Below are 72,089 nucleotides of genomic sequence, written 5' to 3'. Positions count from 1 at the left end.
ACCCTGATGTGGTGGCTGCTTTGGAGCTACCCAAGTTTCTGTTAAAACGGCCCATGATTTTTACCCAACTGGACGGGACTACGGCGGGGGGAAAGCCAGTCACCCATTCCACAGGCATGGTGGCATTGCAAATGGGTAGCCACCGGGAGGGGCTGCCTTTTGTAGTGGCACCAGTGGGGGGTCCTTTGGTCATTTTGGGGATCCCTTGGTTGGTCCAACAAAACCCATATATAAATTGGGTGCACAGGACTTTGACTTTTGGGGATGGTTTCTATCAAGCTCCTGAAGGAGACGACGCCTCAGAGGCCACAGTGGGGAGGGCGGCAGCCGCAACTCCGCGTTTTGCCACCACCCCACTAGAAGGGCTGCCGGAACAATACCAGGGTTTTGCAGATGTGTTTGGCGAGAAGGAGGCAGACCAACTCCCACTGCATCAGAAAACTGACTGTGCCATAGAGTTGGTCCCAGATGCCCAACTGTCCAAGCCTAAAATCTATGCCATGACCCAAAAAGAACTGGCAGCGCTGAGGGAGTTTGTGGACAAAAATTTGGCAAGGGGTTTTATCGAACCAGCTAATTCACCAGTGGGTGCACCTGTTTTATTCCGAGCGAAGAAGGATGGGACATTGAGACTTTGCACAGATTACCGCGGATTAAATGCAGTTTCGATATTAAACAAATATCCTTTGCCAATAATAAAAGACATGTTAGCAAATCTGGCCAAGGGGAAAATTTTCTCTAAGCTGGATCTGAGGGAGGGGTATTTTCGTATACGCATACGGGAAGGGGATGAGTGGAAAACTGCTTTCAATTGTCCTCTGGGCTCTTTCCAGTACAAAGTCTTGCCGTTTGGATTGGCAGGGGCACCTGGGGTGTTTATGCAATTGATCAATGAAGTGTTGCATGAGCATTTGGTCAAAGGGGTACTGGTTTATTTGGATGATGTGTTAATTTACACTGAAACGCTGGAAGAACATGAGCGTTTGGTGAAACAGGTGCTCAGCAAACTGAGAAAGGCTGAGCTTTATGCTAAACTGTCTAAATGTGAATTCCATAAGACTCAACTTGATTATTTGGGGTACAGAATTTCTGACAAGGGTATTGAAATGGACCCTGCAAAGATCCAAGCCATTTTAGAGTGGGAGCGCCCGCGCACTCGCAGGCAGCTCCAAAGTTTCCTTGGATTTTCCAACTATTATTGCCAATTCATCCAGGGGTTCGCGGAAATTGCATTGCCTCTCACTGACTTATTGCGAACAAAGGGTCTGGGGGACACACGCAAGGTAAAGAACCCAGGAGCATTGCTCAAGTGGACACCTGAATGCCAGGTGGCTTTTGACAAGCTAAAAAGCCTATTCATGGCTGAGCCTATCCTGCAACACCCTGATCTCACTAAACCTTTTGTGGTTCAAGTGGATGCCTCTGATTTCTCCATTGGAGCGCTTTTGTTGCAGGCAGATGCTGCTGGCTGCCTCAGACCCTGTGTGTATCTCTCCCGAAAATTTTCTGAGACAGAATGACGAAGGCATGTTTGGGAAAAGGAGGCTTTTGCAGTCAAAGCAGCTTTGGAGGCATGGCGCCACCTTTTAGAGGGGGCCAAATGTCCATTTGAGGTTTGGATGGACCATAAGAACTTAGAAGCGCTCAGCACACCCTGTAAGCTCAGCCCTAAACAAATCTGTTGGGCTCAATTCTTCAGCCGTTTTAATTTTAAGTTGAAGTTCATTCCGGGTAAGAAGAACTTCCTGGCTGATGCGCTTTCCCGCCTGCCCCAGGATTCGACCTCAGTACCTGACGTGGTAGGCACTTTGTGGACAGACCCTCAGTTGGGTATGCAGGCTGTCACTCGCAGCCAGACACACGCGCAGCTGCCCTCAGGTTCAGTTTCACCAGCTGGGGGGAGGCTGTCAATCCCTTCTCGGTTGCAACAACAGTTTCTCTCCGAACTGAAATCTGACACTTGGTTGCAAGCAAATAGACACAATGTTACATTTGACCGAGGCTTCACATGGAAGCAAAGCCATCTCTATGTCCCTGACAGTTTGCGAAGGGAGGTCCTACTCAGGTCTCATGATGACAAACTGGCTGGTCATTTTGGCTTCGTAAAAACCTTACACCTGGTGCGGTGCCAGTTTTGGTGGCCCACATTGAGGCATGATGTAAAAAGTTATGTTGCTTCTTGTCCTGTCTGTGCCATGTCAAAACGGAAGGGGGGTAAACCGCAAGGGCTGCTGCAGCCGGTGGCCAGCCCCTCCCGTCTTTGGGAGGAAATCTCTATGGATTTTATTGTCGACTTGCCTCCAAGCCAGAGAAAGACTGTGATTTGGGTTGTGAAAGACTACTTTTCTAAACAAGCCCATTTCATTCCATGTGCCTCTATCCCGTCAGCTCAGCAGTTAGCCCGCCTCTTCCTAGTCCCCGTGTACAGACTTCACGGATGCCCTGCCCGTTTGGTCACAGACCGCGGGACACAATTTACTTCTCAGTTTTGGCGGGCATTTTTAAAACTGCTGGGCACCAAACAGGCACTGTCCACTGTGTCGCATCCTGAGACTGACGGATCTACGGAGGCTCTTAATGCCACCTTGGAACAATATCTGCGAGCCTTTGTAAACTATCAGCAGGACAATTGGGTTGATCTCCTGCCCTTCGCTGAAGTGGCTTACAACAACATGGTACATCAGAGCACAGGACACACCCCCTTCCGTACTGTGTTTGGGTGGGATTTTGTGCCCATTCCTGACCTGCCTCAACCCACTTCACCGCCTTCTTCCCCTTCCGACTGGGCTGCGCACCTGGGCGATTCCTGGCCAGTAATTCAACAAGCACTGGCAGATGCCCAATCAACCTACAAACTGCATGCTGATAAGAAGTGAGCCCTTCAGCCTGCCTTCAAAGTTGGCGATAAGGTCTACCTTTCCACCAAGTTCATTAAATCTCCTCAGCCCTCTAAGAAATTGGCTCCTAAGTTTGTTGGACCTTTTCCCATTGTTGGAATTATCAACCCTGTTACTTTCAAACTGGACTTGCCACACAACCTTAAACGCTTACATCCTGTTTTTCATTGCAGCTTGCTCAAGCCTGTTCACCACTCCGATCGCTGGCATCTCCAACCTACACCCCTTCCGCCCATTATGATTGACGGACAACAGCATTTTGAGGTGAAGGAGGTCCTTGATTCCCGCAGCCTTCGTAATACCCTACAGTACCTTATATGCTGGAAGCATTTCCCCCACCCTGAATGGGTGGCTGCCCACAATGTTCACTCTCCTCTTCTAGTTAGGCGTTTTCATGCTGCTTATCCTATGAAACCTGCTCCTTAGTATTTTTCAGGGGGCAGTATGTCATGTTCACTGTTCCAATGTTCCTGGTACATCATAACGTTTCGCATGTCATTTGCCTGATACGTGTTTGATCTCGGGAGGGAGGAGGATTCCTCTTTGGGGAGTTGTTATCTGTTGGCTGCTGGGTTGGAATGTGTTTGGGTTATCTCATGTGTTCAAGGTTGCTTTCCCAGGATGTGTGGAAAACAGTTACCAGCACCTGGGAGGGGGGCGGTTGCTATGGATGGGTGAGGGGAGGGATTACGTTTGGAGCCGAGGGTTTTTAGTTTGTATTTGGCGCGCTTTTAGTCATTCTCAGCTTTCTCTGTATTTGCATACTATTCTTTCAATAAATCAGATATCATTCAGTACCTGCTTGTGAGTCTGAGTATATCAGGATAGGCAATCATTACATTCTGGTTTCTTTAACAATGCACTCTACAGGTATATTTACAAAATGGAGTAAAAAGGAATAGTTACAGGAGTTTCCATTCTTTCCAAATTCTTACTCCTAAGCCAAATTTCACAATCATATGCAGACATACTGCAGTTAACCCCTAGAGGTAAAACCTGAGATAAATCATTCGCCATTACATTAAACAAAGTAGGGCTCAAGTCACTAACCTGAGGATTATCATTATGCAGATGCTGTAGGTCAGAAAAAGAATTCCAGAACCATAACTCTGATCTGTTGTCCACCAAGAAAAGTCATTATCTATCCTACTTTAGATGAGCAGCCATCTACACTGATTAAATAAATGAATGAATAACTATCACAAATTCCCCATTGATTTAATTTACACTACCAACTCACATGCCTCACCATCTCATATGTTTTTTTTTCCAAATCAACAAAAGCTGCAACCACAAAATCCTTACTACAAAGGACGTTCCAAATATCAGTTGCCAGTCTGACTACATGATCTAAAATACCACAGGCTCTCTGAAATCCACACTGAAAGTCAGCAAACAAACAATGTTTATCGATAAACACCATCAACCATTCATCCAACATATGTTCCATAACTTCATATAAACAAGAAGTCAGTGCAATCAGTCACTAAGAAACCAGATCTGACCAATTCTTAACTGGTGTACCCATTGGAATAAAAATAACTCCCTTCCAAGAGTTGGACTAAACACCTCTCTTGCAAACCATTTTAGAAAACCTTACCAAAACAGTGGAGTCCATGGTGCTGTTTGAGCTTGGTTGTTTGCTTGCAGACGATTCATTACCTGACTGGGTAACACCATCAGTGCTAGTGAGTGTGGGTGCTCATTCACACTGAAGATGTTACCTAGTTGGGTAATGAAATGTCTGCAAGCAAACAACCAAGCTCAAACAGCACCAAGGCTCCACAGTTCAACCATGCACTACAGATATTCTTTTCTATGGGATCTTACCAAAACCATCAAAGGCAAATGCTTTAAGATCTCGTAACTAAGTTCATCTTCACCTGGAGAGTACTTTTTACCAAATCCCAAAGCTCTCTGGACCTCCCAAGGAGGACTTCTCCTTAACCTGGGATCATCTGTCAAAAAGACCTCTTTGTGCAGTATCAAAAAGTTCTGATACTCCACAAAACAAGCCAACCAATTTACCACACCACTAATCTGTTGGAAGGCGGTTGCCAATATCTTGGTTTTTTTTTTTTTTTTTTCTTATCTGAGGTTGTTACCACACCATAATTTGTTACCAAAGTAGGAATCTCTCTATGCCTTGTACGGATTTGATTCATTGTCTACACCTGAGCAAAAACCAAAGAAATTGGCGTATCCAAAGATAATGTTCTACAATAACTCCTCCAACTCTCTCAGCTTTTCTAGTCACCCTTTTAACTACAACTTGAAGATACTTCTGTGCCATCAAATCCACACAATTTGGGATTCTCATTATGGAGAAAGTTACATGCCCAGGGAGAACTGAGGAGAAGGTGAGCATTTGAATCTGATTATTTCAGATTCAATTAGAATTTGGGATTCAAGTGAATTCAATTCAATTAGAATTTTGAAACTCTAATTTGGTCAGTTCATTTAACTCTTGAGTTGCACCTCTATCCTTTGTATTTCTTCCCTTGTGACTTATATAATTATATAATGGATTTAGCTTTATATGCTGCTCTTCAAAACTAGGGACAATGCTGCTGTTTTAGGTTAATTTTATAGATGAGGGTTTAAAAATATTTCTCAATTTCCTAAACCCTTGTCTAAAAAGGGGTGTTCCTTTTTAGGTTGCTCCTGTTGTTGTTCTGATTTCATACACAAAAAGGATTTAAAAAACAAAAGAGGTTACAGATCTGGTTTCTGAAACAGTTGCCCACCAGTACTAGGATTGCTTTCAGTCCCAGAATGACATCCATTTGGTAATTTCCACAAACTGCTTTTCTGCTTTTTATGGGAGATTTCTTCTTTCCATTTCAGCAGTTCCTGCCTAGCTCTTGCACCTGTTGTTGTTCAAGCATTATACACAAAATGGATGCTCTTGTATGAATGTGCATCATGCAGGCAGACAAATGTTTCAACATCAATATAAGATTCACTGTGGGAGAAAAGAATGGGTTTTCTGCAGCTGTTGCTGGCCATCTTGAGAGCATACACCACATGATCACTTTATTGTGCATACCCATGAAGACAGGAACATGTCGCAAAATGTTTATGATAAGATACCAGAGATATAATTTGGATGCACTCACCAGGAGATTAGGGAGGTAGTAAAAGGCTCTTGGTTTAAATGCCTGAATTCACAATTCTATGGTGTGCATTGAAATCTTTTGCTCTCATTGTACAATGAGATCTGGAAATGAAAGTTAGTCATAAACACCTGGGTAGAAACAGTAATTTAAGGAGAGAAATATGAACAATGGAAAGAATTTTTTCTAGTGCTTATTGATGACTCTTCCAACCCTTCAGAAGTATTATGTCCCCTATTTAAAAGAAGACTCTGGTTTTTACTGCTTAATTTCTATCTTTAAACAAGATACTATAAATGGATTACACTGCTCCTTTGTTGTCGACCCTGAAATTCTGCAGGGTTGTACTGTATTATGCAGAGTAACTTCTTATTCATACAGCTGACTATATGTATCAAGGATGTTTACAAACTTAAAATATATGGCCTACTTATTGTACAACGGCATTTTACAAGCTATCTATGCCTATCCTATGCCAAACATTTCTTCTGCACTTTTGTACTATTATTATTCAATTTAATTGTGGGAGGTAGACAATTTTTTTTAAGTAGGGTACAAGGTTCAGGCTTTTATTTTGCTTAAAAGGTTGCCAGAGGGACAGAGGTGAGAGAGCAAAAGGGAGAAATGACAAAAACAATGGCATAATAGTGCAAGCTGCACCGTTTTTAAAAACCTGTGTTGCAATGTTGTACATACCGTATGTACAAAAGGGGCAGAGATTGCTTCACAATATTGATTTTGTCATTTTGATTAAAGTCTTCAGTCCTTTGTGCAAAGGGAATTGTGAGTATCCTGCTTTGTCTTATGAAATCATCTGCCTGATACACACGTCTGATCACATAGGGACATCTGGAAGGATCCCTAGGACCCCAGCAGGGTGGCACATATTTCTTCTAGTGCAGGGCTTAAGAGAGCCAGATTTGGCAGGTAGGGTGAGGGTTCTTTCTATCAGAGGTGCTGTCAAGAAATCACAATGTCTGAAGATGCCAAAGAAAGGAACTGAAGTGAAGAATGATGATGGAATTGGTAGAAAACTTTGATGGAGCAAATGGCATGAGGTGACAACCAGCAGTTTCCTTGCCCCAACAGCAAAGAATGAAGGAGCATCAACAGAAGAAAGGATTCTTCTAGCATCTGAAAGAAGTAAGGACAGAGGAAGAAGCCAAGATGAAAGATGGAGAAGCCAAGCTGCCCAGAGTAAAGGACTGTTTTGGAAAACAAATAAACAAACAGACAAAATGCTGATTCTGGAGCAGAAGCGGTGGTAAAGAGGTTGGTGAATCAGCATTTAGAGTGAACAGTGATTCCAGGACAATAAGCTTGCCAGTGGATTGTTTTTTTTTTTTCTTTTTCTCTTCCACCTTCCTCTCCATCTTTGAAATAACAAGTTAGTCCTGAGGGAAAAGAACAAGTACTTATTGGAAGAGAAAAGGGAAAGTTAAAGTGTTCTAAGAAAAGATGGTTGGTGTAACAAAGTAGAATAATTAATTAACTGGATTAAGGATAGAACTAGCCTTAAGGGATAAATTAGAGGAGCATACAGTTGGTGTTCGGATGGTTAGGCATTAGTATAGAAGGAAAAAACTTTAAGAACACAAACAGAATTAAGGGAAAGATTTGTAAGACTATAGTAGAAATAACATGCACATTCTCAGGAAACACATCTACACAGCCAAGTAGAATAAAATCACAGCATTTTATTCTGAAGACCCAGAGACGAATGATTTACTTTAATAATCTGATTTGTAACGATAAGCATTATTTTAGCTGATAACTGTTAAAAGAAAACTAGAAAGAAATTAGGACAACAGGTGAGTGAAGCCACTATGGTTTATTGACATACTTTATTTTATTTATTTGCAGGACATGAGAGTTGCCTATCTCATATGATGATTCTAGGCAGCTCACAACAATCCATAAAACACAGATAAAAACAAAAAGACCTCTCCTCCAGATGCCAGACCAAACTGTCTCCCAGCTCAGCCCCAAAGCTTGTGGGAAGAGCCAGGTCTTCAAAACCCTCCAAAAGACTAAATGGGAAGGGATCCCTTGGATCTGGATGGAAGGCTATTTGAAAGGGCAGGGTGGCCACTGAGAGGTGCATCTCTGAGGTCCCATCAGGTGACAACATTTAAGGGAGAGGATCTGGAGCACTCCTACCTATCTAACCTAGGGAGAGCTGGTTCCACAAATAACCTCATTTCTCTTGCCATGTAGGGCTTTGGAAGTGATAACCAGCACCAGCTTCCGGTGAGGAATGGAGAACTAATGCCCTGCATTTTTCTGCTTTGCAGATTATGGGGGCATTACAATCAAAAAGGCAGCTGGCTATGGGATAAGTTGCTATCTCTGGCGATGCTTAATGGTTATCTTGACTGGATAGTTGTTTTTGGAAATGTTTAACTGGGTCTAATGGATTAGTTTGCAATATCAACATTATTATTTTTGATATGCAAATAAGGGGTTACTATCTCTGGTAATGTTTAATAGTCTTTAATTTTTTGTAATGTTTAATTGTTAATTGGGATTAGATTTTGATTACTAGAGAGAGGGATTAGGGGGATTTTGATTAAATGGAAAAGGGGACTATATACTCTGGTTGTTAGGCATTTTTATTAATTTTTACTGGACTTTTGCTGACTAACAAGGAGGGCTGAAGACTTAGAGATGAGTTTATAGAAAATGGACTGAGGTATGGAATGATGATGTATTTGGTTGTATTCTAAGGGACAGTGATAAGTTGTTAATGTTGAATATACTTGCTGGGGTTGAAGGGGGAAATCTCTTCTTATTTGGGGGGTGGGATTTTTTTCCTGCACTTTTCTAACAATTTTTCTTTTTAAAAAAAAATATTTTTGTATTAGGTTCTTGTAATAGTTTTACCTGTTTAATGTAATTCATAATAAATTTATTGGAAAAGAAAGAAAGGAAGGAAGGAAGGAAGGAAGGAAGGAAGGAAGGAAGGAAGGAAGGAAGGAAGGAAGGAAGGAAGGAAGGATAACCAGCACCTTGAATTGCACCCAGAAAACAACTGAGAGCCATTGCTGCTCATACAGCAGTGATGTAACTCGGGTGAACCACAGGGCACCCCAAACTGCACATGCTGCTGCATTCTGGACCAGTTGCAGCTTTCCAATGGTCTTCAAGGGCAGCCCCATGTAGAGCATGTTGCAGTATTCCAAATGGGATGTGAAGGCATGAGTGACTGTGAGCAAGGTGTTGAGGTATCATGCTTAAGAGGACGTGCTAAATATCAACTTATATTTATACTTTGTAGTAAACATCAATTCTTGTTCTAAACTAATCATCCTTGAAGGCTATACAGGATTTCCCTGAACTATGGTTTCATTTGTACAAGTGTAACAAGATTCTTCTTAAGCAATCATGCAAAACTATATTTAACTTTCTTCTTCCAGCCTCCACTATAACAAGGTGGTCTGACAACTTTTTATCTCTGTCCTTGGAGACTGTAGAAATTTATACAACAGATTACATAGTTACACATGGTTACACATTATATGCTTTAGACATAGTGCATTCCATTCAACACTGATGTTAAAACAAAATGGCTTTTCATTATGAAATGGTTCCTCCTGAAGTACGGCATTCCCACATAACTAAAATAACATTTTAGTTATTTTAGTTATTGTTACAGTGTCTTGCCTGGATTATTTGTTCTCCCTGATGAAAGCTTTTCTTCTTCTTCTTCCTCTTCTTTCTCCCCTCTCACTCTCTTAGAGGTCCCCCCAGTACAGTGTTTCTTAACTTTTGTAACTTTAAGATGTGTGGACTTGAATTTCCAGAATTCAAGCTGGCTGCAGAATTCTGGGAGTTGTGGTCCACCATCTTAAAGTTCCCAAGCTTGAGAAACACTGCTCTAGAAGAAAATAAGGCAGGAGGCACCAGAAGAACGGAAGGAAGAGACCAAAGGAAGAACTGGATGAAGTGAGGGAACCCAGGAAATCTCCAGGGAATGTGTCTGTAGATCCCAGAGGGCCCTTTATCCAAGGATCTTGTAAGTCTGGCAGCACCAACGTAATCTACCAACAGAAAATCCAAGGCTAGATGAATGTTTTTGCTATACAGACAGTTGATGATTTTGAAGGGTATGGAGCAAGCATGGCAAAATGGAAGCCAGCTTTGCTTTCTGGTGATATGCTGAAACCTTGCTAATTGTATGGATAGGGCCACTGGTGTGCTGGAGCTGGCTTGCCCAGGCTTGTTAGGGCCAATTGTTAAATATTCTGGAATTGTTGGCAATTCCAAACCGGTTGACAGCGGAGGTGAGCCTCAAGGTCTGGTGTGCTGATCAGCTGTTCTGTGGTTAGCATCATGGTGCAATGGCAGCAATGGAGCCAGCAGAAGCAGTTCTTCAACATATAGCAACATACCACTGGGTGAGGTATACCAGTGTAAGACAGTGCCAGGCAAATTAGGTCTGAGAGAATGACAACACTGAAATTTTTAGCTTGACACAATTAAAGAAGAGATGGGGTTTCCATTAAACATGGGTAGACAAAGAATGGAACTGAGAACTGTATGCCAGGTTGGTTATCATGTTAGAACTGAATTGAGGAGATTTAGGTCCAAGTCCCCATTCAATATAAACCACCCAGGTTGGATGGACTATCTTTCCATCCAACCTACCTCACAAGTTAATTGCAAAGGAAACAGTTGGAGGTGAAAAAGTCATGTATGCTGCCTTGTGCTCTGGGGGAAATGTCACACAAAATAAAATAAGAAAAAAAAAATCAATTTCCAGAAAGTGTCTCACATGGAAACAGGGCATCTGAAGGAACAGGATTCTTCCTCTCACAATCTTCCTGACCCACTGACCATGCCTCTCTGGAGCAAGCAACATGATCTGCTTTAGTTTGAAGGAGTTAAAGGTTGGGTACCTAAACTCAATGGATCAGTACAACCAGAGAGATGTCGGTATACCATCGGAAGATGAGACCCCCAGGTCGGAAGGTGGTCAAAATGCTACTGGGGAGGAACAGAGGATGAGCTCAACTAGCCCCAGACGTGATGACGCAGCTAGCTCAAAGCCGAAAGGACGGCCAGCGGCCGACGGTGCCGGTGGTGAACAGCGAATCCGATGTTCTAAGGATCAACACACCATTGGAACCTGGAGTGTAAGATCTATGAGCCAGGGCAAATTGGATGTGGTTATTGGTGAGATGTCAAGATTAAAGATAGACATTTTGGGCGTCAGTGAACTGAAATGGACTGGAATGGGCCACTTCACATCAAATGACCACCAGATCTACTACTGTGGACAAGAGGACCACAGAAGAAATGGAGTAGCCTTCATAATTAATAGTAAAGTGGCTAAAGCAGTTCTTGGATACAATCCAAAAAATGACAGAATGATCTCAATTCGAATTCAGGGCAAGCCATCTAACATCACAGTGATCCAAATATACGCCCCAACCACAGATGCTGAAGAAGCTGAAGTAGAGCAGTTCTATGAGGATCTGCAGCACCTACTGGACAACACACCTAAAAGAGATGTTATTTTCATCACAGGAGACTGGAACAGTAAGGTGGGCAGTCAAATGACACCTGGAATTACAGGTAAGCATGGCCTGGGAGAACAAAACGAAGCAGGACATAGGCTGATAGAATTTTGCCAAGAAAACTCAATGTGCATAACAAACACTCTCTTCCAACAACCTAAGAGACGGCTTTATACATGGACTTCACCAGGTGGACAACACCGAAATCAGATTGACTACATCCTTTGAAGCCAAAGGTGGCGGACATCTGTACAGTTGGTAAAAACAAGACCTGGAGCTGACTGTAGTTCCGATCACGAACTTCTTCCACAATTTAGGATCAGACTAAAGAGATTAGGGAAGACCCACAGATCAGCTAGATATGAGCTCACTAATATTCCTAGGGAATATGCAGTGGAGGTGAAGAATAAATTTAAGGGACTGGACTTAGTAGATAGGGTCCCGGAAGAACTCTGGACAGAAGTTTGCAGCATTGTTCAGGAGGCGGCAACAAAATACATCCCAAAGAAAGAGAAAACCAAGAAGGCAAAATGGCTGTCTGCTGAGATACTAGAAGTAGCCCAAGAAAGAAGGAAAGCAAAAGGCAACAGTGATAGGGGGAGATATGCCCAATTAAATGCAAAATTCCAGAGGTTAGCCAGAAGAGATAAGGAATTATTTTTAAAGAAGCAATGCATGGAAGTGGAAGAAGACAATAGAATAGGAAGGACAAGTGACCTCTTCTAGAAAATTAGAAACATTGGAGGTAAATTCCAGGCAAAAATGGGTATGATCAAAAACAAAGATGGCAAGGACCTAACAGAAGAAGAAGAGATCAAGAAAATGTGGCAAGAATATACAGAAGACCTGTGTAGGAAGGATAACAATATCGGAGATAGCTTTGACGGTGTGGTCAGTGAGCTAGAGCCAGACATCCTGAAGAGTGAGGTTGAGTCGGCCTTAAGAAGCATTGCTAATAACAAGGCAGCAGGAGACAACGGCATCCCAGCTGAACTGTTCAAAATCTTGCAAGATGATGCTGTCAAGGTAATGCATGCTATATGCCAGCAAATTTGGAAAACACAAGAATGGCCATCAGACTGGAAAAAATCAACGTATATCTCCATACCAAAAAAGGGGAACACTAAAGAATGTTCAAACTATTGAACAGTGGCACTCATTTCACATGCCAGTAAGGTAATGCTCAAGATCCTGCAAGGTAGACTTCAGCAGTTCATGGAGCGAGAATTGCCAGATGTACAAGCTGGGTTTAGAAAAGGCAGAGGAACTAGAGACCAAATTGCCAATATCTGCTGGATAATGGAAAAAGCCAGGGAGTTTCAGAAAAACATCTATTTCTGTTTTATTGACTATTCTAAAGCCTTTGACTGTGTGGACCATAACAAATTGTGGCAAGTTCTTAGTGGTATGGGGATACCAAGTCATCTTGTCTGCCTCCTGAAGAATCTGTATAACGACCAAGTAGCAACAGTAAGAACAGACCATGGTACAACAGACTGGTTTAAGATTGGGAAAGGAGTACAGCAGGGCTGTATACTCTCACCCTACCTATTCAACTTGTATGCAGAACACATCATGTGACAAGCTGGGCTTGAGGAATCCAAGGCTGGAGTTAAAATGGCTGGAAGAAACATTAACAATCTCCTGTATGCAGATGATACCACTTTGATGGCTGAAAGCGAAGAGGAACTGAGGAGCCTTATGATGAAGGTGAAAGAAGAAAGTGAAAAAGCTGGCTTGCAGCTAAACCTCAAAAAAACCAAGTTTATGGCAACCAACTTGATTGATAACTGGCAAATACAGGGAGAAAATGTAGAAGCAGTGCAAGACTTTGTATTTCTAGGTGCGAAGATTACTGCGCATGTTGACTGCAGTCAGGAAATCAGAAGACGCTTAATCCTTGGGAGAAGAGCAATGACCAATCTCGATAAAATAGTTATGAGCAGAGACATCACACTGACAACAAAGGTCCGCATCGTTAAAGCAATGGTGTTCCCTGTAGTAACATATGGCTGTGAGAGTTGGACCATAAGGAAGGCTGAGAGAAGGAAGATCAATGCTTTGGAACTGTGGTGTTGGAGGAAAATTCTGAGAGTGCCTTGGACTGCAAGAAGATCAAACCAGTCCATGGTCCAGGAAATAAAGCCAGACTGCTCACTTGAGGGAATGATATTCAAGGCAAAACTGAAATACTTTGACCACACAATGAGAAGACAGGACACCCTGGAGAAGATGCTGATGCTAGGGAGAGTGGAGGGCAAAAGGAAGAGGGGCCGACCAAGGGCAAGATGGATGGATGATATTCTAGAGGTGACGGACTTGTCCCTGGGGGAGCTGGGGGTGTTGACGACCGACAGGAAGCTCTGGCGTGGGCTGGTCCATGAAGTCACGAAGAGTCGGAAGCGACTAAACGAATAAACAACGAACCTCCAGATGGGCAGCAGTTTTCTTTTGGCTGAGAAGGAGCCTGGCAATTATAAATCTCTCTGCACTATTTCCCTCTTTAGACTACTATAAACTGTATATTCACTGTAGAACTTGACCAAAGGTTGCATCAGTCTCACTTAAATCCCATTCCTCTCTGCCTGGCTGCTGAATGAATGGAGGAGGAGGTTGAGTAACCTTGATGATATAATTGAAGTCTTTGGATCTACTTACTATTCTCTTCATGGATGTCACATTATAGAGCTACATGCAGATAACATAAGTGATATTGTTTTCAAACACGCAAGAGATCTGCAGCAGTTGCATATCAACCATTGCAACCCAGCTAAATAAGAGCATTTATGAATCATTTTCTATGCCCAGCAGAGCCCTTCTGAACAATAAAAACACATTATTCATATTCTCATGCAAATTATGCATCTTACCATGATTCATAAACTCTACTTCACATTTTGTTCCTTTCCAATTAGGTATATGCTTTAGCTGATAGAGATTTGAACTGTTTCTTTATAGAACTGTTCAAAGGAAATTAAATTAACATTTCCATTTATTGCTCTGCTTCTTTATTGATGGAAGGACACTAAAGTCTTTATTAAAAAGAGAAGAAAAGAACCTAGTTAATAGCTGACATTTTACATTTCAGTTTCTTAACAAAATACATTAGAAATGAATGACTAAGGCCTTGAAATAAAGCATAACTGTATCTGGAAAGTCATCTTGTCAGATAATTTAAAAAGAGAGAGACTGTGATCATGGAAATGTCTGAAAGAATTACACTGGAAAATAATAAACTTAAATGTCTGTGCTTTTCTTCACAACTGAGATAACCAAGGTTTTTTTTTAAAGGGATTAACATTTTTTTTTTTTACTGCTCATATTCAGATCTAGACTTGATCAGTGACTTAGGCCACATTTGAAACTGCTTCTATCCACAGATGCATAAGGACTCATATGGAATGATCAGTTCACAATACCGTAAGTAAAAGTCCAGATATGTTTCACATTCTTGGTTGATTAAAGTGGAGAACAGGAAAAACAAATTTTATTATGTACTATATTTATCTGATTACAATAATTTATATGCCACGTACTCACCAGCTAGCCATCAAGCTGGGGCTCAGAACAACTTTGCAACATGGCCCTGCTCTAGATGCAACCATATGGGGTGTCAATATACATACTGTGGGTGTGAATAAGTGTGTTCATGTATATATTTACACAGATAAGTACATGCATGCATACTGATCACTCAATTCCTCCATTAAACAAAACAGAACAGGAGTAAGAAAATTATAGCTAAATCTGGTTTATATCAACACTGTTCTCTATGCTTCTCCACATAATTCAATGCTTAGCAAATCATTGCTGCATCTTCCACATCCATACATCAATTCATAAACTGTCATTTCTCTTTCAAATTTCTCATCTCTCTCATTTGAGGATCCCTCTTTTGTTTTGCTCCTTGAACTTCTCACATCTTTCCCTCTTTAACTTTAGCATTTCCATATATCCATGTCTTTCTCAGTCTTCTTCCTTTTAACTCATTCTTCATTTATGTTGCAATTCAGTTCTGATTCAGTCTCTCACAGTAACCAACTAATGACCCTGGGTGGCTCACAACAATCAAACAAAGAAACTACAATAAAATCAATGAAACATAGAAGATAAAGATAAAAGTTGACAAGAGCAATGAAGCATGGGGTCTCACTCTCCCTCCCTGAAGGCCTGGGTGAAGAACCAGGTCTTCAGGGCTCTTCTAAAAAACAGCAGAGTAGGGGCCACCTGAATCTTGGGGGGAACCTCATTCCAGAGGGCAGGCATTGCAACAGAGAAGGTGCACTTCCAGGGTCCCAAGAGATGACATTGTTTAATTGAAGGAACCCAGGATGTGCCAAACCTGTAGGATTGAATTGGCCAAGCAGATGTTATGGAAGTAACCAGGCCTTATGCCATGTAGGGCTTTATAGGTTATGACCAGCACCTGGAATTGCACCCAGAAGCAACTGGCAACCAGTGCAGCTTGTGAAGCAGAAGTATTACATGGGTTTACCAAGGCATACTGCTTGGGCTGCCGCATTCAGTGTGCTTCTTCCATTCTAGTCACTCACATTTGCCTTCCAAAGCCCATTCCTTTAGTACCCATTTATTCTTGACCCTCTCTCTTCTTGTTTTGATGTAATAGAATGTGAGAATGACCTCAGAAGATTGAAAAGGGGGAAGAGATGCCTCCTAGGGAACAAGCAGATAAAAGGGGGAGGAGCCCACAACTGAGTAATAGGCTGAGAAAGAAACTTAGAAAGGACCCACCCTAATGGATCAGGCAGTGAATAGGAATGGCGGGAGATTTGTTCTTTCAGACTTGTAAAAGTCTGTTAATGTAGCCTAACAATAAAGTAGAATTGCTCATCTGGTCATGTTTCCTGTCTGGTTTACCCAGGAGGACTGACATTTACCACTCACACTCTTAAGTACATACTTCCCACTAAATAGCATCGCCAATTCTCACATCCATATAACAAAGTGAGCAGAAGCACACTCTAATCCAGCCCATTCTCACTGCTTTCAACAAATGTTCCTTTTTCATAAGAGAGTGCATACTACCTACTCTGTCCACTCTGAATATTTTTAGAACGTAAAAACAAGCCTGCCAACCTCTTCAGTGTTTTTTTTTCCTTGAGAGAAGGTGAGCTCTAGGATATGCAAAGGCAATTCAATCAAATCTCCAGACTGAATCAGTAAGTTGATTCAATGCAATGTTTCCATAATTTGATAATTCAGCATATGCAGAAGCACACAAAAATTGAGTTGGATGTCTAAAATGAACCAAGTCAATGTCCCAAACCAATTCAATTGCAAATCCAAACTGAATTTAAAATTCTGTAAGAATTTTGCTGCTTTTGAACTGTGGTGTTGGAGGAAAATTCTGAGAGTGCCTTGGGCTGCAAGAAGATCAGACCAGTCCATCCTCCAGGAAATAAAGCCAGACTGCTCACTTGAGGGAATGATATTCAAGGCAAAACTGAAATACTTTGGCCACACAATGAGAAGACAGGACACCCTGGAGAAGATGCTGATGCTAGGGAGAGTGGAGGGCAAAAGGGAGAGGGGCTGACCAAGGGCAAGGTGGATGGATGATATTCTAGAGGTGACGGACTCATCCCTGGGGGAGCTGGGGGTGTTGACGACCGACAGGAAGCTCTGGCGTGGTCTGGTCCATGAAGTCACAAAGAGTCGGAAGCGACTAAACGAATAAACAAAACAAAAAAAGGATTTTGCCTTATTTGTGCAGCTTTAAGGAACACCAGCAAGACTAGCGGCTAAGGTTTTCACCACGATGTATTCCTCTGCAGAGCCTGCTCTCAGAGGAATTAGAATTGACTTACATTCCCAGCCTTGTGCCATATTTTCTCTGCTAATTGAAAGAACCGTTTCACAGCTGCAGTTGTCTATCAATATTATCCAAGAGTTCTCCAAATCTGGGACAACTTTATTTCACAGCCTTGCGGAGTGCTTAAAAATTTGAAGAAACCTGGGCATCATTCGGCAAGGAGCAGAATGGCAGATATTTCATTTTACCCATTAATGAATTCTTAAGAGGAAATGTATATACATTATTCATGAAGTTGCTGTGAGTGAAATATTTTTTTTAAAAAAAAAACTGAATATACATAAAAGAATAGTTGAACAAAGAGGCTTGGAGGACAGGTTTAATTAAAGGAATGGATTCTCCCCCCTGCCCAATAATATGCTGTGATTCTAAGCAAGCAAGTAATATTGACTTTGATGGTTATGCCTATGCTTCTACCACACTGTTTCCAAACAGTGCATTCTTAGAAATGGGTATAACTTTTTATTTATGGCACCAACGATCATCAAAATTTAGCAGAGAAAAGTTTCCATCCTAATTATCTCCCTTATCTTCATGCCCAGGATAGCTTCCTCTGATTATCAGGCTGCATTTTAAGGCACAAAAGCAGAACCAGTAAATAAAAGGAGGTAAGACCTGACCAGATTCCATGAGGAGGGCCATATTTCTGACATTACAGATGTCCATTTCCATCTTCTAATGGAAATGTTGTCAGAAGGCAGAGCTACAGCAATATGTTGTTCACCACGTTTAAACCATTTTCATTCAATTTGCTTGAAAAATATAGATTAAAAAAAAAACAGTGAAATTCTCAGGAAGGGGATATGGAAACTCCTTCCATGGGTAGGATCTAAAACACAGGTATGGTACAGAGTGTGATAAGGATAACCAGAAACAACAAGAACACCCTCTACCACCACATAACTTTAAAATGTTACCATAAGACATTGGAAATAAATCCTAAAATATCCAAAGAATGGAGAAACGGAAGCTGTTCTTGCAAAAGAAGAATGCTTTAGGGAAATTGGAAGACAGATCTCATTGCAGTATTTGCTGCAATACTGTCCTTATCTATTCAGAGCATGTGCTGTTCTTCCATGGATTAAATTAAAAGATTATGAGTTGCTAGAGGGGGTGGGAGAGGCCTTTGAATCAGCCTCATCTTTTCTCTATGTTTTCATGACAGTGTTAGATATTTTAGAAGTTAGTTACCAAAAAGTACCATGTGAAATATTCTGTGAACTGGAAAACTGTGCCTCACAAATCTGATCAGATATTAAGGCATCCATTTAGTTTACCTGCATAATGATGTGCTTGCATTCACATATGGTGGTGGTGGTGGTGATGATGATCCAAGTCATCCACCTGTCCATTCTACGGCTTCAAACAATAAAGAGCCCTTAGCCAGCGCCAAGCTATAGAGGTATTTTCTGATTTTGATGACCTAAACCTATCCATTTGGGGTCCCTGGACCTTCTACAATTACATGGACAAATTTCAGCCACAAACAGCTAGTTGTTAATTATATTAAGCATGATGCAGCCCGATAGTTATTTGTCAGAGTCCCTCGATTCTCTCTTATTTCAGGGGATAAGGATGAAAAGATTGTGTTTTCTCCTATCATGTATTTTAAAAGAAGTATTTCAAGAGGAATCTGAAAGCAGCTGAGAGATCAGAAGAAGCTGCCCAAACTTAGCTGCATGAGAGAAAGAGTGCTTCACATTTTCTACCTCTGTTGGGGAAAGGAGTGTAAAGATTTCAGGCAAGATTTCACAGTTAAACAGAAGACAAAGTAGGGGAAATGCAGGAGGGACTGAAAGCAGATACTTATTATAGCAGGGATATGGAAAGTTTTAAAAATATGTAATGGGAGCTCTCACAAAATAACTATCACATTGGGCAAAGCCAGTCACAAAATACCTGTTTACCAGAAGTTAAGCTGAGAAGGTTGAACTTTACCACTCACCTGGTCCACCAGAGCAAATTTTTGTTTGTTTGTTTCAGCAGTTGGCCACACTTCCTTTTCTAAGAATCTTTGTGGGGACCAAATGAAGCCAGAGGTATTCTTGGAAGTAACAGTGATGCAAGAGGCTGGTGCTTCATTTCCAGGGGTGTCCACCACAATACAATCAAAGCCCCACCTCCTTTTTACATACATTGTGCTTGCAATGCATGTAAAAAGGGCTGAGATATTAATCACATGGTTACGGATGCCATCTTGATGTTTTGACACACACACACACAGCCAGACCCTGCTGCTTATTTTGCACCAGCTGCTCTTGATTCATTTTAATTAAATGCATCTAAAATAATATTGCCTGGCAGGTTTCAAAGTAGTGTTTATGGACATATTCATGGCTGTATGTCTGTCTTTCAAGGTAGGCCAGGACAGGAAACAGACACCACAAGAAATCCTAGAACTCTACTTTATTCATTTAGGCTATAATCTTGAAGGCCTAACAAAGTTTTCCCTCCCTCCCTGTTATACCAAACAGAATCAAGGTGGGGCAAGCTTTAGTATCTTTGTCATGCTTTCCTGTTTTCTTGGGCTAAGCTCATATTTGTTGCTACTTAACTTCTTCAAGGCAATCTCTGTACTCCTCTACTCCATGCAACAATGTTCTCTCCCACTGCATTGAGGCATATATCCCTTTCTGTTGCTTACCTGTGTGGAGTACCCAATCCTATCCTAATACCCATGTTGAAACTGAATTTTTGTTTGTTTGCTTGCAAGCTCTTTCTTCCAGGAATTCAAAACAGCTTGCATTCTGGTCATTTTATCTCCACAAAAATAGCCTAAATTCCCTATTGGGCTGAGTGAGATCAATTGGCCCCAAATCATCTACAGGTAGTCCTTGCTTACTGACTGCCTTGTACAGCAACCGTTCACAGTTACAACAGTGAAGAAAAAGTAACTTTGCAACCAATCCTCACATTTACGACCTTTTCAGGTCAGTAAAGCAAAGGAAAGCTAAAGTAAGATCATAAGCATTTTGTGGTTTCACTTAGTGACCAATTCACTTAATGATGGAGTTGCCGGGCCCAATTGTGGTTGCTAAATGAGGACTACCTGTAATCAGTGTCTGTGGCTGAAGATCTGAACCTGGCTCTCCCCAATCCTAGTCAAATAATTTAACAATTACAGTATATTGTTACAGAAGTGTAGGCAATGACGTCTCTAGCACATGTTCTCGGCAAAGTGCTCTTTGCTTGTGCAAAACCTTTTGTCCCCACTTTCCTTCACCAGAGTTCATTTTATGTGTTTCTTTACTGTGTTTCTAGTCTTTCCAGTAACCCCATTGCTTTGGGCAGATTATAGAGTTCCTAAAAAGAATAAAAATCTACCCGTGCTGGCTTGTGAGCTTAAAGTTATGATATGAAGCTGGAAAGTTGTAGTCCCACGCTTCAGGCTGTATCATGTGAGTGTAAGGGAGCTGTTTGGGTTTTATATACTGGCAATGGCATGCTGTGATTGGTTGTTGTGTTATACTGTAGTCTCTAATGTTATGGAGGTTTAGATATGAAAGTGGAGGCAATTCCTCACTTTTATTGTTTCCTTTCCCATTGGATCAATGCCCAGGGAAATTTTTTGCATGAGGTCTGGGGCTTACATGAAGTTATGTTACTGATAGGGCCACTGCTGGGAATGTTCTGAATGTATTATAAAACAATATTATGAAGTATCTATCATATGGAGATATTATGGAAAGCAGTGTGTTATGTACTTACAGTTCTCTGGTCCTCCCCAATTTGATGCCTTCAGATATATTGTGACTACAAATCCTTGAATTCTTCAGCCAGAAGTTGGAGTCCCAACTTACCTAGATGGCATGAGGTTGCAGAAAGTTGATTTACAGAAAAACAATACACTGGCAGTTTACAGCCTGGCTATCTGAGAGACTATATTTCTCCACATGAACTTTTCTTACCATTGAAATCCAAGATGCTCCTGCTGTCAGAGGTCAATTTTGCTGGTGGGGGCGGGCAGGGGGGAAGAAAGCCATCTCCTGCATTGCTCCAGGCTATCCAGACCTCAGGAGTTCCCCTTGGCTCCCAACTTCATGGCATTTAGGACATATTTAAAGATGCATCTCATTTACCAGGCTTTCAATTGTTAAATGTTTTTAATGTTCATTTAAAAACATTCATTTAAAAGTACTAATTTCAAATCACGTTTATTCTGTTCTATTGTTTTCTTTTCTTTCAATTTAGTTGGTGGCCTCAAGTGCTTGCTAGAGTAAGAACCCAGAAAAAATGAAACCAAATGATCAGATCAACCTTCAAGGGGTGAGACTGATTTTTAAGAAATGCTAATAGCTTCTGGGATTCCTTAACCTCACCAATCAGCTTTTGTACAAGCTTCATTAGAATCAACAAAGCACAGTTCTTGGTTCCCATTGCATGAAGTCACTGCAAGAAAGCTGGAATCAACACTGGAAACGTGAATATTTCAACTTAAACTAGTGGTTGTTTAATCTTTCAAGGCATACTTTAACCATCACTATTAGGATGGGCATACAGAAAGACTTTCTGCTTTCATCAGAATGTCAGAAGCAGCATTATACCACAAATCTACTCTTTGGGGGCATGTGTGTGACATCACAACACATGTACTACAGGTGGGGAATAGGCTTACATCATGATAACACAATGTTACTTTCATCACATCGCCCCATGTGAAGATAACACTGATTATCTCCAATGTGCCACAGCAGATTCTTTGAAAATCTTCTGAGAAGGTATGTAGTACATTAGTTGTAGCACCATGCTTTAGTTGTCCTTTATGCCGCTTCCAACATGTCTGTGTGGTTGTGGTGGGGAGAATCAAAATCAGCAAGATGGCAAATGGAATGTCATGATGTAAGCCTCGCCCCTTTTGGGTATGGGTCAATTCATATGCAAAAGGGGCAGGTCCTGCATTGTGATGCTCCATCCATTACCTCATTATCTTGCCTATTTTCACACACACACACACACACACAAACAATATTAAGGGAACAGAGCTTCCACAAAACAAATTATTGACCTATATATTATAAAGGTATTTTTTTTATCTCTATTCTTTTCAATTTTTTATGTAAATAGAAAATGAAATGCTATCATTTCAACTCCGCCAATAGCTATGTCATTAGAATTTTCCTCTGCAAATAGGCGTTGTATGTTGTCATTCATCTCTTGCTGTAAAACTTTAATTAAAATCACAGTACAGCATGGAGGCAATCTCATTTCATTATCAGCAACCTCGAACTCAAATTGTGTGCTATAAACAGGAGTCCATCTAAATTTCCAGCCTGTCTCACGCTGATAGATCTAATGACTTCAAATTTGGAAAGGCCAAAGCTGTCAGCTCTCTAAGTGAGCTAAGCGTATTGAGTGCACAATTAACAACATTGTTTTTGTGATGGAGGATGCTCTAGAAAATAAATCCAGCCATGGAATAAAGTCATTTAATCTAACTCAATTTCAGGCAGTGGATGACCAAGCATATACAAGCTGCTCTACTTTATATGTCCAAGGGTAAAGACAGAATGGTTGCTAGACAAAGCAGGATGTGGTATTGTGTAAACGCTAAGGACAGGAGAGAATTTTGCTCTTTGAAATCAGACCAGAATTGCAGTTCTGAAATAGTTCTGCTGCTTTCTGAGATATTTTGAATTCTCCAGATATTAAGGATGTCTTTACTTTCCTCTTTCTTTAACAGTAACTTCTAAAACCCATATTGTGATCTGCATTCCTCTGCTTTCAGTTTACGTAGGGGAACCTATAATATTAATTCTGAAAATGGAACATTTCTTTGCAACTTGGCTCCCTTTTGTTACCACTGCACCCATCTGCAGTGATTAAAGCATTGCAAAGAACTCCAGCAACCTTGATTTGATTTTCATATGAATATATCTAATTTCTAAAGCAAGGATGCTCCACTAAAATGCCCATTTGCTCTCATACTCTGGCACAGTTCCACATGGCCATGCCCACTGTTACATCAAGAATGCTGGCTCTTCAGCCTGTTTGCAACATACAGGTCCACTTCTTAAATGGGAAACATTATCCACACAAAAACGCAATGTAATCACAGGTTGGATCACCGCTATTTCAGCATTGTAGATCAGTGCAGACAAGTTTGTATCTGCATGATCATAAAGTACAGCAGAAAAGATGCTTAATGCAACTCGAGGTATATTCCCGTCACTTTTAAAATTTTCTTTGTAGTATTATCAATCATGTGGGGAAGCAACACAAAATTAAGTAATGAAGGGTACAACAAACTGGATATGTGTAGTACTCAGTATGGGGAATTCCTAATGTGGTGCCTCTTCTTCCCAAACCAGATTGTTTGAAGTTCCAAAATCTGGGTAGACAAACTGCAAAAGGAGAATACCAGAAGCATCACTCATGGGGGAGTTTCAGATGGGAGAAAAATGGACTGGGAGAAAAATGCTATGTATGTGTGTGTGTGTGTGTGTGTGTGTGTGTATTTCAAAGTTCTGTCACCACCCATCTCCCCCAAGGGGGGACTCTGGGCAGTTTACCACACAATAACAAATTAAAACCATAAAACATAAATTACAATACAAATATCAATTATACAGTAAATAGATAAATATACAACCCTTGTGGTGAAAAGCTCTCATTCAACGGGGAGGGCACTAGGGCGCCAACCACCCCCAGGAAGAGCTATTGCCCTTCCCATCCCAGGCAAGACGGCAGAACCAGGTTTTTAAATTCTTCCAGAAGTCTGGGAGTGAAGGCGCCCACCTCACCTCCGGGGGCAAGATATTCCAAGAGGCGGGTGCCAGTGCAGAGAAGGCCCACCTTCTGGACCCCACCAGATGGAATTCTCGTGCAGACGGGGCCCATAGCATGCCCTCTCTGCTTGACCAGGTGGGATGGGTTGATGTTATGGTGATGATGCGGTCCCTCAGGTACCCTGGCCCCATGCCATGTAGGGCTTTAAAGTGATAACCAACACCTTGAATTGGACCCGGAAGCAAACTGGCAAAGCGAACCAGTTACTTTAATTACTCCCTTGTATTTGCTATTTTCTCTTTCTGTAACATTCAGATTAGAATTTGAGGGCAATTTTCATAAGGGATTGAGGGCCCTACCACGAGGCTAGGCTGAAACTAACATTTGTGGCTGTACCTTGAAAACAAGCTGAACGTGTACACAGAGAGGACAAAAAACAGAAAATAAATAAATAAATAAATAAATAAGAAGGCGCCAACTCATTGTCAAGGTGTGGTTGTGGGTGCTTTGACAGCTGGATGTGCTTTTACCATTAAGGAGGACAACGGCTTCTGAAAGACAGAGACAGTGGAAGCATAGAGTATATGTTTTTTTTACTATATACAACTCTTTCTAGCAATTAGAAGCTGTAAAGAGTGTGTCCTAACTTTCCCAGGGTCACTTTCTCCCAGCCTCTTTCTCAGAGAGGAAGCCCTCCTAATAGCCCTCCTGCTCTGTTGCTAAGCTACCAGCTCCCCCCACCTTTCTCCTCCTCCCTCCTTCATCAGTTTCTCACTAAGAGACAGAGATAGGAAGGGAATTGGCTGAGTTACTTCAGAGGGTGTTTAGCGCCTGTCATCTTGCCTTCTTGGATCTCTTCAACCAACCCTCTGAGTAGACATTGCATGATGCACCTCCGTCTTCTTCTTCCTGGTCTGGGGCTTCTCCAAAGACTTCATGTCTATCTATAGCCAGCTGTTTCCCTGCTTCCCCATCTGCCTTGGGCTTGGGGTGTAGTTCATCCTCTTCTCTAGGGTTTTGCTTCTCTTCTGCCAGGGGAAGCCTCCTGTTGATTTCTTCACCCTCTTCCATGGCCAGAAATTTGCAGCCCCACACACAAACTGTCCCCCACACTTACAATAATGTTTTTCTGCAGCTAAAACTCCTAACACAGTCTCTCCAACTGCAAGTTCTGCAATACTTCCCAAAATATGGCATGACAACATATCTCTCCTCCCTCTCTCTCACTCTCCTTCACAGCTCACCCCAGCAACTGAGGTGGTGGGATTCCCCCTAGGGTTTCAGCCCCCAATACTTATGTACTATGGTTGACCAATGGGAATGCTGCCTCCATCTGCCCTACAAGAGTCCTGGCTAGCAGCTCATCTGCCTTGTGACAGCACAGCTGCCTTCGAAGGCCATACCTGAGCTTCTTCTCTCCTTTTCTCTCTCTTCTTCCACTGACCCATGCCAGCAAAAGATGAGCCAAACCAAGCCACTAAAATCCATATGCCAAAGTCATCACGACATGCCAGTAGAAGATAAGTCTATTGCACATTTATCAAACAGTTGAATTTAGGTGCTCTGTTTTAGAAGTAGTGTTCCCCTTTTTCTTCTAGCACATGTCTTGCAATACGAATGATGGGCACCACCTCCACAGTGATGCTGGTGATGATGTGATCAGGGGCTGGGATCTGCCCAGGTCTTATTGGCCACTTTAGGCTGCTTCAGGCATGGCTTCTCCCCTCCATTTGTTCTGCTCTCCAGGGTCATTTTGACTTAGGTGCAGGAGAGATTGGATGGAGAGGCATCTGCTCATATAATACCTGACCAGTGCTTTCCAGAGTCTTTGTTGATTATTACACAAACTCTTTACAAGCATGGATTTACAACTCATTTGAAAGAATAGAAGACCTGTGCTTAAAAAAAAAACACACAGGACTCATCCTTGGATATATGCACATGATGTGTCCCTCTCATTTGGAGTAATGAAGGTGCTGTCAGGAACTTTCTCCCCCGTTCTTTTGATAGATTGCTCCAAGAAGCTTTTTGCTGTGGTATAGCCCCAATGACAGGTCACAGGAGGATGAATGGAGAACTTACTCTCAAACTCTCCTTGTCAGCAACCTGTCAGCTGGGCCAATTCAGACACTAGCTTAACATGCTAGTTTTCAAAAGAGCACTAGACTTGGGTCAGAAACAGCCCGGATGATGGATTAAAGTCACACAGGTTTTCCGTGCCTGCAACCTGTGACTGAGGCAATTTGAAAGAGGGTAGGTAGGACAGCTTATGAAATAATTTTATGGGTTCAGCCAGGCATGGATATTCAATGTTATAGTGACAATTGCTGAACAGGGCACTGTGCCTTCTCACTTTCTCACCGTTTGGGGAGTCAAACATGAAATGCCATTAAACTGCTCCATTAGACAGCTTTGGGTTCTTTCTTTCTTTCTTTCTTTCTTTCTTTCTTTCTTTCTTTCTTTCTTTCTTTCTTTTTAATAGAGTTATTTTTGTTTTGTTGTTATTGGTTGGGGAATAACTGGTTCCCTCTTTTTCATATTCTTTCCTCTTTTCCCTGGGCTTTTATTGAGGAGCTTTTAAATGCCCTGTACAGGGAAGGAACATGGTGGGCTTAGCTGGTGGCAGAAACAGCTTTGAATAAACACAGGGCAGAGATGTGGAACTGAACTGTTTTGGAAGGGCCAAAACTCAGTGTGCATGTAAGGAAGTGAAAAACAGAGAGATGACTAGTTGTTGGAAGAAAAGTACCTGTTATGATGTCTTGGTGAAACTAATCTTTACATCTTTGCATCTTGAAGATAAGCAAACTGACTGAGGCATCATCATCATCATCATCATCATCATTTATTCTACTGTTAGATAGCTTCTGAAGTTAGGCTGTCTGAGATGACTAGGAACTACACTCTTTTTATTTTTTTTTAAGGGTACTCTATTTTGGAGAGTCAGATCCACATCCCACCACTTTCTAATGGCTGAATTCACTGAGGCCTTGGATGAACCTGCCTGCTGGCTATTAGGGTATATGGCTGTCACCACACTTTGCACTGGATGCTGCTAGCAAGTTTGGGGTAAAAAGGGACCATAGGTGGCCCTATCTTGCTGCAGGCATGATAATCCTGGTGGTGGGAGAAAGAGGTAGCCTTCATGCTGTAGTCACCTAGAGCTTTAAGAACTTGCACAGAGATGTCATTTTCCTGTAGAATTCCTTCAAGCTGCCTTCTCTGGTTTGTTACCATTCATTTGCAGATTTAATTATTTTAATTAATTGTTTTAATTAAAAGCATTTTTTTTTTCCTCCTGGTGTAAGATGTCCCTGCCAGCCTGATGGATCAGCTGTCCCAGTACCACATTTTGAGAAGTGGCTAAACCTTTGGGTCTATCTATCTGTCAAAACTCATCTCCTCCCTTAGCCCCATACCATGTCAGCAAGAAGGATTAGTGGTTCTTTTTTCCACCAGTAACTGCTGGGAAGAAACATGAAGCCAAGGAAATCCACCAATTTAAGGAAACTTGTCTGGCATTAAATCTGTAAGAACAGTACCAGTTGCCAGGTTTATCACAGAGGCAGAATACGGCTCAGTAATGGGAACAGAGCAAGTTATGCTGGCATATTAACACAGCTAACTGAAGTACTTTGGCCACATAATGAGAAGACAGGATACCCTGGAGAAGATGCTGATACTAGGGAGAGTGGAAGGCAAAAGGAAGAGGGGCTGACCAAGGGCAAGATGGATGGATGATATTCTAGAGGTGACGGACTCGTCCCTGGGGGAGCTGGGGGTGTTGACGACCGACAGGAAGCTCTGGCGTGGGCTGGTCCATGAAGTCACAAAGAGTCGGAAGCGACTGAACGAATAAACAACAACAAATTAATACAGCTGTGAGGAAGGATAACAGTTATGAAGTAAGACTCCAAACATTTATAGTCACCTACAAGACCTTTGTTCATTGAAGGCCTCCAAACAGGAAGCACTAGTTCTATTCTGTAATTGAACCAGGCAATTTTTTAATCAATACTATTAACAATAGTATCCAGCAACAATTATTAGTCAGCTCAGGCAGAGGTTTCTTGCAGACACAAAGATCACGTTACCAAACACTTACCTTTGTGGTCTGGATGTCAAGATGGGGCTTTAGGACATTCTTCTCCTGAAATCCCACAGGACATTTTTGAATTATTTGATTGTTGTTGTTGCTTTCCTCCCTCTAGTCAGTGCCTCCTCTATAACAGGAGATGTTAGCTTGAAATATTTTTCATTCAGTTATAATTTCAGATGAACCATGCACAGGAGAGAGGGTGTCTAATATATTTCTCAAAAAATACCACTCAAATGGGCAGCAACCTTAACCTTGTGTTGTCCTTGCAATGAAGCATATAATGCCACCCAGCCAAAGGATGCCATCAGCCTTGACAAGCCAAATTGAAATGAAGCAATTGAATTTGGAGAGAATACATTTTTTAAAACATTACTTCCACTATCATCATCCACTATCTGAACAACATAGCTTATAAAGATGTGTGACTGAATGACAGAATAAGCTTCACTGGTTAGTGAAACTTCACTTCTGTGTAGTTGTGTTTTCAATTACACCAACCCCCTTCCTCTGATGTTTATTTTTGCAGAAACCTTACTACAGATGTCATAATGACACACTCTGAAATGGCTGTACACAACTCATCATTTGTTTCTAGTATAAATGCCAAGTCACTGAAAGACAGACTTCTGTGCAAGCTGCCATGAGCTTCTAGAGAGAAGATAGGATGTGACATATTTTATCTTAAGCCCCTGGACTTCTCTGGATCTCCTATACACACACATAGAAATGGATGAGAAAATTGATCCATTAGAATTTTCAGACAAATATACAAACTTTGAACCAGCAAATATATAGAAACCATGCACAATGAAGAGAGCCAGTTTGGTGTCATGGTTAAAGGCACAGGGACAGAAACTGGGAGACCATGAGTTCCGGTCACCAGCTGGGTGACCTTGGCCAGACACTCTCTCTCATCCCGAGGAAGAAGGAAAGGACAAACTACTCCCCAAAAATTTGCTTAAAAAAAAAATGCAGGGCTTTGCCCAGGTTGTCGCTTGGAGTCCAGACTGACTCAAAGGCACAAGCTCACAATTCACATTGAAATCTGAAGCTTTCAGAATGTTGTGATGTGCTTCACAAACTTACAAACCATATCGTTTGCAAAATATATGCAAAATTATTTTGGCAAAATATTTGCCGAAACAATACTTCACAAAATATGTACACAACTGGAAACGTTTGAAATCTGCAGAAATCTGCAGAAAAGAGTTGGCTGCGAGATGGGCAGCATAGAAGCAGGAGAAATAGATAGATAGATAGATAGATAGATAGATAGATAGATAGATAGATAGATAGATAGATAGATAAATAAAAATTATGAACATTTTCTGACTCTTGTTCAGCAAGTCCATAAACAGGTGTCAGGCAGAACTTGGACAAGTCTCCTTAGAAAGCAAGCAAAAACAGAACTGGCAGACTCTCCATCCCTACACAGCATTCACGCACACATAAACAGACATCTCTCTCTCCTACACTGTACCAAGGAGGAATCTAATACGATAAGAATTTGTCCAGAGGTCCATAACCACTTAGAATGGAATTGGAAGTATTACTTAGAGCTCTTCCCTTTTCACTTAGTATCTAACTTCACTGCCTGAAAATCTCTCTGGTTTAAAAATCAGTATTTCCAGATGATCAACACACTCCAGGTTTTGGTGGGCCATTGTATCATACAAATTAAAGCTGTGACACTAACAATAGAAATACAGCTGTGCATAAGACAATCTCCAAAACCTCATCATTAATGATACCAGCAGCAAGAATGAAAATGCTAGTGTTTCTCTGCTCACAGCTTCTCCACTGCAAGTTCCACCTTCAGCACATGTCTGTCCTTTTGCACACCAGCATTTTGGTTTTAAAAAGGCAAGATATGTTTCAAAATTCAATGTGGGGAGAGGAAGGCATCTCGGGTTAAGATAGAAAGCAGTAAATAAAGATTTCCAGGGCAGAATAAAAGCACCTGAAGGCAATTTGGAATATAAGGTAAAGAGAGAGTGGAAAAAATGATTTGGTTGAAATTTAATAAGTTCTTGGCTTAATTTGCACCAGCAGTCCAGGATCCTCCTACAGACTGACTTACATTTGCAAGATAGAATAATAATAATAATAAAAAAGATTAAATACACTAATGATTTATAGACTCCAGGGTCTATAAATCTGACAGCAACACTGTACTGATTTTGCTGGATATGGCCTCCGCTTTAAAATAACAAACTGCAAAATGATAGGATGATGAATTTAAACGATATTCCAGCACAAGAATTCCTAAGATCATCTCCAGAGATTGTAACCAATTTAGCAATGTGGCCCTCACTTATAACTTTACCTCCACTTTGTTCAAAAATTACTGTGGGTAATTTACAGGTTAGTTTGCATCCAGCACAGTCCCAAGTAATCCTTAAGCCAGATCAGAATAAGCACACACACTACCTAGCTGTACATCTAAGGCCACAGAACTTTCCAAAGTCACTGGAAACAACATCATGGGTAATTAGCATGGACAGTCCCAAAGGGAATGGCCTTTGGTTATTCCACCCTTGACCCTTTTATGTACATAACAGTAGCAGTATAGAGATGAAAAGTAGGATAACCAGGTGATCCTTTCTCTATTCTGCACCAGAAAAGAACCCATTTGGTGGATGGGGATGATCCATTCAAGACTAAGGCCAAATATCAAATAGCTTAGATTGTGCCTAGAAAGCAATTTGCAGATCTTTCAGTACAGGCACCTTATGACCTCTGAACCTTGCATCATTTAGCAGCCTAGCTGGTGCATTTATCATCTAATACACATAAATCCTTCGAAAAATATAACCACCCCCTTTTTTACTGTAGTCCAGGCCCACATCCAAAGTTCCTCATGAATACATAAATTCCAGACTTTGGGAATATAACTTAGTAATGCATTAACATTCTTAAACCGTAACTTCTTCCCAATCTCGTGGTACACCATCATAACCAAAAAGGAACTATCAAAGGGCATGACCATAACAAATGTACTCATACATCTTCAAATTTATTACATCTCCAATGAAGGAGGAATTGCATCCAAACTTTTTGTAAATATTAGTAGTGTCCAAGAGTGTCCAATCTTTTTTCAAATTGAAATAGATTGCCTCAAAGCCTGAAAGTGTTTTTGGTTTTGTTTTGTTTTAGTGAATAATACTCCAAAACATCACACTGGTGGTTGATTCCTATCCAGGATTTCTTAACTTTCACCTGGCAATTAGAGAATGATACCTGTGTGCCAAAGCTCTCAGCAAGTGTCCTATTTTGCCAGTCATCAAATCTATGTAGATTACTAGTAAGAGCTATAATTAAACCAAAGGTTTCATTTGAAGATTTGATCTGAAGACAATTCAATTACATCAAGCCTTTACTTGAATCTTCAAATCATATTATTGAATGAGTTCAGTGCACCAAATCAGATGAGATGCTTTTCAACTGATTCACAGATCTGATGGACATTCACTCTTCTATTGGATTCAATGAAATCAACTTGGTTCTTCAGATCTTTTGGCTAATCTTCATACGGTCTGCTCTGATTCACATTATTCCAGTTCCAAGTCTTGTGTCATCTTTGTTTATCTCAGAGAAATAGCCACTTTTTGAGACCACCATGACAAATGAGCCTTGCTATCTAAAACAAATACTACAAGCAGATTCTATATTAATGTTTGTTTTAATGAATATAAATGCTCCTCAAGTCATATCCAGTATATTAATAAAGCGACAAGTGACCTACAAGCAAGTTTCAGAACTCTAAACCTCAATTCAGATAATCACAATCTAGGTTTTCAGTCAATGCAATAAAAAAAAAATCAGCCTGATCCAATAAAATAGTAAAAGAAGACTTCTGGACAATGCTACAAGTTGATATACTACATGTTCTCAGACATTGAATATCTGACACTGCTCATGTAAAAAGAAAGAATGTCACACTTGGTTTTCTTTTTAAGAGGGGAAGAAGACAAAAACAACAATTCATTCAGTATTCATGATAAAGAAGACTTGAGAGAAGAGACAGATCTGCAATGTCATCTCTATCATCAGAAGAGAGCAATTTGCTGTATGTGGATCATCCATAATCTCACACCTTTTCAGAAGCACTGAAACTATTCAAAGTGCACCATCCAAATTTTAGTAGTGCAATTTCAAATTTTGATGGCCTTTTTTCTCAGAGTTTTCAAGAAAGTAAAAAGCAAAATAGATGTGCTACGCCTTTAGTCAAATATACCAACTCTAGTTTCTTTTTAAAACATGCAAAACTGTTAAGGAGGAGGAGGAGGAGATGTAGCATTACCATTGACTGCCACAACTCCTTATGGTTTTCTGAGACCAATTTTCTTAAAAATTAGCCCCTGGCTGAAAACCTGTGGTTTATGTAGTAAATTGCATTCTTCTGAGATCCACAACAAACCCAATATAAATATGTAGGTAGACACATAATCCTCTCTCTTTTTTCTCACATACAGACATATTAGTATTTAATGAAATTAGCTACTTGCAATTTGTTCATTAACCCTTTAGTTCATAGAAATTTATTTATTTCATTTTTAGACTGTCACAATCATGCAACTGTCAGATATCTATATCTATCTGTCTATCTATTTGCATTAAATATACATGAGTCCCCCATGAGGGGGAGATGGGTGGTGAATAAATTTATAAATAAATAAACAAACAAACAAACAAATAAATAAATACCACCATAAAAAAAACAGTCATTCATTTAAAACCCAAGTAATACATAAGTATATCCTATAGTGCTATCCCACCTAAGTTATGGTTCGGTTTGGTTCAGTTCAATTCCCAAAAGCTTTGGGTGCTTTATAGTATTTTAAATCCATTCTTCTTCTAAAGGTTCAGGGTGATTCCTCTCCCATGTAGTCTATCTTCACAGTTTGTCTTGATGGTAAGATATGTTAGTCTGAGAGAAAGGCCCAACACCACCTAGTAAGCTTCAGGATGAGATGAAATTTGGACCCAAGGCTCTTTACTTTTTGTCTGACACACCCCTGATAACATACCTTCCCTTCCCTATTTTTTAAAATATTTTTTCCAGTAGTTGGATTCAACAGAATTGAAGAAGTATGTGATTCATTGTGGGAAATTAATGAGATACAATAAACGTATCTATGGTTGGTGTCCTGTGTTGGTCCATCCTTATTTCAAAATACTATCTCATGGTCACAAAACAGTTATGAGTTTCCACTGTTTCCTTCATCCTTATTTCAAAATATTTCTATTTTGTTGTCATAACAAATTTAATTTGAACAGCTCGATGAAAGTCCTTGTAGTAGGCAATGGAAGGGGAAAAACAATTTTCAGTGTTGTCTTAAAACACAGGGCAAGGCTCTTTTTCCAGTAACAGAATCATACTCCTAAAGCACCTTGATGGGATCTCTTCCTCCAAGATGAAAAGCTCAACAGAGCTTTATTAAAACAAGGCAATTTGCTTTGAGCTTAGACTGCCCAGTTCCTCAAAATCTTATACTTTCATTAATAACCCCCATAGGACATTATGATTTAATACATTTATTTATTTTCCACCTGGATAATTATTGGAATTGGAAGAATTGAGAAGTACTTGCTGGTTTTGTATCTGAGAGCATGTATGTGCATGTGTATTTAAGATAAATAAGGTGGAAAATCATTACGTTTCTCACATTCCAGTGGGTGATAATGGCTTGTTCTATAGACAGACTCATTCAAGCTAAGCAGAAACCCTTGACAGAGAAGCCATTGCAGAGATATTATCAGCAGTAATATTCTTCACAGTCAGTGTAGAACAATAGGAAAAGTTTTGAGCAAAATTGTGCAATTACACACCAGCCTGTCTCCTCTCCACACTCCCACACCAACCCTCTTGGATATTGGTGGATGGATACATATAGGAAAAACTAGAGAAACTAATTCCAACCTGCACCACTTTTCTGCATCCGCATGCCCCTGGGATCTTCAACATACTCATATAATTATAACCGGATTTCTGTTAGGGCTGAAGTAGGTGAATCCACAATCTGATATTTAGTCATTTTCCCAGCCTTAGGTTCATTTTGGACCACTTCTACATCACTTTGTGAATTCTGCCCTCCAAAGCAAAACTTGGATGCATTCTTAGGCCCCTTTCTTCTTATATAAGCAAGCTTGGATGCATTTTTCCTAGCTACGGACACTCTCATCAAGCAACTTTTCATTAGAATAATGCTTGGGGGTGGACACTGTCTCCTAGTATATGCATTTTTGATGTAAAGTCTCTTTAAAAATGTTCAATCTGGAGCAATTTTTTTGAGTTAAATGTTTTTTTTTCCTCCTTATTTGTGATGATACAAGAAAAAGATACTCTTTTCCATGTGTCTCATTGTGAACTATTGGTCTGATGGAATCCATCTGCTTTTTACAGACACACATGCACATGCACATACCAAAGGTTGGTTGGTTGGTTGGTTGGTTGGTTGGTTGGTTGGTTGGTTGGTTGGTTGGTTGGTTCCTTCCTTCCTTCCTTCCTTCCTTCCTTCCTTCCTTCCTTCCTTCCTTCCTTCCTTCCTTCCTTCCTTCCTCAAATGTCTATACTTCATTCTTACAAAGAATTCTAGGTGACCTCTGTATTAGATCAGGACACTTATTAATCACAGTGTTTATTATATCAGACCATGTTGAAAACTATTCATGGAAGCTAAGCATTTAATTTGAAGAGATCTTTCTCCCTGCTGATTGTGTAGTTGATGAAAAATGGCTTTTTTTCTGTGTAATGTGTGAAATCATATCCTGCTATCAGAACAAAATAACAAAATAAAATAACTATCATATTATGACTCAGTAGGATTACTTCTACAGTAGGATTATGTACAATTCCACCAATTATACCAAAAAATATTATTCCAAAATCTTTCTTCCTCCAAGGTTTTGTTCTCTACAAAAGGATGCTTTAAATTTTTTCTTAAAGTAGGATTCCAGGGCCTACTTTGTTATGAAAGACCACAGGGTGCTGAAGTTGTGGTTTTGCTCTTATTCATCTCTTTGAAATTGCTCTGGTTGGCGACACATCCAGATTTCTGCAAGTATGGAAGAACCATGGGAAGAGACCTCACATAATGTTTTCCCATGGAGTTGAACTGAGGCATAAGTAGTCCAAGAAGTGGAGATTGCTGGAGAGAAAACTGTACATTGGAAGATACAGTAAATCACTTCTTAATTGGCTAAATGCCGGTTCTAAGACACAGGAAACTTTCACTTGAATTTTCATTTTCTTTGGGAAAATAAAAAACTAGAGGCAATTTCTTGAGGATCATATTAAATGAGAAAGATTTCAAAAATGCAGGAGAAATGTTTGGCACGACTGTAGCTGGTTAAGATACTGTGCTAAAGAATGGATCTGCAGTAAGATAATGATGTTCCAAGTTAGGCTGTACTGCTGCAGACTCTTCCTATGCCCAAGGAATATTGAGGCAAAGAAGTTAATACCATTTTTCAGAAGTTTCAGACTTAATGCCCTCACAGGAGGCTGGGACTACAACTATTGGAAGCTGCTGAAGGGGTAGAATGGATAGTGCAGGCGCTGCAAAGGGCAAAGAGCAGAGTGGGATAGGGATCCTTATCTCCTTTCGGTTTTCTCCTCTCTAGCACAGGGTTCCTCAACTTTGGCAACTCTAAGCTGTGCAGACTTCAACTTGCAGAATTCTACAAGTTGAAGTCCGCACAGCTTAGAGTTGCCAAGGTCGAGGAACACTGCTCTAGCAAACCTCCATGCATGCTGGAAAGAGAAAATTTCCAGAGAAAGTCAGGAAAGTGGCAGCACAGCAGTGGTAGGAATAGCAACTTTGCGAAACACCTTCAACAAGGTCACTATTCCTACCTCAGTCTAACAAAATTAAAAAGAAAAGTTGATTTGCCAGAGGTGTTTTGTTCTTTCCAGCTGCCAGAGCTGGGCAGGTCACCAAGCTCCCTCAGTTCCTCCTCCATGCATGTCAGAATGTTCACCTAGAGGAGCATTCCTCTGGAAACCACGTGTTTCCTGCTAGATCACCTCAATATGGCTTCATCCTACAACAGCAAAGGGCTGGCCCTGAGATGATTGTTTCATTATGAGGACAAGTCCTCAATAAACTGTTAACACTTTTGCTTTGCTTTGTTCAAGTGTTTTTATGGTTTTGGGAATGATTCTTAGAAAGTGGGTCTGGGTTTGTTCAAGTAATGATGACTGTGATAGATCCCACAGCTCTATGCTGTAGGTCATTTCGGCAATACTTTTAGTATTACCTAGTATATCTTTTAGTATAAAGATTAGGGTACCTGGGTAGTTATAAATAACTAGTTTCAACAGTGTTTTAGAACTGGCTGAGGCCCTCATCACACTTCTTTTGAGATGGTTCATCCATGACCCTCTACTAGTGAAAATTTTATAGGTTTTATAGGTCTACCTCCATTTTGTAGGTTTTCACAGAACTTATTTTCACTCTGAAAACAGTGTTCTAATAAAACATTTATGACCTGAAATATTATGGTGGTGCCAGGGTTTTTATTATCATTATTAGTGAAAAGGTGTGATATTTTCTTTGTACATTGTTAGAGAAAGGAAAAGAAAGGTGATGATCAACAACCTGTAAATGTTATGAGGTTTTTCGATTTCTATCTACAAGATGGCAAATCTTTTTGAAAACAAAGAGAAGAAGTTCTCCAAGCATGACACTTCTGCTTTAGGCAAAAGAGGATTTATACAGTTGACCAACGACCAGTGCAAAGAAAGTAAAAAATAAGTGGTCATTCTTGAAGAAGAGGATAATTTATTGGCACAGCTGCCTTTCTTTAATTCATTCACTGGAGGGATACACACAGGATCATAGATTTGTGGAGTTGGAAAGGACTACAAGGATCATCTTTTTCCCCAACCCTCTGCAATGTGCAAGAAAGCTAATTAAAATATGCTCAAATAATATTGAAAAGGTAGCTGTCCACCTCCTTCTTAAGACCTCCAGAGATGGAGAACCCACATTCTCTATAGCTAGACTGTTCCAGTGTAACGGTTACCTTGTTTCCCAAAAAAACCACGGACTCACTTAGTTGGGGCTAAGGATTTCCGTTTAATGAGAACAGAGGGCATACACGCAAAAAGACAGGAATGCGGGCGTGGTTGCGGGGTACCTTGTAAATACCCATGGTGCAGACCTGGCCCTTCCCCACCCCCTATTGTCCCACAGTTTGGATCCGGATCCTTGATGGGCGATTGGGATGCGATACCAGTCTGTTGATGGGCGATCAGGATGATTATCGCTGGTCTCCTCTGTCTCCTTCCCGTGTCCGGTGCAGGTGTGTGCCCCAGGGTAATGTGGCAATGTCCAGGCAGTATGTTGATGACTTCTCTGGTCCGGGCAAAGGTGTGCCTCCTTTGTCTTTGTGATTGCTTTAGTATTTAAGTGTTTAAGGGATTAGGATTATTCCTTCCTCCTTCCTTCCCTTTTCCTGAAAGGCATGTTTCCCGTTGTGATGCATGGATGCCTTGCAACGGGGAACATGACATACTGCCCCCCCCAAAAAAACTTCAAGGCGCCGGTTTGTCAGGGTATGCTTCGTGGAAGCGTTTGACAAGCCACTGTGCTGAGACATCTCGAGCCTGCACCCACTCAGGGGGGGGGGGGGAATGTCTCCAGTGGACCAGGTACTGGAGGGTGCCCCTTAAACTTCTGGAGTCTAGTACCTCCTTGATTTCAAAATGTTGTTGTCCATCTATCATGATGGGTGGGGGCGGGGGGGGGGTGTCGTTGTGCCACTTTGAAGTGGTGACCAGTTTCAGTAAGGCACAATGGAACACCGGGTGTATGCGTTTCAAGTTGTGTGGCAATTCTAACTTGAAAGTCACTGGGTTGATTATCTCTATAATTGGGAATGGGCCAATGAATTTGGGGGCCAACTTCTTCGAGGGCTGCGGAGACTTAATGAACTTAGTGGAGAGGTAGACCCTATCTCCCACTTTGAAGTTTGGCTGCGCAGCCCTGTGGTTGTCCGCAAACCACTTGTAGGTTGCTTGAGCTTCTGAGAGAGCCAGCTGAATGACAGGCCAAACCGTGGCTAGTTGTGCCACCCAGTCATCCGGGGAGCAAGGTGGGGTGTCTGGCTGTGGCAACTCCGGGATCGGGACAAAGTCTCTACCATATACCACCCGAAAGGGGGTGTGACCCGTGCTCTGGTGCACTGCATTGTTGTATGCCACCTCAGCAAAGGGGAGCAAGTCTACCCAGTCGTCTTGCTGGTAATTTATAAATGAGCGTAGAAATTGCTCCAGGGTGGAGTTAAGAATCTCTGTAGAGCCATCCATGTGGGGGTGCCAAGCAGTGGACAGTGCCTGCTTGGTTCCAATTAATTTCAAAAATGCCTTCCAGAATTTAGAAGTAAATTGTGTGCCCCTATCTGTTACCAAGTGGGAGGGGGCACCGTGCAATTTATAGATTTGATTTAAAAAGAGGCGTGCCAGCTGTTGAGTGGAGGGAATGGAGGCGCAGGGTACAAAATGTGCCTGTTTGGAGAAATAGTCTTTTACCACCCAGATAACCGTTTTTCTCTGGCTGGGTGGCAAATCCACAGTAAAGTCCATCAAGATTTCCTCCCCGGGAGGGGCTTGCTACCGGCTGAAACAGTCCCTGGGGCTTCCCCACTTTTCATTTGGCCATGGCACATGTGGGGCAAGTGGCAACATATTCCTTTACATCCCTCCTAAGAGTGGGCCACCAGAATTGTCGCCTGACTAGATGCAGCATTTTTACAAACCCGAAGTGCCCAGCCATTTTGTCATGTGAATGGCTCAGAACCTCAGCTCGCAACTGCTCTGGCACGTACAAGTTATTCTGTTTCCAAGCCAGACCATTTGTAAAAGACACATTGTGTTGATTGGCTTGCAACCATGTATCCGTTTTGAGGGCTTGAGCGAACTGTTGTTGCAAGTTAGGTGAAATTGACATGCGTTTCCCTCCCTCTGCGGGTGGTTGCACTGGGGTGCGCTGTGTTCCGGTTTGGCTGCACGTGGTGGCTTGGCAACCCAGCTGTGTGTTCGTCCACACCGTACCCACAATGTCAGATGCCTGACTGGCATCCTGGGGCCGCCTGGAGAGAGCGTCGGCTAAAAAGTTCTTCCTCCCGGGTATGAACTTTAGCTTAAAATCAAAGCAGCTAAAAAACTGCGCCCAGCGACCTTGCTTGGGGCTGAGGCATTTTGGAGTGCTGAGAGCCTCTAGGTTTTTGTGGTCCGTCCAGACCTCAAAGGGGCAGGTGGCCCCTTCCAGGAGGTGTTGCCATGTCTCTAAGGCAGCTTTGACGGCGAAAGCCTCCTTTTCCCATACATGCCATCTCCGTTCCGTTTCAGAGAACTTGCGGGAGAGGTACGTGCAGGGCTTCAGCTGATCATTTAAATCCCGCTGAAGCAGGAATGCCCCAATGGAAAAGTCGGAAGCATCGACTTGAACCACAAAAGGCTTGGTGGGGTCGGGGTGTTGTAGCACTGGCTCTGCTGTAAAGAGGCTTTTGAGGTGATCAAAAGTCTTTTGACAGTCAGCAGTCCAGTTCAGGAGCGCTCCCGGATTTCGTGACTTGCGCGTGTCTCCCAAGCCCTTTGTTTGGAGTAAGTTGGTTAGGGGCAACACAATTTCTGCCAGTCCCTGGATAAAACCCCTGTAAAAATTCGTAAATTCGAGGAAACTTTGTAGTTGCCTCCTCGTGCATGGGCGCTCCCATGCTAGGATGGCTTGGACCTTACTTGGGTCCATTTCGATGCCCCTCGCAGAGATTCTGTAGCCGAGATAATCTATTTGCGCTTTGTGAAACTCGCACTTAGAGAGCTTGGCAAATAGCTCTGCTTTGTGGAGTTTCTTGAGCACTTGCTTAACCAAGCGTTCGTGCTCCTCTTCCGTCTCAGAGTATATCAACACATCGTCTAAGTAGATGAGAACCCCCTTGAACAAGTGGTCGTGCAAGACCTCCTTAATCAATTGCATAAATACCCCTGGTGCCCCCGCCAAACCAAATGGTAACACCTTATATTGAAACGAACCCAGAGGGCAATTGAAAGCCGTCTTCCACTCATCCCCCTCCCGTATATGTATGCGGAAATCGGCTTCTCGCAAGTCCAGTTTGGAAAATATTTTGCCCTTTGCCAGATGTGCTAGGATGTCCTTGATCAGGGGTAAGGGGTATTTGTTTGATATGGATGCAGAATTTAAGCTGTGGTAGTCCATACAGAGCCTTAATGTCCCATCCTTTTTCTCCCTGAAGAGGACTGGGGCTCCAACCGGTGAGTTTGCAGGCTCGATAAAGCCGCGAGCTAGATTCTTGTCCACGAACTCCCGCAATGCTGCCAGCTCCTTCTGGGTCATCGCATACATTTTGGGCTTTGGTAAGGGTGTATTGGGAACCAGTTCTATCGCACAGTCCATCTTTCTGTGGGGTGGGAGTTTGTCTGCTTCTTTCTCCCCGAACACATCTGCAAACTCCGTGTACCTGTTTGGCAAGCCTTCCAGGGCTGCTGCCTCCAGATGTGTTGTTGTAGACGCCGCCCTCCCCACCACAGCACGGGGGACCTGATCCCCTGTGGGTGCTTGGTAGAAGCCATCTGAAAAGGTGATTGTTCTGGTTTCCCAATTTATGTGTGGGTTCCGTCGTACCAACCACGGAATACCCAGGATGATTAAGGGTTGGCCCACCAGTGCCACGACAAATTGCAGTCTTTCCCAGTGGCTGCTGAGCTGCAGCGCCACTTCGTCGGTGTATTGGGTGACCGGGCCCCCTCCCACCGCTGATCCGTCCAATTGGGTAAACACTATGTGGTGCTGAAGCGGATAGCAGCGGAGCTTTAAGTCAGCTGCCAGGTCCAGGTGCATTAGGCACCTGGAGCAGCCCGAGTTGATTAGGGGCCAAATTTTGATGGACTTCAGCTGGGACTTTAATTCAACTTGGAAGTACAAGGTGGGGCAGTTGGCACTCACCCAGCTGTCGCTGCGCCCTTCTTGCTCCTTCACCTGCCCTCTGGCACTTCTTAGGGCAGGCGGTTGGCATTTCCCGCCGGCTCGTCTTTGTCGCTCCCCACCTCTTCAATGGGGTATGGTAAAGCTTTCAGTCCAGCTTCCCCACTAGCCGCTGGCATCTTTTTGGGTGGTGCTGGTGGTTTGCCCGGTGGTTTTCTCATTCTGCTGTCATTTGCCTTTGCGAATGCTGCCGCTTTGTGGTCCTCCTTCCCGCAATGAAGGCACTGCCCCTTGGCGAACCGTCACTCCCTCTCCTCCCTCCAGAATTGGGGTGCTGGTCTCGCTGGTCCGGCGGCAGCTCGGGGTCTTGTTGTCGTTGTTTGTAGGGCCGTCCGCTTTGCTTGCAGGAAGATTTCCTGGGCATTTTCCGCCTTACCGGCTAGCCATATCCACTCAATGAGAGTGTTTGGGTCGTCCCTGCATAATGCCCACCTCAAAACGTTCAAGTTTAGACCCTCCTTGAAGCGTTCTATCAGGGTCGACTGCGACCAGTCCTCCACCTTTCCGGCCAGGGCTTGGAATTCCATGGCATAGTCTGCCACAGAACGTTGCCCCTGGCTGATTCCCCTTAGGGATCTTTTTGCTCTCTCCTTCTCCAGGGGATCTCTAAAATGTAGATCTAGTGCCCAGAGGAACTCATCGACGTGATCGGGTTCTGGGGCGTCTGCTTGGCATAGCTGTACATACCAGTCAGCCGCCCTTCCTCTTAGTTTGTTTGCTATGGCATTGATTTTGCCTTTTTTGGATCGGAAATATGGTCCATATTCCTCCACATAATTTTTTGTGTTTGTGATGAAAAACAATAGTGCGGTCAGGTCTCCGTCGAACTTGACCCCGAGGTCTTTGACTCCCGCTCCCGGTGGGCTCCACCTCACATCTGGGCCTCTGGGCATCTCTGGGGCTGCTGGGATTCTCCGTTCTCACTGTGGGGATTCCCTCAGCCAGGTTCCAGCCGGAGTTGCCCCCGTCTCATGCCGGCTCCAGCCTCGTCCCAGTCGTCGCATTTCCAGGGGGGTGGGGGGAGACAACCTCCTGGCTGGTTCTGCACGAAGACCTCTGCCTGGTGCTGCCTCAGCTTTTTGCCATCTCCGTCCTTGCCCCAGTTGTCTCGTCTCGGAGGTTGGGGGGGGGTGATGCGCTTCTGGAGCCTGGTTCCGGCTCACTTCTTCCTCGGGCTTCCCACCCGATCGCCAACCTCAGGAGCAGCTGTTCTATCGACTCCAGCCTCGATTCCACTGTGCTAAGCTGCTCGTCAGCTTGGAAGCCACCCTCGATCCGCCCGCTCCAGCGCCTTCCCTCAGCTCCTGGGGTTGTTGGGAACCGCTGTTCCTTCAGCTCTTTCGACGGCCCGAACGCTCCGGGCAGGGATCCTGCCGTCTCATCCAGGGTGACCCACTCGCCTTGTGACTCTCTGGTGGCTTCGAGAGTCCTGCTCCTCCCGGTCTCCTCCTCCGAGCCCGATCCCGAACCCTCCCGGACTTCGTGCCATCGGGGAGTATGGGTCCTGCCGATCACTCGTTCCATGGAGCCAGGTGTCCTGTCGCCGGTCCTCGGGTCGCTGCCTCTCTGTAGGTTGATTCTTTCCATCGCCAACTCGGGCCCCTCACAGATGAGATCTGGATTGGTGCTGGCGGAAAATTTTTTTTTTCAATTCCTGTCTTTATGTAACGGTTGCCTTGTTTCCCAAAAAAAACATGGACTCACTTAGATGGGGCTAAGGATTTCCGTTTAATGAGAACAGAGTGCATACACGCAAAAAGACAGGAATGCGGGCGTGGTTGCGGGGTACCTTGTAAATACCCGCGGTGCGGACCTGGCCCTTCCCCACCCCCTATTGTCCCACAATTTGGATCCGGATCCTTGATGGACGATCGGGATGCGATACCGGTCTGTTGATGGGTGATCAGGATGATTATCGCTAGTCTCCTCTGTCTCCTTCCCGTGTCTGGTGCAGGTGTGTGCCTTGGGGTAATGTGGCGATGTCCAGGCGGTATGTTGATGGCTTCTCTGGTCCGGGCAAAGGTGTGCCTCCTTTGTCTTTGTGATTGCTTTAGTGTTTAAGTGTTTAAGGGATTAGGATTATTCCTTCCTCCTTCCTTCCCTTTTCCTGAAAGGCATGTTTCCCGTTGTGATGCATGGATGCCTTGCAACGGGGAACATGACATCTGGTGTCATACAAATCTCACCATCAGAAGTTTCTCTTTATATTCTGGTTTAATATAGAGTAAACGATTGATTATGGAAATTTTTGTATATCCTTGCTGTTTAAAGTTGGAAGCCACATCTTTTTGTAAACTTGAAAACATTTTCTCTTGTGTTTTTGCACCTTTTTAGTTCTTTTTTCCTTCTTTGTATTTTTTTTTGTGTTTGTGTGTGTGTGTGTTTGTAGTTTTTACTCTTCTCTTGAAACTTAATAAAAATTATTAAAAAAAGAAGTCTGATACCTGCAACTTGTAACCATTATTTCTAGGCCTACTTTCCACAGCAGTGGAAAATAGCTTTTGACCACCTTCCTTATAATATCCTTTTGTGTAATTGAACACTGATATTTTGTCTCCTTTCAGTCTTCTTTTCTCCAGACTAAGCATCCCAAGTTCCTTCAACCTGTCCTCATAAGGCATGTCCTCAAGTTCCTGTATCATCTTTATTGCCTTACTCTGAACTGTTCTAACCTGTCAATATCCTTCAGGAAAAAGTGGTGCCCAGCATCTTACACAATACATTCCTCCCTTGTGATCTTACAAAAGAGCTTACATTGTGGATAGTATGCCAAACATTGCCTTGCAGTTTCTCTGTCTCTCTGTGTCTCTGTCTCTCTGTGTCTCTGTCTCTCTCTGTGTCTTTCTCTCTGTCTCTGTCTCACTCTCTTTTCCTTTATGGAACATGGTTCTGCTTTTCTACTTTACCCACAGTATGCTTAAAATTTTCTTTCACTTTTCTCTTGTATTTTTGCATTTGCCTTATTGTTGGCTGAATGAGCTGGGTACCAGAGGAACTCATTGTATTCACCCAGATATTAAATGGGTATTGAAACTCCTTGAGAAAGGAGGCAAGAAAAATGGTGAGCCACAATAGGACTGGTTCCACTCTTCCCTTGTGGAATTCACTCTTCAAGGAGGCTCATTTGACACTTAACCCCTTTACATTTTAGATGCTGACAGAGGGTTTTTTTTTCTCCTACAATACTTTTGAGATCTATGACGGTATCCCAAACACACACTCAACTTACTCAACTTTCTACTGGCCAATTGTTCTCCTATTTGCCTGGGAGTATTCCCCCCACCCCCACCCCCCCAGCCTCTCTTTGCCTGCCATTTCAAGATCGAATCCTAATATTCAAACTTACGTTTAATTTTTTTTTTTTTCAGTTGGCCTTAAATGACATCTTGTTGCATATGTGTTAAGTGAATGTTTAATGTTTTAAATCATAGCTTGCTAACTCTTTTATTTTGGAGTTTGCTATTTTTATAATCTTGATTTATTTTAATACCATGTGGTAACTTTAGGAGTAGGTGACCTAGAAATAATTCAATCCAATAATAAATCGATAAATTAGAGAATGGACCTGCTACTCCTTCTTGCTGTCTCTACTTACAGGAATTGTTTGTTGAATGTTTCGTAACTGCTGATATTATTATTATTATTATTATTATTATTATTATTATTTTTATTATTATTTTCTGATTTAGCAATTTGCAGTTTCAACCTAGGACCCAGTAACCCCTGGTGAGTAATAGAACTCTTATTGAACTTTACTGATTCAGATTGTAGATGGAGACAGAAAGGGGTTACGTATGGAAAGCTTACTTTTGAAAGAAAAGTTCTTGAACGAAATAATTCAGCATATCAGAGAGACAGCAAGGCTGGAATATTTTTTTCCAGACATGGCAGTGATTTTCCAATGCCACAAATGTAATCCCTTCCTTTGGCTACAGTAGGTTGAGGCAGGAAGTATCACTCTTGCTCTAAATCAGCCGCATGTTGTGGTCACACAGCCAGATCTTAATGGTTATTGGGCCTCTCGTGAGGTCTAATGGCAGTGTGGAAGAAGGCTAAAGCAGAGGGAGTGATATTGATCAGGGTCATTACCTTTGTTTGTATCTCTCTCTCAGTGAGGAACAGCAAGATAATCTCTTAACAGTCCACGTTTGAGGTGTTTGGAGTCAGAGTGGCTGGCCGCTTTATTCCCCCCTTTCCCCTCCTTTTATACAAACCTAAAAACTTAATTGCCGTCTTGTCTTTGTATTCCTAGTCTGGGTGTGCCAGGCATATACAAACACCTCACTATGTTGAGAGAGAGATGAATTGTTGCTGTGCTCTATTGAGTCGCAGCCAGCTCCTGGTGACTCTATGGATAAAGCTGTCCTGTCCGTTGCCACAGGATACCATTCTGTTGGGGCTTTCAGCAGTCTATCCATCCACCTCATGAGCCGTTGGCTGCTTTAACTTTTCCATAGATGTATCAGTCCTCATGATGTGTCCCAAGTATTATAGTTTTGTTTTATGATCCTTGCTTCCAATGAGCATTCTGACTTAGTTTCCTCTAGCATTGAACAGTTGGTTCTCTTGCCTACCCAAACAATGCAAAGCAGTCTTCTCCAGCATCATAGCTCAAAGGAGTCGATCTTCTTCCTCTCCCTCTTGCACAGAGTCCATTCCTCGCATCCGAACATCATCACAGGGAATATACAGCCGACCACTCTAACTTTTGTCTTGATTCTGGGCTCCTTGGACTTTTTTTTTCTGCTATGCTCCACAGGCCTTTGAAACCCCTCTTCTATTTTGAGACGGGGAGAATACTGTCTAAAGTTCAGCACTCCCTAGTTAAAGGTGGAATTGCTTATTTTATGACCACTGAGAATCTGATTAATAAGCAAAAGGCATTGCTTGGGCTCTAGACCACTCCTCCATCCACAGACACCCACACGTAAAAGATAACAAAAACGAGGTAAAAAATGCCAGACTCAGCCCCCATCAAACTCCACACCCTCCATTTTTGTCCTAACCTGATTATAATTCTGGATCCTACATCTCCTGGCACCTGGAAAGGGGAACCTGGTGAGTTTTTCAGCTAGTAGAGCAATACCCGTCATGGAATTCATAATGAAATGTAAAAATGTGAATTGCTGCTCCATGAGAACCCCTGATTATATATACTCCAGACTGTGCCTCTGATATGCCTGAGCACCTTAGGAAATGTGTGCCTCTTAGTTCACCTTAAGTCATCACACCAATGCGTTTTCTCATTTACTGCTTCACTGAATTACCCTCCCAAACGGCAGCATAAAAGAAGAGCAGCTCTTTTCACCTGTCCAAAACAACTGGAGGATAATGTATGGAGAAGGAACAAAAAATACAATAACAAAAATGCACAACTAGCACAGAAGTGGCATTATTGGAAAACTTACAAACATATTTGCTTCACTCCAAAAGATTTAGAGTACTGCTCTTAACCAGGAATGCTTTTCCATTATGTTCCATTGAAGAATGCTCATAGTAAACATGGGCAGAACTGAAATTGAAGAAAGTTATGCAAAACAGTGTGTTTTCCATGTTCCATTGAAATCCCTGAAACATGGACAATTTTTTTATCAAACAGCTCAATTTTGTTACTGAGTTCCTGGATCAAAACTAAAGTAGACCCCTAACTCTTGAATTTGTCTTCCGCTGGACTGAAGCCATCTTTTACCAGAGCCATGGGACTACAATGACAAGCTCACATATATAAAGAATGGAAGCTGAAGCACTTTGAGAGTTATATTTCTTTAGAGCAACATATGAGAATAAACATTATTCTTCAAGTGAGTGTGCTCTAGCCAGGCATTTTCTCCATATGCAATATAATTGCATCTGCCTCAGTAGCAGAATACCTGCACCCTAATCAGATCGACTATGTCCTATGCAGCCATTGGTGGACCAGCCCAGTCCTCTGTCAGGACATATTTGGGTGCCGATTGTAGTTCAGATCATGAATTGTGGTGACTAAGATCAGAGTCAAATTATGCAATATCAAAAAGACAGCACCACCAAAGAAGTTTGACATCACAAAATCCCTTCCACATATGCAATTGAGGTGAAAAATAGGCTTGAACTGCTGGACACTGTTGAGAAGATACCCAACAAATTGTGGCAAGAAATTCAATCAACCCTCATTGAAACAGCAGTTGAACACATACCATACAAGAAGCCAGAGAGAAAGCACAAGTGGTTCTCAGATGAAATAGAATAGCCAAGCAAAGAAAAGCAACCAAAGCAGCAGGCAAATGGAGGGAAGCAAGGAGACTGAATGCAGATTTCCAAAGAGCAGCAAGGAAAGACAACAAAGTTTACTGGGACCAGCATTGCAAGCAGCTAGAAGAGGACTGCATGAAGGGCCACACCAGGAATGCATTTGCACAGGTCAAAAGGATTTAAACACCATTTACTGCTCATAAAAGCATCATCAAAAACAAGCAAGGGAAAGGACTGTCTGACCAAGAAGGGGTGAAGAACAGATGGTGAGAGTATACAGAACAGCTGTATGCCAACAACAAAGAGGCCCAGCCTTCTCAGGATGATGAGGGAAGGGTAGCAGAAATAGAATCAGCCATCCTTCAGGAAGAAGTCATGTGAGCAATGAGCCAACTGCCAAGCAATGAAGTCCCAGGTGTTGATACCATCCTTGCAGATTTGCTGAGGCCTGTACCACCCACAACCATCACAGCCTTATGCCAGAAAATTTCGAAATGAACCCATGGCCACAGGACTGGAAAGGATCAGTGTTCATTCCATTGCCAAAAAAGGGTGACTCCAAGGAGTGCTCCAATTACCTCACTCACAAGATTGCCCTCATTCCTTACGCTAGCAAGATTTTCCTTAAGATCATACAACAACATCTGGCACTGACCATTGAAAGGAAATTACCAGATGTTCAAGGTGGCTTCAGAAGGGGTTGTGGCATTCGTGACCATATTGCAAATCTACACTGGATCATGGAAAAATCTCAAGAATATCAAAAGAACATCCACATCTGCTTTATTGACTAAAAGAAAGCCTTCAATTGTGTTGATCACAAGCTATGGAGAGCCCTAGAAGACCTAGGGGTGCCAACACATTTGGTCAAGTTGGTGTAGCTGCTGTACACAAATCAGGAAGCCACTCTGTGAACACCATATGGAGACACTGATTGGTTCAAGAGAGAGAAAGGAGTATGGCACTGGTTCTTTGTAGACATTTTCTATGGAAATAGAAATGTCTGCATGCAAGCAACATGAAAGGCCGAGAGCTGCATTCTGCAGCACCTCCTGCTTACAGGTGTGCCAAAAGGTAATGGAGATTGTCAATCCCCAAACCCAAGAAGAAACTTCACCTTTCTTATTCAACCTGTATGCTGAAGTGATCATGAGGAAGCTGGAAACTGGAGAATCAAAAATCAGAGTAAAGATTGGAGGAAGGAACATCAACAATCTTTGATATGCTGACGACTCTCTACTCAGAAACCAAAGAAGGCCTGAAACATCTGATCAAAGGGATTAAAGAAGAAACTGAGGAATTTGGCCTCTTCCTGAACATCAAAAAGACCAAGCTCATGACCACTGTGAGGAATGGAAATGTCAAAATAACAATTGATAGTGAAGAGATCAAATGCATGCAAGAATTCACTTTCCTAGGATTGCAGATTGATCAAAGCAGTGAATACAGTCCAGAAATAAAGCATCAAATTGTGCTGGGTCACACAGCAATGATGAGCATGAATAAAATATGGAAAAGCAAAGATATTAGCCTGCCAACTAAATGTAGATTAGTTTGAACTATCATATTTCCTATGGCTGCCTATGGTTGCAAAAATTGGAGCATGAAAAAACTAGACAGGAGGAAAGTTGACTTGTTCAAGCTGGGGTGCTGGAGAAGGCTCCTGCAAATTTCTTGGTCAGCAAAGGTGACAAGAAGCAAGTACTGGAGCATATAAAACCAGACATATTGCTGGTGGGCAAAATCACAAAATTCTGCCTTACTTATTTTCACAACGTCATGCGATCAAACTCACTGGAGAAGGCGGTTATGCTCAGCGTGGTCAGTGGTAAAAGGAAACGAGGCTGCCAAAAAACACCATCAAAGCCAACACCAGCCAGAGCATAAAACAACTAAAAGAAGCTGTACAAGATCAGAAAATGTGGAGAGAGCTGGTCCATAGAATCGCTGATAATTGGACATGATTGAACAGACAGCATCATCATTATCCATCATTAACTACATGGACATTTCTTTTTCTTTTTTAAAAAAAAAGCCCTATTCATTTCATAGGATTTTCTGCTAAAATGAAATGTTTGCAAGGGAGGTAGCACGAAAAGAAGTACTTTTTATTATTCAAAACTTTGAAAAAGCAAACAAACAAACAATCCTCTAGCAATCTGAAAGCCCTCCCATGTGAGAATCAAACCAGGGGTAAACAGATGTAGGGGGTAATAGTTGCTATTGGCATCTGTAGAACCCTTTGGGCACCACATGGTGGGGCCAGTTAGGCAGTCAACATGTGACAGTAGCTGGGGCCAGAAGTGTAAAGGGCTATGAGCATAACCTTGGGAGACAGGAGGAGTTGCTGCAGCCTAGACAATGGTCAGACAAAAGGTATCTCAGCCCACAGAAGGAATGGGGGCAGAGAACGCATCTCAGAAGGGTCACTCCCTAGTTCTTTGGAGTTCTCATTGTGCATGCCATCTGCTCAAGAAAGACCAATTAGGTAAAGGAAGAAAATGCCACTGCATTAACATGAGGAAGATGGGTGCCACTTACTTATTTTATTTATCGTATGGCAGCACATCATACACACTACAAATACACTATATTAAAAAATGGGAATATAAAAAGGTATATAGAAAATATGCATTGGTCATACGGCAATTATAACTAAAAGCAAACATTAAGATTACAAATATAGTCTTATGCAGCATCTATTGCCATCAGGAAATCAGCAAAGTTCCCGTCGTAGGCTCTAGTCTTACACCTTTGTATCATGTGCTTAACAGTTTGCCTGTCAGCCCCACAGTCACACCTTGGAGGTGGTATCTTACCCCATTTATACAGAGAATCTGCACACCTGCCATGATTAGTGCACACTGTATTGATAACTTCCATATTCTTTGTGGCTGATCAAAAGCAGGAGGCTTTGTTGTAATACAGGGTAGGCTAACTAACTGTTTGGATAAGAGTGAGGAGGGGAACGTATACAGACCTTGTGGTTGTTTATTGGTCCAGGACATATTCATTCCCGTCTGTGTGTGCATGAACACACACAGCCCACAGGAATCACTTGAATGGAGGTTGAATGGATGGATGTTAAAGCCCTTTAGCTCCATTTAGGAAAATGTCTATTTCAGCGTTGCTGATAGGGAGGCAATTTGGTGGAACCAACAGGTCTAGACTCAGGGAATGGAAGGCCCCCAAATCCCTTAAATTCAGCACCGTCTACATCTTTTATATAATCTATCTTCCCTTCCCTAGTATACCTGGGGGGGAGGCAGGTGGAAGATGTTGGATGTGATTGCTACTTTAATCTGGTGTGGCTCAAACTCAAAAGCAACAACACCAACGTGTCAGTGCCACTTCTTCTCTGTAACCTGTACAAAAAAACACAAAATAATTTCCTTGCATTTCCCTGCCCAAGGCAGTAACCTGTTGTACTAAAAACATAAACTAAAGAATGTTGGGAGTAGATAATGCTGGATTAGAAGCAGGAAGATTCAGATTCTAGTTCTTCTTAGGCCCAGAAGGTGGCTGGGCAGCTTTGGGCCAGCCGTTCTCTCTCAGACCAAAACCAACATCTGGTTCTGTGACAAGCCATTTGGAGAACACCACCCCTTGTTGCATCATGTATTAATGGTTTTGCTGAGCAAACTAGGCAAACACCTCAGTGTGGTCTAGTAGTTAAGGTGCTTGACTAGGAGTAGCAAGACCCTGGTTCTAATCCTCCCTTAGACACAAAAGCCAGCTGGGTGACCTTGGGCTACTCATTCTGTAATGACCAGAATGCTTGAGCATTCATTCAGTGACAGTCTAGAGGCCTGAGCTCTTTTAACTCTTTAATGATGTGAAGTGTCCGATGCAAGGTAAAAGTTGTGAATGCCTTTTTCCCATGTGTTCTACAATTTAAAATCAAAAAGCCTCTAAATTCCTCCCTCCCATCCCTGAAAGCAAGTGCCCCTCCCTTGCAAGCAGATGGCCTGGATGGTATTTGGCCGGATGGCCTTGGGCAATAAACACCTAGCCTAAACAAAATAATTCACACTCCGGTCCGGCTCCCCCTCCCTGCTGGCAACTCTCAGTCTGCTGACATGGGTATGAGAAAGATGGATGCGATTCCGATAAGGATGTTCTGTGAACATTTGATCGGAGAGTATGACACATTCTTTCTTTTAGTCAAAAAAACAAATACCTACCAATCTGTGCTGGGTCATTGTGGTAGATTATGGTCTACTACAATGAAAAAAAACCCCTGGTCCATTTAGAAAAACTTGGTCCACTTAGCTGTGACAAAAGACATCTATGGCAGATAGAATAGTATTTTTCAAGTACTGGAATGGGTATTCTTCAGAAGGGAATCAAGAGTATTCTCCATTGTCCCAGAGTACAGGGCACAGAATAATGGTCTTTCAGATCAAGAATATAGATTCAATTTAAAGCTTAGGAAAACCTTCTTAAGAGAAAGGGCAGTTTGACACTGGAACCAATTAACAGAGGTAGTGGGTTCCTTTCACTGGATATGTTGAAGCAGACTGAAAAATCATCTGCCAGGGATACTTTACTTTGATATCTGGCACTCAGCCAGTGGTTGAATGACTCAAATGGCCCCTCCCAACTCTATAATTCCAAGAAAGCTCTGGCTGCAATAGATATATAGGTTTTCATTGGTTTTGCTGTGACTGTGTCTCTGCACTTAACGGGCAGGGTTGTTAAAATGCAAATTGCATCAGATGCCGGCATGATAATTACTAGGAGCATTACAAGCACCGAGAACAATTTTAACTTTGTTTCCTCCCTTGCAGTGGCCCTGTGGAACATCCATCCTCTGAAACTAGTATTTCCTTTGCAGGATAGAATCCTCCTCTAGGAACAATAAGATAGTTCCACCTAATGCAGGTTGTAGCATCTGCAAAGGAAAGATTTTCCTCAGGCCACATCAGGGGAGGAAAAACACATTTCTCTATCACATGCCTGCTCTGATCACAATAATTACTAATCCTTCCCCAGATGATACAATTTGCATATTTTAAAACCTTCCACATTAAATGACTTATTTGCAAACACCATTAGGTTAGACCAGAAGGTCTAATCCTTCCTCCACCACTCACATCTGGGAAAAAAAAAACACGTCCTAAATCAATGTCAACGCAGGGTCACGAATCACTCTCTCCAGGGCCTGCTGAAAAGGTCATATTTTTAATGTTTTCCTAAAAGACAGCAGGATTGGGGCTATACTCACTTTGGAGGGGAATGTTGTTCCAAAGGACAGGGGTGACTACAGAGAAGAGGAGGATTAGAATAACAACAGTAGTAGTAACTCAGGTATAAGATATATCGTTGTTGTGTGGGGAGGGAGGGGGCTTATGGTTCTCAATGAAACTATGGACTATGCTAGTGGTATTGCATATACTGAAAGGGCCTGCCAAGTCAGACAGGCCTTAGCTGAGAGAACTGAATCAAGAACATCCCAACTACCTATTTTGTGATGAAAACTAGAAAACAAATTTCCATGTTCGATCAGCCATTGCCTGGGTCAAGAAGGGCTGCATCTGATGTTTTGGCTCATGGGCAAGAGGTAGCATGTGTGCTACAGGGCTCAATTCCCTTTGTTAGGCAACCACAGCATGGGACTGCAAAATGACAATGGAAATTACTATCACATCTACCCCCCAAATTGGATAATCAATGAAAAACAAGAAATCCTATTATAAATCAAACCCATTGACTCATGGTTTCCAGAAATGAATGTATGGAAACAAAATTTCATGGAACAATGGCTTGTGGATCAGAGATGCTTCATACTCAGAAACAAGGTCTTTCTTTAAAGAATGGGGAGAAGAAAAAGAAATAATTAAAACAAACATTTGAACCTGAAAAAGAAAAATGTGCTACAAAAGCAGTAGAAGAACAACACAACATAAACAAATCTTTGGACGTAGCCAATGAAAATCCTGAGCAGCCAATTCAAAATAATAAAACCGAACCATAGCTGTCAGAATATTAACATTAACTTGGAGAAAAAGTTTTAGAATGTATGAAAGAAATTGTAAGACGCAGTTTGCCTCCTTTGAAATTGATCCCCTCCCCCCGCAAAAAAATAAATGAAATTTTGCATGATGAAAACAAGGTTGTCCAATCAATTATGACAAAGATGATCAGAGAGACTAATCAGCTCATATTCACTGTTGCAAATGTAATAATGATAGAACTGGGTTTTAAACTGAAAGCAAGCCACAAACTAAAAATCAGATGCCAAAGTGGACAATTCTTCAGCAAAGGATCATTACCTTGTCGTGGTGCTGGAGCTTGAGTGCCTCAATGATGCCATGAGGTAAACCATGAAGGGCCACCCAAGACGGGAAGGTCATGACAGAGAGGTCAGACTAAATGTGATCCTTGGGGAGGGTAATGGCAACCCACCCCAGTATTCTTGCCGTGAAAACTAAATGGTTCAGTACAACCAGAGATATGTTGGTATACCATCGGAAGATGAGACCCCCAGGTCAGAAGATGGTCAAAATGCTACTGGGGAGGAACAGAGGATGAGTTCAACTAGCCCCAGACGTGATGACATAGCTAGCTCAAAGCCGAAAGGATGGCTAGCAGCTGATGGTGCTGGTGGTGAACGGCGAATCCGATGTTCTAAGGATCAACACACCATTGGAACCTGGAATGTAAGATCTATGAGCCAGGGCAAATTGGATGTGGTTATTGGTGAGATGTCAAGACTAAAGATAGACATTTTGGGCATCAGTGAACTGAAATGGACTGGAATGGGCCACTTCACATCAAATGACCACCAGATCTACTACTGTGGACAAGAGGACCACAGAAGAAATGGAGTAGCCTTCATAATTAATAGTAAAGTGGCTAAAGCAGTGCTTGGATACAATCCAAAAAATGACAGAATGATCTCAATTCAAATTCAGGGCAAGCCATCTAACATCACAGTGCTCCAAATATACGCCTCAACCACAAATGCTGAAGAAGCTGAAGTAGAGCAGTTCTATGAGGATCTGCAGCACCTACTGGACAACACGCCTAAAAGAGATGTTATTTTTATCACAGGAGACTGGAATGCTAAGGTGGGAGGTCAAATGACATCTGGAATTACAGGTAAGCATGGCCTGGGAGAACAAAACGAAGCAGGACATAGGCTGATAGAATTTTGCCAAGACAACTCACTCTGCATAACAAACACTCTCTTCCAACAACCTAAGAGATGGCTTTATACATGGACTTCACCAGATGGACAACACCGAAATCAGATTGACTACATTCTTTGCAGCCAAAGGTGGCGGACATCTATACAGTCGGTAAAAACAAGACCTGGAGCTGACTGTAGTTCAGATCACAAACTTCTTGCACAATTTAGGATCAGACTAAAGAGATTAGGGAAGACCCACAGATCAGCTAGATATGAGCTCACTAATATTCCTAAGGAATCTGCAGTGGAGGTGAAGAATAGATTTAAGGGACTGGACTTAGTAGATAGGGTCCCGGAAGAACTCTGGACAGAAGTTTGCAACATTGTTCAGGGGGCAGCAACAAAATACATCCCAAAGAAAGAGAAAACCAAGAAGGCAAAATGGCTGTCTGCTGAGACACTAGAAGTAGCCCAAGAAAGAAGGAAAGCAAAAGGCAAGAGTGATAGGGGGAGATATGCCCAATTAAATGCAAAATTCCAGAGGTTAGCCAGAAGAGATAAGGAATGATTTTTAAACAAGCAATGTGCAGAAGTGGAAGAAGACAATAGAATAGGAAGGACAAGAGACCTCTTCCAGAAAATTAGAAACATCGGAGGTAAATTCCAGGCCAAAATGGGTATGATCAAAAACAAAGATGGCAAGGACCTAACAGAAGAAGAAGAGATCAAGAAAAGGTGGCAAGAATATACAGAAGACCTGTATAGGAATGGTAACAATATTGGGGATAGCTTTGACGGTGTGGTCAGTGAGCTAGAGCCAGACATCCTGAAGAGTGAGGTTGAATGGGCATTAAGAAGCATTGCTAATAACAAGGCAGCAGGAGACTATGGCATCCCAGCTGAACTGTTCAAAATCTTGCAAGATGATGCTGTCATGCTATATGCCAGCAAATTTGGAAAACACAAGAATGGCCATCAGACTGGAAAAAATCAACTTATATCCCCATACCAAAAAAGGGGAACACTAAAGAATGTTCAAACTATCGAACAGTGGCACTCATTTCACATGCCAGGAAGGTAATGCTCAAGATCCTGCAAGGTAGACTTCAGCAGTTCATGGAGCGAGAATTGCCAGATGTACAAGCTGGGTTTAGAAAAGGCAGAGGAACTAGGGACCAAATTGCCAATATCCGATGGATAATGGAAAAAGCCAGGGAGTTTCAGAAAAACATCTATTTCTGTTTTATGGACTATTCTAAAGCCTTTGACTGTGTGGACCATAACAAATTGTGGCAAGTTCTTAGCGGTATGGGGATACCAAGTCATCTTGTATGCCTCCTGAAGAATCTGTATAATGACCAAGTAGCAACAGTAAGAACAGGCCACGGAACAACGGACTGGTGTAAGATTGGGAAAGGAGTATGGCAGGGCTGTATCCTCTCACTCTACCTATTCAACTTGTACGCAGAACACATCATGTGACATGCTGGGCTTGAGGAATCCAAGGCTGGAGTTAAAATCGCTGGAAGAAACATTAACAATCTCAGATATGCAGATGATACCACTTTGATGGCTGAAAGCGAAGAGGAACTGTGGAGCCTTATGATGAAGGTGAAAGAAGAAAGTGCAAAAGCTGGCTTGCAGTTAAACCTCAAAAAAACCAAGATTATGGCAACCAGCTTGATTGATAACTGGCAAATAGAGGGAGAAAATGTAGAAGCAGTGAAAGACTTTGTATTTCTAGGTGCGAAGATTACTGCAGATGCTGACTGCAGTCAGGAAATCAGAAGATGCTTAATTCTTGGGAGAAGAGCAATGACAAATGTTGATAAAATAGTTAAGAGCAGAGACATCACACTGACAACAAAGGTCCGCATAGTTAAAGCAATGGTGTTCCCTGTAGTAGCATATGGCTGCGAGAGCTGGACCATAAGGAAGGCTGAGAGAAGGAAGGTCGATGCTTTTGAACTGTGGTGTTGGAGGAAAATTCTGAGAGTGCCTTGGACTGCAAGAAGGTCAAACCAGTCCATCCTCCAGGAAATCAAGCCAGACTGCTCACTTGAGGGAATGGTATTAAAGGCAAAACTGAAATACTTTGGCCACATAATGAGAAGACAGGACACCCTGGAGAAGATGCTGATGCTAGGGAGAGTGGAGGGCAAAAGGAAGAGGGGCCGACCAAGGGCAAGATGGATGGATGATATTCTAGAGGTGACGGACTTGTCCCTGGGGGAGCTGGGGGTGTTGACGACCGGCAGGAAGCTCTGGTGTGGGCTGGTCCATGAAGTCATGAAGAGTCGGAAGCGACTAAACGAATAAACAACAAAAGTGGACAATTAGATTAAGAAATAAGTCAGTTTCAAAAAGATATTAGCAACCAATAGAATTTAAAACAACAAAAACATAAAAAATGAGAAAAACAACTCTGAAAAGGCTGTACGATTTTGACCCCAAAAAGACTGCTGGAAAAGATGAACTGCATGGATTTTGGGTCAAACATCTATGCACTTTACATTTTCATCTTTCAAATAACTTCATTCAAATGTTGCAGCAAGGAGCAACATGTTTGGAAATTTTGGGGATTAATAAGAAAAGTATAAAGTTTTTAAATAAAGCAGTGGAAAAATGGGAAACAACAGGAATGACAAACACAAAAGAACTTGGAGAGGTCAAAAGCAGAAGAGTTTCCTTGAAAAATTCTTCTGATTTCATCTAGAGAAGCACAATTGTTTTAGGTACTGTTCAAATCTTTAGTGATCACATCACAATGGATTTTGGATTGAAAAAGTGTACAAGGCCGGCAATTAAAAAAAGAAAAATCGAATATGCAGAAAGAATGGTTCTATAATCAAAGTACTGGCAAGTTGGAAGCTACAAGTACAGGAGAAATCTAGGTTTTTTTAGACTTTTAGCAATTGTTATTTCAAAAGAAGTCTTCAAGCACTTTATCTAGATTCCTGGTAAAAGTGATATTGCCCCTTCTCCCCAAGTCTGTTATGCTTGGATGAAGTGGCGGAAGGGCATATCAAAATGTCAAAAAGAGATAAAAAGGTTTTCAATCACAGAGAAAAGGGATATTCACTCTAAGGGACTGCTGATGATAGTTTGACTGCATCCATACACGAAGTTCCTTTGGAAAGAAGAGAACAGAGTTCTACCATAAATTTTGTAGTAGAAGAGGTCTGGAAAATTATAGCCACATTAGCAGAGTATGAAGTACTTCATTGCAATGATGAAGATGAATCTCTTATTTCCTGTGATGTTTTTACTAGCTTGATTTAAAACAAAACCAACGGACATAAAACTCCTCCACCTTCTTCTGTTTCAATCCACTCTTCTGCACCTTTAATGCAGAAATGTCCATATTTGTTCCTGTCACAGGCACAAGGAAACTCAGAATTATTTCAGTAACAGCTTGTCAACTGTTGACATTCATTTTACATACCCCAAGTAAGATCCCAAAGCCCTTTTCAGGGCTTGTGATAAAGGCTTGGTGGTGCACAGCCATTTTTTGAGAAGACAATGATGTCAGAAAGCTTCTGTATTTCTCTGTCAAATAGATGTCAAGGAAATTTAGGGGAAACTGTCAAAAAGAAGTGGGGAAGAAAGAGAGAATGAGAAATAGAAACCTCCAAGGAAATGCTATTAACTATGGAAGGCAGTTTTCAGTACGTGCAATTTATTACTGCCTCTTTATGGACATACAGCCTTGGACAAAACAAGGCGATTGAAAGTTTCCTCTAGATAGTCATCAGCTGTCACAGAGAAAGGGGAATAGAATGAATATCTGTCTGAACATTCACAAGTGCACTAAATGTGCCATCTTCAGGAAAAGAGTGGTATGTTCCTAGTTGCTGTAGGAGATCCCACTTCCCTCAATCAGAGGAAAATAATCAAGCTATTTCTTGCTGAGTGCCAGAAAGAAAACTTTATAGGAAATGCTATAAGGGGGGGAAAAAGCAATTATTTGATGGTGGACCCATCTGCATTGCATTCAGTGTCTGCATTCAAGGTGCCTGTTCTTTGTGCCTGAACTTGCATCCACCTCCCCTATCTAACACTGATTTGTCTCGCTTAAAATAGATGAGTAACAATAATCTAGGCATTCACAGCTGTTATTACAGCACCAGAAGACTATTAGCATATCAAGCTGCTAGATAAAAGGTAGCATGCTGGGAATAATTGTACAGTGATGGAGAGAGGGGACTAATAACTAAGAAAAGCAATTCTGCAATGTCTGGAGATTAGATCACTGGGGCTGGTGAACATTCAAAGAACTGGATTTCTAAGCCTTCTGCTACAATTCATAATTTTACATTACTTCCAGATATAGTTAGGATAGACTTTCCCAATCTGGCACCCTCTCAGAATCTTCAAAAATGATCATGCTGCCCAGGGGATTCTGGGAGAAATCTGTGTTGAATTCTTTTTAAAACCACAGCTATAGTTAAGGGAACCCATCTTGTTTATAGTTTTATAACCCAGCTGGATAACAGAGGCATCTAGTGGCAGTTTTAAGTTAATTATTTCTTCTACTTCAATGTACCTATTGAAGATTTGCAGCAAAATTGTAAAATCCAGTTTATTCTGATTGTCCAAGTCAAAGGAAAAAAAAACAGTTTTTTATAAGCTAATTCCCTGGTTAAAAACTTCTTCCTCTTCCTCTTCTTCCTCTTCTTTTTATGCTTATTTGTGCTCATCAGTGTGCAGTGGTTCATCCAAATTGTTCAAATGTGCAAAATCAGTACGTGTAAAAATGGAGGCCCAATAAAGATATAATGTTACCCAGCTGTATAATATGTAGAATTCTCCTCCATTTTATTTTTTGGAACAACCAGCATTACCAATTTGGCATTCCTCCCTGCCCTGCCAGGCATAGATACACAGAACCACAATTTTGATCAGAAGTATGGTTTGGGGATAACCTTGGTTAATAAAACTGGCACTAAAATGATTAACATCAGAGGAAGAGAGTGGGATTTTTATGCAGAAGAGGAGGATTTTAAGCCTGTAGCTCTTTACCTGGCAGCAGGGAAAGAGATGAATGGCTAAATTTGCAGAGGATGAGTCAGACATGAAAGCCATTATCTGTGAACTCAGAAGAATCCATTTGTTTTCAGTTCAAAATATTAGGCTCCACTGCTTTACCTTCTTATTTATTGTGAAAGAAAAACAACACTTATTATTAGGTGCCTAGTAGTATACAAGGATAAAATATTTAATATCTAACTTATCTTAGTCACCCTTTTAGGACGTTAATGAGTCATTGGACAAATCTACAATACAGATTTTAAAATACTGTTGTTGGTTCTACCTTACGAATAATATTCTTCTTCATGGGGTGAGTGGAGCATCTAAGGCACTCTATTTTCAAGGTTTGCTGAGGGCCATTTTTGCTAATATATAGTTTATGAAATAGTATAGATTTATGATTCACTTTCACGGTCTGGAAATTCAGCACTGGTCACCTCAAGATGTGGTGACGATCTCAAGTTTGATGGCTTTAAAATCGGATGTGACAGTTTTGTGGAGGATATCATTACCAAGGGCTACCAAGTCATGAGATACAGATAATAATGATACCATGTTTCTGAATATTTTCTGGCAAGAAAAGCTACTAGCAGGAGCATTATCCAGCTGGTTTGGCCTGGTTCCAAAGAATCATTTGGTTTTGTTGTTCCCCTAGGATGGGATATCTTTTCTCTTGGCCCCTGGTGAGACGCGGCAGGCAGCACATGTAGTAGATGTGCCAAAGCCCTTCCAAAAGTGCCTGCCAATACTATCCCAAAAACACTAGACCAGTATTTCTCAATCTTTGCAACTTTAAAATGTGTGGACTTCAACTCCCAGAATTTCTCAGCCAACATGGCTGGCTGGCTGGGGAATTCTGGGAGTTGAAGTCCACACATCTTAATGTTGCCAAGGTTGAGAAACACTGTACTAGGCCAAAAACAATACCACTCCCCCACTAGATTACTGAGCAGGTGGAGGGATGTCTCTGAGAGTGTTGGTCCCACCAGATCCACTTCCCACCATTCAGCTTCCCCTGCCCTTTATCAGTCAAGAACCACTTGACTGATTTAGAGAACATCCCATCTATGAGCTTGTCCTACTTGGTCACAAATTAGCACAGGGGTAGATCTGATCCAAGAGTCGTCCATCCTCTAGAGGAAGAGGGAAAAGCTAACTAAGAAATGCAGTAAATTTAGCTTTGGTCCTTTTGTGTTTTTATTCCTCTTTACCTCAGAGTTGTTTTTGTGTCAGTAACAGATCTGTCATGCTGCAATCTGCTCAAAGCCTTATGTTGCCTCTTGCATTTTTTTATTGGAGTTTCTTTTCAAATGCTGCCCATGTTTTGAACAGCTGTATATTTTTATCTCCTCTGCCACTGAATATTTTTCATGTAAATATTTATCTGGAAAACAGTAAAGTGTGGAATAATATCCAAGGTGTGATATTTGTAAATCAGACTTCTATATTATTACATGCAAACTGGAAGGAGCATGAGCTGCTGAGAAAAAAAAGTGCTTTAAAAAAACATTTGGGGAATGGGTAGGTAAAAGAAAAGCTCTCAGCCAATTCTTTATTTAAACATAAGACCTTTCTCCAAAAGTCCTTAGAATTTTCCCTTCTCTCTGCAGAACCCACAAATATTCCCTCCTTCCCCATCTAATGAGATAGCAATTGTCTTTAAAAGAAACATCTGGCCCAGCTTTACTTGCTGTAGTCAGATTTCCTCAGATAAGTAAGTTCCTAACAGTTCTGTCACTATCTCAATAACACCTTCACTCTCATTTCCATATAGATCCAGAGTCAAGTGAGTACAGCCACATCTGCACAAATTGACTTTTTCCTTCTCTACTCTTTCTCCTCCTCCTGTTGTCAATCCCCATGGTCCATTAAAGATTGTAAGTGGCTTGTGAACAAGGCTGATATATTTACCAGATACCTGCTAAACACACAACAACTTAAGGTCAATTGACTCCAGTCAAGAGGAGAGGATGGAAGAGAAATCTATGTGATCTGTCTGGAGGCACATTCAGGTAAACTAAACGCAAATGAAGTCATACATCCTCTCTGCCCTTAGAAAGAGCATAAGAATCTGTATCTGCAAGAATCACAGTGATAGGCAGGTTAAAAAGGGAAATCTTGAATGCCCCCAGAGTCATTGTCTTCTCTTCATTGCATTCCATACTGCCTCTAGAGAATTAGAAAGATGAGCTCCAGGGCCGCCATGTACAGATTTAAATATGATCATGTTAGTATTTTGCACTCAGATGAAACTGGCAACTGAGTAACTAAACAGATCATGATCTGTATAAACTAAGGATGGTGGAGTACTGTTGGGAGGATTTTAACTGCATTAAAGAAAAAATGCCATCGATCTGCATATCCTGTTTATGAATTTGAATAGATGTTTGCTAGCATCACCTTATAAGTGATACTTGAGTGTAAGGAAGAATAAGGGTCTTTTCATATAACAGCAGTCAAGTTTTCCCTGGGTCTGTTGGAGACAAGGTTGAAAATGCCACACCCAAATCAACTTGATCTAGAGCTTGACACCCTCCAGCTGTGTTGGACTGCAATGGCTATCCTCGTTGGGAACTCTGGAAGGTATCTGACTGATACCAGTTTGGGAGCTGGTTAAACTAGAGTATGCCTTTAAGTGAAAGGTCCCTATAAGAAGTAGCTAAATGATTACATAAATAGCCTGTATAAAAGATTTGGTAGTGTGCCCAGTTGCTTGTTTCAGAAGCTAAAAGTTATGCTTAAGTTGTAACTATTCTACATTAAGTAAGGGCAGAATAAGAAACTGCTATGGCCACAGTGACAATTGGGAGATAATCTGTGTGATAGGAGGGGGCTTCCAGGTGCATAATGTCAGGGCTATGATCTTCCTAGTCATAATATACTATTGGGTTCAATGGTGAACAATTTACTCCCCCCAAAAAAGAGCCCGTTTGATAATATTCCTTTAAGACAAAGTATCCTGTGAATTAACCTACAGCAAAGCAATTTGCTTCATGTGAGAACCTTACTCTGGGGATTCCGGTGGGGACAATGGCAGCTTGGGCTGTTTTTCTTCCCCCCTGTCTGCAGACTGACCTGTTAGAACGGCTTTTTTTCTTGGCCTCAGGCAGGCCTCCTTGGAGCCCAGAAGTGTTCTCCGGATTAAGGAGAACCCCAGGAATCACCCCATGTGTTCTCTAGATAGCTGGTCACAGCCAGAAGACTGCAAAACAGTGTTTTGCAATCAACTGGTAAGTGATCAGCTGGGAGGCGGGGCATCATCTTCTTCCCAAGCTGCTCTGAAGCCAAAATGGACCTTCTGCCCACCACATTTCTACAGCACTAAGGTTTTTTTGTTTCAATTTTACCAAAGAGAGGCTTTCTACAACAAAGAAATGTGAAATCTCTTGGTGACTCTCATTATTTCTGAAAATTATTAACTTGGTAATTTGGCTTTTTATATATAATTTGTTAAATTGAGATTTAAAGAATTTTGGTTTTTCTTTATTGCTTTTTTCAATAAAGTAATTTTTGAGGAATATAAAACTTTCTCTTCATTGAATCTGCAGATTGGAGTTCTGATCTATTTGCTTTCACTTTCCCATGGGAATGCTGTTTGTTATTACTTCTTATTTTCCTGATTGGCCACACCAGAGATTAAAAAAAAAAAAAAGGCTGGAGAGAGTGTTCAGTTACAGTGTTAATGACTTTACCCTCCTGAGGCACTAGAAGGTGCTATAATCTATCTTACTGTTAAGAAATATGGAGGAAATTAATTTGATATTTAAAGATCTTTACAATGCTGTTATTTAAGTCTTGGAGCATTTCTCAGAATTTGTGGAGTTCAAATTGTCACAAGAATTGAGAGAACCTGATAAGGCTGAAAACTACCTTAAGAGTAAAGTGGTTTCTCCAAAGAAAAAGATGAGAATTGATGACTTACGTTTAAATAGTCAAAGGAATACTGAGTTGTCAAAAGTTGAAGATAAGACAACAGTGTTGCCGCCTCACCATGATCAAGAAAGAGAATTAAACTCTAGAGGCCGGAAGATTTTGGACAAATATTTGGGCTTTTTAAAGCAAGTTGTAGAATTTGAAATTGACAAGAAGAAAGCTCTGTGCATAATACTGAGACTTGTAAATGCCTTGGTTTACTTTGAAGTGGTATAATTGTCTAAATGTAAAGGTTTGGATAAATGGTTATGCTGTTTTGAAAATTCTTACATTTTTGGTAAATGCCTAGGTTATTGTTTAAAGGTGGTTATCAGGATGGCTTTTTAAGGGTTTAGATAAATGTTTATGCTGTTTGGATAATTTTTATATTTTTGGTTAATGTTAGTTTAGTTGGCAGATAGGAACAAATTATAGTGAAGAAGGGTAGTGTTTGTTACTATATTAGGTCTCAAATTATGTTTGAAGGGTTTATATGTTTTTCTTTAATTGGGAGGATAATTTTGTTTTAGAAGGGAATGTAATAATGAGAATTTAAATGCTTTATAGAAATAATGTTTGCTATAATATGAATTGGAGTAAGAGATTGATATTGATTTACGTAGTTCAGTTCAGTTCAATTGTATTATGGTCACTGACCAGTACAATACTGGTTTATGTATATGTTTGTTTATGTTATAAAAAGTCAGAAGTCACTTTGTAATAGTTCGTTTTGTGTTTTTTCACACCTTTTTAGTTCTGTTTCTTTTTCTTTGTAGGCTTCTTTGTTTCAATCTTTTTCATTGTTATGTATATTTTGAAAATGCTTTAATGAAGTTTTATATATATAAAAAAGAACCTTACTCTGGGGGTTGGATGAACTCACTCTCTGCTGGTATCACTGTGGGGACTACTCATTACCAAAGATATCCAAAGAATGTGGACAAAAATGTCAATGGTGTTTGTGATGGTGCCTTGCCTGTTTTTATGTGCATTCTGTGTATGACACACATTTAAACAGGCAGAGCACTGATCCCACCATTGTGGCCATCTTAATTTTTTTTTCTGTGTCTGGCAGGCATTCCAGCTTGTTATGCACACTGTAGAGTCTTCAGAAAACACAGTTCATTTGAAAGAAAAAGGGAAATTTACTTCCCCACTGAGAATTTAACAAAAAAGATGAAAAATACTCCAATAAGTAAAATATTAAGATAACCAAAATAATTGTTATAAGAAGATGTTGATATCACAGAGCAATACATAAATCCTAAGCCTTTAAGTCTAATCCTTCAACAATATACATATAAGTCTTACCCAGACTTACAGCCACAGAGTTTTAAGAGTACTATTATATTTCTGCATGTGCCTCTCCTTCTGCGTCCCTCCGAGTGTGTGTGTGTCTGCACAGAAATCCTTTTGACTTTTTCTGAGTTTGATTGACACACGTCATTAGCAAAATCTGTAGACAGAGATAGCAAGGACACCTTCCGGCAGGGTGTTTAACCCCAACAGCTTCAGACCTTGTTTTCGTCCTAGAAGCTTTTATCTTATCTTAGGAGGCATATGTTGGCTGGACCCCAGGAAAGTTATCTATTGGACATGCGGGGTGTGTTGTCTTTGGGGGCACTGGGAATTTTATCTTGGTTTTATCATTTTTATTGTTTTATTGTGGTTTGTAAGCCACTCAGGGTTATGATACATAACATGGGCAGCTATATCATATTTTAAATAAATAAACATTTAAAAATAAAATAAAAATAAAGGAGTTCTAGGTTGTAAACAGGTATATGCAGAGACATCATTGATGTGACCAAGATGGCTTATGAATTATTCTTTTACTGTGTGTCATGTTTGGTCCAACTAGAAAGGCCTGATGAAGTTTCTTTCTCTAGCTGCACTATCTGTGTGCTTTATAAAAGTTTGGACTAAATACACAAGAATCTAGGCTTAAGAGAAGGAAGGCCACTATTTCAAAACTCTGTTTTACTGTACTTTTTTATTGTAGGATCAGCTGAGCATCCATACCAAGGAGTCTGCCAAACCTCAGGACAGGCAAAAAGACTCAACAGGCCCCAATTTCCAATTCACAATGCTTACTAAACAAAACAGGAGGAGTCAGAAATTACCAGTTACTTTCTAAAAGGAAGCAAGATAGAGTTATCAAAACTTGTTATAAATGTTTATCTTTAAGGACATTAGTACATTATTAATATTATAATTCCTTGGGACTTCAATGAGTGGACCAGCTTTCACGCTTTTCCAACTATTGAAGACAACAACAGTTGTATTAAATTGCAGAGAGGGACCTTCTAGGGATATGAAAATAACTGTATGATCTATATCTTAGATGACTGGATCAGTTGTCTTCTAGGTCAGGGTTTTTCAAACTTTTTCAGGCTGTGAAACCTGTGTCTGTCTCTGTGTTATAGCTCCTTATCAAGAGGCAAAGCTTTAGTGTTCAAGTAAAGGGGGTCTTTTGGTCCTTAGTCTCTCACAGAACTCCATCAAGTTCTCACAAAATCTTGGGGTTCTGCGAAACACAGTTTGAAAAACCTTGCTCTACACCATTCTATGTCTACTTGAGGTTAGCTGGCAAACTTGTCAGATCCACGTTAGAATCTCCTCCTGTACCTTGAAAGCTCTGAGGCCAAAAGTCATGAAATCTCACAGGGGCCAAAATGTTTAACAACTTTACTTTATCCTCCCCTGGATATTTATTTAATTTGCTTTCTTCTTCCTGTATAAGTAAAAAGTTCTAGGTGTCTGGGGACAAAGCTTCCTGTTTATGCAATTGTAAAACACTTGAAGGTCCGAATAGAAAATATTGTGCTGGAAAGAACAATGATCTCATTTAGCATAAGATAGCTGTTATGTGCCTTACAAATAGGGCATCAGTCTGCAGAAGTCAAGATGTGAATACTAGCTTTACCAATGATGGAAAGTTTTATAGCATTCAAGGAGATGAATTAAAATGCAAGTTCAACAGACAGAACTATTTCATTTCTTTAAGAGCCTTTTCATGATTCATAACCTTAACCTTACTGAAATATTTAATGCTAACATGAAGGAGAATATGATTTTTTTACAGCATTCTGAATCTCTAGTTCAAAGCAAATTAGCATTTCATGAAATTTTAGGCCTTAAAAAAAAAATCAGGAGATGTCCACACATGCTACAACGTATATTAATGAGACTGAATTTTTTCCCTCATTCATTTGGTAGACTAAGCTGGGAGTTCCTTCACTATATAGAAGGAACTACATAGAAAAAAACTACATAGAAAAACAATGGATAGAGAAGTCCTTTGTAATGGAGACAAAAAAAATCCCAGTTCTCATTTTTTCTGATTAAATTGTTCCAGGGACACCATACATCTGAATTTTTAAACCATAGGTGTCCAAATATATTGCAAACATATGCCTTACTATATTGTTTAAAAATTTGAGTATATTTTATGTTATCCTGGTCATAGGCAATATACTGTAGGTAGGCCCTTCCAATGTTATTGAACTCCAGCTCCCACATGGTCAACGGTGAAGGCTAATGAGAATGTAGAATCTCACACATTGCTCAGCCTACATTATCTAAGTCATCCAAGACCATTTATTTATTTCTGAAATTTATATGGCCATCCAGTTGGAACACTATGACACTGGGCAACTTACAACAAACCAAAAAAAGAAAAAAAGCAAAGCAAAGCAAAAACAGATTGTTAATTCTGTTAAAATGAAAACCAAAACCTCATGACTAATGGTCTCGATCAGCGCAGACAATGATGAAGGTTGTGAAGAGTATAAAAGATTATGTATATGAGGTTTGTGACAATGTTGAATCTGTTGTCACATATATAAAACACTGCTGTTCCATAGAGGCCTTGAGGCATAAAGATTAATATTGCATGCTGAGCTATGGCTATGTAATCCAATTATTTAAATGAAAGTATGTTATGGCTGTTCTTTTGATACCTGATCATTCTTGAATTGTTTCAATATGATAACTGTTGATTTTTTATTTTATTTATTATATTGTTAAGGTGCTAGAGTCTAGGGTGCATACAAATCTTAGTAAAATAAAAGAAAAAAAGAAAGGAAACAGAGTGTACACCCAGTAGGGAATGACAACATCACATGGCAGTAGACAGCATAAACTGGTACTTTTGCCTTGAAAACAGATAATGCAAAGCAGGACAGTTGCTCCAGTTCTATCTTTAATGTGGGCAGCCACTTTTCTTTGCAAAGTTGTTTTGAAGAGACACTTTGAGAAACAAAGCATTTCTTCAAAGATTGCCACCATCCTCCTATTTAGTTTTGCCTAGAACCTGATGGGCGAGGTCACCATTTGCTTCTTCTACCAACTGAAGGACCACAGGTGACACCACCAGAACAATGGCAACATCAGTCAAAGAGGAAGGTCTGACTTTTTCCCTCCCCTTCCCACTTTGCAAAGGATTTTTTTTAAAGATTTTTATCCCACTTTTTTTTCATATACAATTCAAGGTGGGGAACATACCTAATACTCCTTCCTCCTCCTATTTTCCCCACAAAAACAACTCTGTGGGGTGAGTTGGACTGAGAGAGAGTGACTGGCCCAAAGTCACCCAGCCAATTTTTCATGCCTAAGGGAGATCTAGAACTCACAGTCTCCTGGTTCTAGACCAACACCTTAACCACTACACCAAACTGGCTCTCTTTAAAGGTGGTGGTGCCAAAAATTAGCCATCTTGCTGCTAAATTTCAGGAGCATAATTTCAGGGTGCTGGCAGAGAGGATGTTGCAAATTGGGAGCTATGGACTATATGTGGCTTGGGGACTGCAGGCTATCCACCCCTGACAGAGTGTGTTAAGCATTTCTAAATTAGCAGAATTATTCCTTGACCATCTGGAATACCAGGAAAGGGAGATTCACCTGCCCATGTTTCCCTTCAAATGTTACAGGAATTTGAAGGAATATGCTTATTTATCTTCAATAGATCCTGAAGATACTTCTGAAATTGTAGAACGTTAGGCCACCATCTTACAAAAAAGCTTTCATTATGGGTAAGAAGCAGAAAATGCATCTGCTAAAATAACACATCGTAACATAAATGCAAAAATGTCAGCTTTTATGAACTCTTTTATAACCAGGATGCTTAAAAAATATTTCTGCTGTTGATTCTCTAATAAACCTTGTTGAAAAAGGGTCTCCACATCCCTCACAGATTGTTCTTTATGTAAGTTAATAATTAGTTGGCTAGCTTGGAAAACTGACAATTTGACTGAAAATGTACATGAGGGCGAAACACCAGAAAGGTTTTCTGTTTGAGTACAGTTATTTCAGCAGAACACATATGGAAAAAAGTTCCTCCTGAATTGTTTACTCTGAGATAGAAAGATTGAGAGAGAGATACATTTTGATTTCAATTAATTTTAAAATACAAAATATGATGAGTGGAGCTGAAAATGGAGATATTCTTTTCCACAAAACTATTACATCTCAAACAGTTTGGTGTGGCTGTATGTGGGAAAAGATGGGAAATAACCACTATAAAAATGTTAGGCTCTCATGGCAGATTGATTTTGTAGATGGTAACTGCAGCAAGATTATTGTATGCTCAGTGATGGAAGAACAATGAAATCCCCACAGTGGAGGAATGGACTGTGAAAACGTCAGAATTTGCTGAGATGGCAAAGCTGACCCATTTCGTCAGAGGAAAAAAACAACAAAAACTTTTCTGAAAGACTGGAAACCTTATATGGATTTTTTGCTGAAAGAAGAAAATAACGATGTGATATTTATGGGTTGGAGGATTAAAAAAAGATGTGGATTAAGTGAGGGGCTGAAGGGATTTGCATACAGTAATATCTAAGAGGGAGGGGGGATTATAAAATTGCAATTATCTGTTGAAGAGAAAGTCAGAAGTCATTATATTTCATAACTTTAGGGTTTTTTTTTTCTTTTTTCTTTTCTTGCACCTTTTTGTTTCTTCTTTTTAGTTTTGCCTTTTACTTTGTGTAAAATTCTCAGTAAATATAAATATTTTTTAAAAAATCTTAGTGGTATGGGGACACCAAGTCATCTTGTATGCCTCCTGAAGAATCTGTATAACAACCAAGTAGCACCAGTAAGAACAGACCATGGAACAACGGACTGGTTTAAGATTGGGAAAGGAGTACGGCAGGGCTGTATACTCTCACCCTACCTATTCAACTTGTATGCAGAACACATCATGCGACAAGCTGGGCTTGAGGAATCCAAGGCTGGAGTAAAAATCTCTGGAAGAAACATTAACAATCTCAGATATGCAGATGACACCACTTTGATGGCTGAAAGTGAAGAGGAACTGAGGAGCCTTATGATGAAGGTGAAAGAAGAAAGTGCAAAAGCTGGCTTGCAGCTAAACCTCAAAAAAACCAAGATTATGGCAACCAGCTTGATTGATAACTGGCAAATAGAGGGAGAAAATGTAGAAGCAGTGAAAGACTTTGTATTCCTAGGTGCAAAGATTACTGCAGATGCTGACTGCAGTCAGGAAATCAGAAGACGCTTAATCCTTGGGAGAAGAGCAATGACCAATCTCGATAAAATAGTTAAGAGCAGAGACATCACACTGACAACAAAGGCCCGCATAGTTAAAGCAATGGTGTTCCCCGTAGTAACATATGGCTGTGAGAGCTGGACCATAAGGAAGGCTGAGAGAAGGAAGATCGATGCTTTTGAACTGTGATGTTGGAGGAAAATTCTGAGAGTGCCTTGGACTGCAAGAAGATCAAACCAGTCCATCCTCCAGGAAATAAAGCCAGACTGCTCACTTGAGGGAATGATATTAAAGGCAAAACTGAAATACTTTGGCCACATAATGAGAAGACAGGACACCCTGGAGAAGATGCTGATGCTAGGGAGAGTGGAAGGCAAAAGGAAGAGGGGCCGACCAAAGGCAAGATGGATGGATGATATTCTAGAGGTGATGGACTTGTCCCTGGGGGAGGTGGGGGTGTTGACGACCGACAGGAAGCTCTGGCGTGGGCTGGTCCATGAAGTCACGAAGAGTCGGAAGCGACTAAACGAATAAACAACAACAATACTTATTATATATTCATATATATATATATATATATATATATATATATATATATATATTTACTACATGTGAGCACCTTTATGTAAAGCCAATACCCTTTCTAAGCCATTTGTTAATCTTTTGGCAGTTCTGAGGACAGCAAGTAACAACAGTGTCCCAATCACTTAATTAGACATTTTTTTTCCTGGAAAACATTTTTAGCTCTATTAGAAAGGATGGTGAAGGTTTTCTTTGAGGTTACTAGTTCATTAAAAAAGAAAAAAAGATTTTCAGTTCACCAGGGCTTCAGGCAGCAGGTGGTATTGTTTTTAAGATGTATTTATATTGTTGGTTGTGTGTAAACTAATCCTAACAAAACTATTAATATTCTGCTGGTTTTAGGCAGTAATTAATTTATTTCAGAATAAGGTCCATTAAAATTAGTAGCACATAATTCTGATTAGATCTAAATAGGATTGCTCAATCAGCTTTCCTCATAGTCTGCTCAGGATAGATCACATCTTTTCTATAACCTGGCAACCCCATTGATCATGATGGCTAAAAATTGACTGCATTGGTCTCCCCATTTTAAGGGGTGGGACACCTGAAACTATAAACTCCATCCCAAAGTCTGTTCCAACCATATGAGTCATGTGGACCCATTATCTGTGTGCCTCCTCCCCACCCCCTGTGCCCCCAGGTCTTTGCACAGGGCATTGGCTTGTGAGGAGAACAAACAATGGACAATGTACAGCAACTGAAATACTCATTTCTTAAATCTCTTACGTAGGACTTTGTAAGGAAGAGAGGGACAAGTGTCATGACATTTCAGTCTTCTGACTGTGCTCCCCCCCTCCTCCCCAGTGTCATAACAGCAACATGGCACCAACCTGACATTTGTTGTTTCTTGACATTAAATTCTTCTCATGTTAGTCAGACAATTCTGCCCTCAGCCAGTGAGCTTACTGGCTGACTTTGGTTCAGCCCATCTTTCTCAGCCAAACCCAGAGTTGTTCACATCTGGAAAAATGGGAGGAGAGAATGTTGCATAGACCATATTAGATCCTGGAGGAAAGACAGGATATAAATTTCCTGACAGGCAGGAACCACGCTGAGACGAGGAATAGGTCTCTAGTGTTTTATTACTGCTACAGTAGACAGAAAATCCTAACAAACTGAAGAAGCATGGGAAAAACCCAGACAGATAAACCCCAAAAGTCAAGGCAGGTCTGTTCTGTGTCTCTTTGAATGACTGCTCAACTCACTACTACGCATGCGTTTTCCCCCCTGGATAGGGGCCCCCTCCTGCTCACCATCAGTGCTCATGAGAATAAATTTAACAAGAAGACAAATATTACAGGCATCCTGGTACTAGGTCTACTTCGAGTACATAATGTGCACAAAGTCAATTCATGTAGAGTTTCAGATTGCAGTGACATGTACAGAACATGGGGATATGATGGTAAGGATGATACAATGGTAGGAACAGTTCTCCCTCTCACAGATTTAGATTTCTTAAGAGAAAGAACTCAATCAAGGCTCATGAC

The sequence above is a fragment of the Candoia aspera genome, chromosome 2 (genome assembly GCF_035149785.1).
Source record: "Candoia aspera isolate rCanAsp1 chromosome 2, rCanAsp1.hap2, whole genome shotgun sequence".
Lineage (NCBI taxonomy): Eukaryota > Metazoa > Chordata > Lepidosauria > Squamata > Boidae > Candoia > Candoia aspera.
This window is presented reverse-complemented; position numbering follows the sequence as displayed.